Raw genomic sequence first — 72,089 nt, 5'->3', positions numbered from 1 at the left:
CTGCCTCTTCTGGCTTCTTATAGCCCCAGGCATTCCTTGGCCTGTGACAGCATCATTCCAGTCTCTGTCTCCACCTTCATGTGGCTGTCTTCCACGTCTTTGTGTCCTCACAAGATATGCTCCACTCTGTGTCTGCATCCAAATTTTCCTCATCTTAGACAGACACCTGTCATTGGATTAGAGCTCACTTGAATGCAGTAACCTCAAGTTGATCACATCTCCAAAGATCCTATTTCTGAGTGAGGTCACATTCAAATGTACTGGGGTTAGGGCTTAAATATGTCTTTTTGGAAGATATGAACATCTCTCTCCATGTTCTTGTCCATGTTTCAGTGATAGACTGTGTCATTTGTTTCTCAGGGCTTGCTAGCCTGGTGATAGAGACAGGGGCCAGGCATCCCTCTGTTGCCCTGGACTAGCCTCAGCCTTAGGTAGGTCCCATGTGTGAGTTCTCACAGGATTTGATGGTTGTATAAGCATCCAGCATTTCCTCTGGGTGTACTCATTCTCTTTCTTGCCACCTTGTAAAGAGGCACCATCTGCTATGATTGTAAGTTTCCTGAGGCCTCCCCAGCCATGCAGAACTGTGAGTCAATTAAACCTCTTTTCTTTATAAATTACGTAGTCTAGGATATTTCTTCATAGCATTGTGAGAATAGACTAATACAACAACTTCGGCTTTTTAAAATTTATTTAGAATGATTGAATTGACTGATGGTTTTGGATCTGAGAACAAACGCAAAAATCATTTTTCAGCTGCTCCTTGGCTCAAAATGTCAGTCATTTAAACTTTCATGTAGATATTATATTTTAACCATTCTAAACATCATTGCAGACTAGTTTTTCTCCCTCCACAACCCTTGTTTTCTATTTATCTATGGAATACTAAAAAAAGAAAAAAAATTCCAGGACAAGTAATTAAATTAACATTATGCATTTTATTTGTCTTCTCTTGTACCGCAGATTTTAAAATCTTCTATTTTCATAATGCCTCAACATCACCACATGCAAGCTGTAAGCACCAGGCCCAGGAGACCAGGTGCATGAATGGGACAAAACTGGTCACTGTCATAGCCTTCCCTTCTGGTCTTCCTCTGGCTGTGACCTAGTGACTCTCAAACACACCAGTAAAATCCCTTCAAGCCTTTTGCTTGTGTGCTTCACCCTGCCCCCCATTAAATACCCTTATGTGTGTTTCCCATGCACCTGGTTGGGCTCAGTTTCCCACCTGCCTGGTCGGGCTCGCTCCCTGTAGTTTTTATGTGGCTCCCTAGGTGTTACCCCACCTCTGTCTCTAGGACCATGAGTCTAGTAGGTCCTTAAATTTCATATGTCTCTCCAGAGTTGATTTTCACAGCTTTCTTTCCTGAAAGACCTCCCAAAGGCTAACTCACATTAATAATTTTCCTCTCTTTAGAGTCATTAGAATATCTGACCATATGCTCTGTCGAGACCCTGACCTGAATAAGTGTTGGGGGACAACTTTACAGTTGTCATCAGTAAGGAACCTAGGAGTGTGTTGATATTCCAGAGAACTTCATCAGCCTAAATATGGCATTTTTCACTGAGAAAGTGCTCATGAGCTTGTATCTAGAGTTTCCTCATTTCTTGGTGAGTTTATAGGTACAAAAGACCCTCAAACACAGGCCAATGACTTCTCATTGATCAGCTTGCTTTAGAGGAGATGGGGTCCATCTGGGCAGGAAGTCAAGCAAAGACGCTAGTGATAATGCCGCCAGGGAGGCTAGAATTAAGTCTTATAGAGAATATTGTATCACTTCCTTCTCTTGGAGTAGAAAAAATGTAGCAAAATCTAGAAGAATTGGTACTAAGCTTGCAGGTTTAACATGCTCTTTAGTTGGAGCTTGTATTATGTTCCCTTGATTTGTGGACTTGGTTGTTTACCTTCTTTGCTGACAAAGTAAGAGTTCTTTGAATGCTCTTTCTGAGAGTGGTTCACTGGCTACTTGCATCACTATCTTTTCTGGATTTTGGAAAATTCAGATTCCCTCTTCTTAGTCCAAAGTTACTGAATCAGTTTCTGATGGTATGGTCTGGGAATCTGTGCATTTCATCTGCTTTCCAAATGAGAATGTCTTCTTCATATTTTTGGGCTTCTGTTCATATATTTTTTAATTAGGACATTAGACTGGAATCTAACTGGAAAGTTCTTATTTTCAGAACTTTCCCCATGTGATGTAGGTACAAGCCAAGGAAGGCCAATATGCCCCAGAAGCTCAAAGGGGCAAATAACAGAATCCCTCTTGAAGCCTCTGCTGTGAATACAGACTTGCCAGCTCCTTCATGTCAGGCTCTGGCTTCCAGAACCAGAAGGTAGGAATTTTCTGTTGTTTTAAACCAAGGTTGTGGAAATTCCTGGCAGTGCCACAGGGAGCCAATACACAGTGATTTTCACTGAATATTAAAAGCTAACTATTGGAGAAATTCTATTTTTATCAACTGGTGGATAATCTGGAGTTAGATTTACCCCTGTGCTATAAAAAATTGGACAGAATTATGAAATAACTACTTTCAGATATTCAACAACAGTGTGGTATGATGTCCCCTGAGAGAAAGAAATCAGCAAGATGCTCCTTAGAGCAGGGAGGGTGGTCACAGGTCAGTAACTTTACTGAGCTGAAGACCCAGTGACTGGTGGGGAGACAAAAGTTGCCAAAATTTGCAGGATACAGTACAGAATTGGGAGCTATGCAGAGAACCAGCTCCAGGAACGAACCTCAGGGACTCTTTGAGCTGGTGCTGAATGCCAATCTGCCCACGTGGGTAGTGTGGGATTCTGTGGAGCCACATGAAGAGCAGCAGCTGGGGAGCTGAAAGGGAAGTGCTTCTCATATCCCACACAGGGATGGGGCCGGGAGACAGCTAAACCTCCCTCAGCTGGAGTAAATCACTTTTGAATCCTTTAGCAACCACTTATACAGCAGTGACACCATAGAAGTAGGGCTAAATTGCCCAAAAGTAAAGACTACTCTAGAACTGACTTTCCTGAATCATATAATTTCAGAGGATCAACTGGGTTTACAATTGTCTGTTAAAATAAACAAAACAGAACAAAATATAACTACAAACAAATGAGGAAACAAAACACATCCAAAAGGGAGGAAACGCAATCCAAACACATAATAATGTTAACATTCACAATGTCCAGCATCCTATAGAAAGTCATCAGCATGTAAAGAAAGAGCAAACCGTGAACTAAACGAATAAAACCAGTTAACACGGGTCCAGAAATGACAAGGACCTTAAAATAGGTCTTACAAGTATTACAAACATGTTCATAAAATTAAAGCAAACATTGAGGAGAGAAATAAAAAGCATAAAAAGGAACCCAATGTTATTTCTAAAGTGGATTAAATGACAGCATAGTAAACAAAATGATACACTAGTAAACTTGATGGCAAGCAATAGAAAATATTGAAATAGAAGCACACACAGAAAAAGACTAAAACAAAATATCTTGATAGAACCTTAGTGTGGGACAATTGTAGTGAGCAGTCTAACTAACATTCAGAAAATTGAAGGATCAGAGGAAATGAGGGGGAAAAGATAGTTAAAGAAATAATGATAATAATTTGTTAAAATATTAGGAAAATCTGTCAATTCACAGATTTATGAAGCTAAAAACATTGTCTGACATAAATGAGGAAGAGAAAATCTTATGAGGAGCTGGTGGAAAAAAGACATAGACAGAGGACCAAATATATGAAGCATTACAGACTTAGCTGCAGAAAATATGCAAGCTGGAGACAATGAGCATCTTAAAAATGCTGATAATGCTGGGGAAACAACAACCCTGTCAATCTAGTATTCTATATGAAGTAAAAGTATTTTCAAGTAAAGACTGCAGAAAAACAAAAACAAAAGTACTTATTATCGCTCAGCTGCACCACATGAAATGTGGAAGGAAGTTCTTTGGGTCAAGAAAGTGACACTAGATGGAAATTGCTTCTATATAAAGGAACAAAGACCCCTGGAAATGGTGATGGTTTAGTTAAGTGAAAATCATTTTATTTTCTCTTGTATTTTCCACTTTAAGAGATAACTGACTGTTTAAAGCAAAAATACTAGCAATATATTGTGGAGTTTATCACGTTTGCAGAAGTTCAAAAGCACAAGAGCCCAGAGGATAGGAGGGAAATGGAAGCACATTGCATTAAGGCGCTTTTACACCGTGAGTGAAGTGGCATCATATTATCTGAAGGTAGACCGTGATTATGAAAGGTGTGTATTATATTCCATACAGACACCACTAAAAATGTAAAGCATAAAGGTAAAAAATACAAATCCCAGAAAGGCACAGAAAATAGCAAGACAGCGACAAAGAACATATGCGACAATTATAAAACAATAGCAGGATGGTAGGTATAAACCTGACTACACTGAAAAGGAAATTATAATTAATGTATATGACCCAAACATTCCAACTGAAAAACATAAAGTAGAGACAAGACTCAACCAAATGTCATCTACCAGGGACTCCCTTCAAAGACACAGGCATGGGAAGACGACATGCCATGCAAACACTATAAAAAGAAAGCTGCGAGTGTCCATGTTGATAAAGATAAAATAGACTTTTAAAGAAGGATTGTTGCTGGAGTTAATAACAAGCATTTAAGGATTCAGTTCCCAAGATGACATAACAATCCTAAATCTTTAAAAGAAAATGACAATCTATAGACTTAGAGGAGAAGACTCTCAACACAGATATCTCACAAAGGACTAATATTCACAACGTGTAAACAAGTCCAACGAATCAATAATAACAAGAAAACTTAGCAAATTCAATAATGGGCAAAGGATTTGAACAAATCTCATAAAAGGTAATATTGCAGGTATAGATATTGTATATATAAATTATATATATATATACACACATACATACATATAGTAGATACATACAGCCAATACACATATGCAAAGATGCTTCTCATTATTAACCAGGGAAATCCAAATTAAAATGACAGTGAGACATTAAAGCACACATACTTATCAGCTAAAATGATTTGGACTGATAGTACCAAGCGTTGGCATGGATAAGGTGGAACAGGAATAGTTGCACATTGCTTGTAGAATATAAAATAAGATAACCCCTGGAAAAAAGATGTGACAGCTTTGTTAAAAGTTATCACACATGTATATGTTCAGAAGACCATGTGAATTTCCTCATAGGTATTTACCAACATAAATGAAAAAGAAAAAACAACTATGTCCTCACAAAGATTCATATGCAAATGTTCAGAATGATTTTTTCGTATTTGCCTTAAATTGTAACAACTCAAATGTCCTCATTGATGAGGATTAGTTGTGATATATCTATACAAGGAAATATTACTTGGCAGTAAAAATGTTGAAGTTATGATACAACAACATGGATAAATCTTACAGATGTCATGCTGAGTGAAGGAAGTCAGGAAGTGAAGAGAAAATATTGTATGATTCAACTCACAGAAAATTCTAGAGGAGTCATACAGGAAACAAAATGTGCCAGTAGTTAGGGGTGTTGTCACAGGGTGAGTGAGAGTTTATGGCCAAAGGCATGAGGGGAGTTTTGGGGGTGAAGGAAATTGTGATTTGCGTTTTTCAAAACCTATTGCACTACATGCACTGGAAATATGTGAATCAACAAATCTGATGAAGGGAATGTGTCTCATGAATTTTTACTGAGAGTTCCAGGTAAGTGTCCAATGAGCACCGTGAGGGTGGTTGAATTGGGCCAAGTGAAAGGCCTCTGCCACTCTCTTGTGATTCTTTGGAAATTTCATTTGAAATACCGACACTCAAACCATAAAGATCAGGTTTGTATCCACTTTGAACAGGAAATTCTTCTCTGTGTTAGCCACAAGATGGCAGGGCAGCCTGCTTTATACTACTTGGAAATGTTCCACCCTAGATCCTAACAATATTAGAATATTGCTATGATCCTAACAGCAATTATTTGACTTCTTGGCTGGCACACTTCACTGTGTCCTGGCATCCGAAGGAGCAGGCCTCCCATTCGACCCAGGCTTCTGGCCATGCCTTATTCGTTAGAAGATCTATGCACAGAGAGCTTCCGTGGGATTCCTGTTTTGTTTGTTTTTTTTTTTCACCTCAAACACCAAGCAAATTCCCCACGAAGCATCTGTGTAGAGACAGGCAGGCCTCAGCAGCCACTTTTGTTTGTTTGTAAAATGAGAATCCTTGGGATGCATGCAATTATGACTTTATTCAATAGACAGTGAGCTTCTGTCATTCCTGCGTCAGGAGGCTGCATTCTGATGGAAACTGTTTTGGAATGCGTGGATCACTGGCTTGCTGTTCCCAAAGTTCTTTCCCTCACACTTGCTGCCACCCACAAGGAGCAGGGACAGAAGGAAGATAGTAGGGCTCATTCCTCCTGCTGGCTCCAGAACAGGGAGCAACTAACTGCAGCCCAGCTGTGCAGCCTGTCTACTCTGCCAGCCAGTGCTTTTCCCACACCAGAAACGACTGCCTGGTTATAAGTTATTCATCTCCTGCCCATATGCAAAAGGGAAGGGCATGTTTAAAGAGAAAACAGCAATAACACACAACAAAGACAAAAAAATAAAGCGATGAGCTGCAACTTTTTATTTATCTGTTTATTTTTTGAGACAGAGTCTCACTCTGTGGCCCAGGCTGGAGTGCAGGGGCACAATCTTGGCTCATTGCAACCTCCGCCTCCCAGGTTCAAGTGATTCTCCTGCCTCAGCCTCCTGAGTAGCTGGAATTACAGGTGCCTACCACACCAGGTTGGCCAGGCTGGTCTCGAATTCCTGACTTCAGTTGATCTACTCACCTCGGCCTCCCAGAGTGTTGGGATTACAGGTATGAGACACCAATTCCAGCCAAGCTCCAACTTTTAACCTCAGTTCCTGCAGCCAGGGAGTGGGTATCTGATAGCACGTGGCTTTCAGAAACACCCAGTGAGAAAAACCATTATGCAACTAAGAAGTTATTTATGTCACGGCAGGTCAGACAGGTTACAGACTAAAATACACCACTTCATGGAACAGTACCACAGTGATGTATAGAAGAAATTCTTCAGGGTGTGCTGTCTCTGCAGATCTTTACAGACCTAACAATATTTTACAAATTTGGGGGACAACAAATAAGAAATGAATTATCTAAAACAATAGAAAATAAAAACCATTACATTTGCATGCAAAAGACTAAATTTTAACCATGCTAATGTAGTGGGGTGCCTGACCTAAGGGACACCCTCCCAAAGGTTAAATTTGTACTTTTCTTATATTTACAGAGAGAATGCCAGATCCTTGATATGTAACCTAGACTGAAACCCCCTATTAGAGATGAGAATAGATTTTTCTTAGAAGGGAAGAGTAAGACAAGTAGTTTCAACTGACTGTGAACGAGTGTGCAGCCAACTACTTTAGTTTTTGAGCATTTAAAAGAGTAGATGCTCTACTTCTTGGAAGATGGTCCCTAGAGAGGAAAGAGAAGCTGGCATTACCACTGTGCGGTGGGGGCGTGGTGTCTGATTCGGCCTCTCCTTCCAGGGCTCGCTTTTGCCCTTAGAAATGCTCTACATGGAACAGAAGGAGCTGCTGCCAGGACGAGGAAACTGGGCTTAACTGTTGAGACCTCAGGGTGAATGTCTCAAGAGATGGAGCTTTCCTCCCTGGAGAGAACACATGGTCTGGTAGGGTCATCCTGGGCTGACAAGTGTGTGGATATCATCAGATCCAACTTCAAGTGCAGGAAGCAGTGGCATTAGCAGTGCAAACACAGTGATTCTCCTGCCTAGGCCTCCCCCCGAGTAGTGTGAGGCTATATAAAAAAACACCTCCCCTCCACGCCCTCCGGTTCCTGGAGTTCTAGGACAAGGGAAAGAGGTATGGCCAAAGCAGAAGCTTCCAAACATTTTGCAGTTAAGAAAGCCAGAGTCTTGAGGAATTCAGTGAACAAGTTGAGAGAGACGTTACTGTGTAGATACTCAAGGTTGCAGTGACTGGTGCCAAAGGCGCAAATGTCAATTGCTTTCTAGAGCTGTATTCCCACCGACACAGGAGAGTGACCTGTCTTGGAATGACGTGAACCAGCTAGCAGTACCATCTGACACGCGAAGCCTCAAGGGATTCACAGCTGATGAGAAGCCAAAGGATGGTGTGGAGCCACAAGTATCTGCTAGAAAGAGGACCTGGGCCATAATCCCTAAGCCCTCACAGTTGCAGGGTTCTTTTTTTCTTCTATTTTTATAGGAAAGAACTGCAAGTTAATATCAGGGTATTCATTACAGATGCTTCATAATTGGGTAATTATGCATGCATGTGTATAAGCACTTACAAATATATGTTACATGCATTTGGTTAGTATAACACACATAATATGGTCATATGCCTATATATACCTGTATGTGTGTCCGTCTGTCTGTCTCAACCAGGAGATATACCTCAAGCAGGAAGACACAAACAGGCCTTACAGTCAGTTTCAGAGAGGACAGACTGACTGGATAGACAGCAGCCCGGCAGAGGACCGTTCTTAAGACAGACAAGGGACAGCTTAGGCACTTACTGTATTCACATCTCCCAGATCCACACAAGAAGGAGCTCAACATTAGAGAACTGGTAATTAGTTATTATTTCTGGGAGTTCTTAGAATCCTTTTCTAAAACATCAATACATCAGGCCATTCACCCTGGATAATATTTAGTGTGAACTGGTAGAGTTAATTGCTATCTAAAAGGTCAAGTGCCGGTAGTAATAGCAACTGAGCCAGTGGAATGTCAACTAAACAAACATATCTGGGCATGGAGTGCCAGCCAAGGAGGTCAGGTCTGAATGGATGGCACAGTGAAAAACCTGAAATCCCATGAAGGTCTGAGTTTTCAGGTGAAGGAAGGGGTGTCTATTGGGAGAAGATTGTTCAGGCAGCAGGTGAACACAGCTCAGTTCATGCTATATCAACTCATAGCTTCATCTCCGATTGGAGAATGAGCAGCTCACATGAGAAGTGCTGAGGACTCAAATCCCAGGAATGGCGAAGGGTTTCATCCTAGCACCAACTCATACTGATTCTGAGTGGCTGCCTAGGGAATCCATCATCTTGGGAAGGATTTGGAAGGTGAGCTCATGTCAATAGCAAATGATTTTGATTGTGCTTGATTAGAAACATCTCCTTCTGTGAGGCGTGGGGTGGCACATGCGATTCATTTGCTATTCCAAGCGTAGATGTAAATATATTTAGTTTGGAACTATAGCAGCTATAAATCTTATTAAGCAAACTAGTAAGCTGTTAAAAAGAGCATGCTCAAATGTTGCTGGCGACCATGTAAATTAGTACACATTTTCTGGAGAGTAATTTGAAATATATTTTCAAACATGCACAGCTTTGACTCTGTAAATTCAATTGTAAGAATTTCTTTTATGACAACCATCAGAGATGGGCATACTTACATTGCAAAAGTGATGTTTAAATGCTACAAAACATTTTTTTTTTTTGAGACAGAGTTTCGCTCTCCTTACCCAGGCTGGAGTGCAATGGCACGATCTCGGCTCACCGCAACCTCCACCTCCTGGGTTCAGGCAATTCTCCGGCCTCAGCCTCCTGAGTGGATGGGATTACAGGCACGCGCCACCATGCGCAGTTAATTTTTTGTATTTTTAGTAGAGACGGGGTTTCATCATGTTGACCATGATGGTCTCAATCTCTTGACCTCGTGATCCACCCGCCTAGGCCTCCCAAAGTACTGGGATTACAGGCGTGAGCCACCATGCCTGGCCTACAAAACATTTTTAAGATGTGTATTAGATAAATTGTTTTTTAATTCAACAAAATATTAAGGAGCAACCATTAATCATGGTTTTAAAATATGTAAAGATTGGAAAGTAAGACTCTCATCTCTGAGTGATAGCTTATAAGTTTTTCTTCCTTCTTAATTTTCCATATGTTCCAAATTTGCTGCAATTTAAAAAAAAAAGGACTCTGGCAAAAATGTAAGCCAGAATTAGACACAAATTTTATCTGTAAGGTGCATGAACAATAAACCAAGTCTTACGCTTTCTGTATTTCTGAGTTGAATTCAAAAGACAAAATCTTTAGATACTAAGGACATGTCAAAAAAAATGAGTTTCAACTATTTAAAAGTATGTGCTTAGAGATAATGATGGATTCACCTCCCTCATGATCTTCATACTGTATTAGTGTTTTGGGGAATTTTGTATTTGTTCTATAAAAACAGTAATTATATCTTTTAATTATTTAACCTGATGGCAGAAAGTGTTTTATTTCTTCAACCAGGCCAGGCATAATTGCCCGCAAAGCAATTTAGTAAGTTTGATAATGCATAATATTATCACCCGAAGCTTTTATGCTAATATTTCCATTCACATCTAATTTCATTTACATCTCATTAATATTTAGTTTTGGTATATTCCCTGTGCATTTTATTTTCTTCTGTTTGGGGAAACTGTCTTTCTATCACATGCCTCTGGTAATGTCTAGAGAAGAAACCTCTATCATCAGATGCCCCTGAAGAATTTGGCTCTGTGAAGACCAATCACATGTTGAGAATTGGCTTTCAGTAGTCCTGCATGAAAAAGGATGTTAAATAGGCTGTGGGCAGGGCTTGCCCTCTAACTGAAGAGTTGAGTGATGGAAATCCCCTTTAGCAGCTAGTGTGCCTAATTTTCTAAATATACTTGGATGGTTTTCTTCTTAAGTCTCCCATCCCACAGATGTGTTTCCACCGAATTAACTTCTCTTCACGTCCCTTCACTTTATTTGCTTTTCATCATTCTCTCTGACTCTTCTTTCACTCAACCCTTGTTCTATCATAGCCTCAAGGCTTTGCTGTGAAAACTTCTTTATTTTTAAATTTGTGAACAATTCATTGCTCTAGTTTGCCAGAAAATGTTGCATTGCCATAATGACAGTATTTAGCCATAGTAAACATACATCTTACACTGTACTCAATACACGCCTTTTAAAGTAGCATGTACAGATGGGAGAAACGACAGCTAATTGATAATTGGTCAAAAGGCATATTGCAGAAATGTGATTATTTGTGGCTTGTTAGATTATAGGTATAGTTGGAATGTCTTAAAACTAGGAATGTCTATTTGACTTTATGTATGGCTGGGGAAAATGTATTTATTTTTATGGTACAACATACTGATAGAAAATTTCAAATGTGTAAAGTTTCATTAACTGGATTTACACATTTGCAATGATATTTTTAAATGGAAATATAACTTGTTTTATCTTTCTCTTTCTCTCACATGCCCACACACATCTTTCTCTCACATGCCCACATACCTATATACTTAGCTAAACTGTGTCCTGTAATTCTGTAGAAAGCAGAACTTGTAAGTGATGAGCTTGGATATTTAGATGAGGTGATTTCTAAGCAAAATGTTGAAGTTATAGCCTGGTTTCTTCTTGTTACCTCTAGTAAAATGTGAGAGGAAGGAGATCAACTGAGAGATCTCTTAAAAAGAAACCAGGGCTTCCATATCATTTGTGTGTAAAAAAGAAAAAAAAAAGGAAAAGAAACCAGGGCTTGATGATTTGAGAAATTCTCAGCCTATCCATATTGCCAAAGACACTAAAATCATGAGGCTCATTGTCAGGAAAGTGTGCTCTGGAGAGAAAGCCAAGGTCGCAGCTGAATTAACTTTTGCTAGTATGTTGGAAGGAGCAAAAGACCAGACTACTGACTCACACAGAGAGCTCTTTGAAGAGATCCAGTGTATGACTCATGAATCCCTTCAACCATCTCAGCAGAAACCAGAAATAGAGATGGACTTTTCCAGGAAGCATCTGTGTAGGACTCTCTTATCCAATGAAGTGAATCCATGTGATATACATGAGAGACCCACAAGGGTTTGAGAAATGTTTTGCCAGAAGAAACACTTTAAGTTTGGACCAAAAGGGACAGAGAGAGGACAAAATGAATAAAGATGTTGGATTCCTCAAAATTCTACAAACACAAACAGGTGGATAAAGCTACTCAGCTCCAAATACATGCCATCCTTCAAGGAAAAAGGAAGATGAATCTGAAAATAGAACCTGGAGCCCAGAGGAAGCCTCAAGACACAGAGGATTATTCCCAGGCCTGGAAACCTAATGAGGTTATCAGGTTGTGTTTTTAAATTGCGTGAGACTGATGAATCCTTTCTTCTATTTTTTTTTTTTTGGAATGAGAACATTTATAACTGTTATCCTATGCCTGTCCCACTGTTGTATTTTAGAGACAGAAACTTGTTTTCTAGTTTACAGATCAACATATGAAGTAGATTTTTTTTTTCAAATGAATTGTATTTCTGGTTTCATCCATACCTGATTTAGGTAATTTAGATGATGGGATCTGGGACTTTTTAGCTGATAGTATTTACATAAGATTTGGGACTTGAATTGATTATACAATGGATTGAGAGTTTTTGGAGATGTTATTATAGCATGAGGTCAATGTATCTCACATGTGGGGTGGATATGAATCACTAGGGGTAACAAAGAAGACTGTGAAAGATGAATAATGATTCCCAAATACATCCACATCTTAATCCCCAGAAACTGCAAATATTACCTTACACAGAACTTTGCAGATGTGGTTGAGTTAAGGATCTTGAGATGGGAGTTTTATCCTGGATTGTCCTTATGTTTAATCTCAAGTATCTTTATAAGATGGAAACAAAGGGAGATTTGACTACAGACAAGAAATAAGAAGACCATGGGATAGAAGCAGAGTCAGAGAGAGCAGACACTATGGGAATATCAAGGAAGGAGCCATGAGCCAAGGGATGCAGAGTGCTCTAGAAGCTGGGAAGAAGAACAATAACAACAAAGGAAACAGATTCTCCCTATGCCTTTGGAGGAAGCATAGCCCTGCTGGCATCTTGACTGTGGTTCATTGAAACTGATTTAGGGCTTCTGGTCTTCAGAACTATAAGAACAAGTTTGTATGTTGTTTTATGGCACTAACTTTGTGGCAATTTGTTAGAGCACCCAAACAAATCCAATACAGGCAAAGGAAAGGACTTGACCTCTGAGGCTTACTCCACATCTGTCAAATGGGAGCAATAACACATTCATTCATTGAATATTTTTTGAGAGCCTACCATGAGCCAGGCCTAAGAATCAGGAAGGTGACCAAGTACTTCCCGCTTTCATGGAGCTTAAATTCTAGTGGGAAAAGATAAACAACAGTGGGGGGACACACACATAATCAAGATAAATACGAATTGTGAAAAGCAACATGAAAAAAGGCAGGGGTATAACTGAGCATAACTAGGCATGCAGAGGGGCTTCCTTTAGATAGGATGGTCAAGGGAGGTCATGGGAGCAGAAAAATCTTGACCTAAGACCAGCATAACAAAGAGCAGAGGATAAAAAGTGCAGGCACAGAGAGCAGCAAATGCAATATCCAAGGAGGGAAAGGACAAAGTTTATTGCAGGAAAAAAGGTCCATGTGACTCTAAGGAGAGGGGTGACCAAGATGAGCTGGAAGACAGGCAGGAACTGGATCATGCAGGACCTTGTGGGTTGTGGTGAGGAATCCTGATATGTTCTCAGGGCAATTTGGAGCAGGAGGAGGTTTCAGGAAGGTAAGTTACATCATCACTTCCTATTGTGAGGAAATAGATTTTAAACAGGGAAGTGGAGAGGCCGGGAAACTAGTTAGGAAGCTAGTTTTCCAAGTGACAGATGATGCTGGCTTGGGTGAGAATGGAGGTGGTGAGGATGAAGGATTGCTATGAGCATTGTATAACATAAAATGCTTAATAAATGGTAGCTCTCATTATGGTATGATGATGATGATGATAACTGTCATTATCACTATTAGCTTCTGCTGGAAAAAAAAAAACAGATAAATGAAACTCAGTTGGGTTATAAGACCTGAGGTGACACCTGCTACAAGTGAGAGGCCCCATTCTCGTTCACCAGAAGAAGCCACTTGGTGATGACACTGACCACTCCTCATCCCCAATCCACTCTCCCCAACAAGTTCAGAAACCTAGAAAAGGATCACAGCCTATATCTACATACATGAATAGGTGATTAGGCCACTTAGGGGTTCTGAGAAATAGCTTTTAATTTTACAAAGCTGTGGTAGGTCAGATGTATCTTTGGAGATGAGATCTAATGTAGTATTTGCATGCAAACTCCTTAAGAGATCATTGACTGGGCCTTTCTTGCTCTGTTGCTCTCTGTGTCTATCTCTGTCTCTGTCATTGTTTCTCTCATATATGTGTGCTTGCACACACACATGCACACATGTGTGCACCTGGCTACACCCACCTACACATACCTGCATATACAAACATGCAGGCACACAGACACATGGATGTACACATATGTGTGCACAGGTACACATTCATAAATACTTGCATGCACACACATAGACAGACATGTGCCTGCATGAATGCACAGAGAAACACATGCATGTGCACATGTGCACTGGCTGCACACCCAAACACATACATGAGTGAATGCACATATACACATGCACACAGATGCATGCAGACACACATACACTTCTCTCTGTCATTACCAGTACCTAAACAACCAAAGCCCCCATTTGTCACTTTGTCAGCACCCTGCCTCCTCTCTTGCCCTTCTATCATCCATTCTTCACTCAGATCCTTCTGAAGCCACTCAGTGACTTCCCAGTACATGTCAAATCACAGCCCAACTCTTTCCCATGACCTGCACAACCCTGGCTTGCTTCTGCCCTCATCTGGGCTCTGTTCCTACACTAACTTAACTCCTCAGGCCACCCTGGCCTCTTTCAGCTCCTGAAATTCTCCACCACTCTGCCTTCTGGGACATGCTGCTCACTCCTCACCCCCACCCACATCCATCAATATTCCCACAGCTGGCTCCTGAACCATTAGATCTTGTAAGAACTCACTATCACGAGAACAGCATGAGGGTAACAACCCCCATGATTCAATTACCTCCTACCGTGTTCCTCCCACAACACGTAGGGTTATGGGAAGATGAGATTTGGGTGGGGACACAGCCGAACCATATCACCAATTAAATCAATGTTGAAGAACCAGGGGGGAAAAAGCACTCAGGGCAGATAGCATTGCTCCAAGAATGTAATTCTCTGCAAACCTGGCTGCTGAAACTGCATGCTGTAACCTGAAACCAGTTTATCTAATAGCTACTGAAACAACCTACACAACTCTGAATAGTTTTACCCACTGCAGTCACTCACCAGTCAGAGCTTTCCAGTGCCCCAGAACTCTACTAGTCAAATGAACTTTTTTTTAGAGCTATATATAACATTTCTCCTTTTTATAAAACCTCCAATCTTCTCTTTGCTCTTTTTACATGCAGAAGACCACCCAGTTTGTGTGTATGCCTCAAACTGCAATTCTTCCTTCCCAAATAAAACGATTTAAATTTAGAGAGTCATCTCTTCATCTTATTTGACTTCAACAGCATTTATCACAATTTGAAGTTATCTGTTTCTCTTTTATTGTCAGTTTTCCCTACAAAGCTGTGTTCTCCACTAGGCAACTGCTGTCTCCCCCACTAGACTATGAGCCAAATGAAAGGTCATCACTGAATGTCTGTGTTCCCCGCAAGATTCCTGAATTGCAACCTTAACCTCACAGTGTGGCTGTATTTAGAGATGAGGCTGCTAAGGAAGTAATTAGTGTTAAATGAGGACATAAGGGTGAGGCCCTGAAATAGGATTAGTGTCCTTGTAGGCGACAGCAGAGCATTCTCCTCCTCACCTACCCCATGCACAGAGAAGCCATGTGAGGACAGAGAGAGAAGGCTGCATCTGCAAGCCAAGTACAGCTAGAAACTGACCCCACCAGCTCTTAATCTGGACCTTTCAGCCTCCAGAACGATGGGAAAATAAATATCTCGTCTCAGCCACCCAGCCCGTGGCATTTTGTTACGCGGATCTAGCAGACCAGGCAGGGCCACCGGTACTTGTTTGTCCACCACCTCCTCCCCACTTCCGGCTATGGCACTCAGCACATGACAGGGATTTGGTAAATGTTTGTTACCTGAATTAGTGAATCTTCCCATTTGTACTGTATTTCTAGGCACTTAGAAAGTGGTGAAAGCAGCAGAACTTGGAAATCAAGAAACCTGGGCTGGGCTGGGCACCGTGGCTCATGCCTGTAATCCCAGCACTTTGGGAGGCCGAGGTAGGCAGGTCACAAGGTCAAGAGATCAAGACCATCCTGGCCAACATGGTAAAACCCTGTCTCTACTAAAAATTAGCCGGGAGTGGTGGCACGTGCCTGTGGTCTAAGCTACTCGGGAGGCTGATGCTGAAGAATCACTTGAACCCAGGAGGCGGAGGTTGCAGTGAGCCGAAATTACACCACTGCACTCCAGCCTGGTGACAGAGCAAGACTCTGTCTCAACAAAAAAAAGAAAGAAACCTGGGCTGGGTTAAAGTCCCTATCTCATCACTGAATCCCTGTTTGCTCACTGTATTCCTTCTCCTATTTGGGCCTCAGTTCCCCAATTGGTGAGACAGTATGAGTCAACAAAACGATCTTTCAAGTTCCCTCCAGCAACAAAGTGATATAATAAAAATGGCTTTCCTCTCTGGGGCAGTGACTGTGACCCAGGCACTGTACTTGTTTCTTTTCTCATGTAATCGTCACTACTGTCTAAAGACACCTTCATTAGTATTTTACAGTTGAGAAACACCAAGGCACAGGGTAGTGGCCATCAAAAAGGGAGCAGTATTGTTAGCATTAAAAACATTGTCTTAATCCCAGTACTTTGGGAGGCCAAGGTGGGCTCCGGAATTTAAGACCAGCTTGAGCAACGTGACAAAACTCCATCACTACAAAAGTTAGCCAGGCATGGTGTCATGCACCTGTAGTCCCAGCTACTTGGGAGACTGAAGTGGGAGGATCACTTGAGCCTGGGAGGTGGAGGTTGCAGTGAGCCAAGATCACACCTTGCACTCCAGCCTGGGCAATGGAGTGAGACTCTGTCTCAAAAAACATGCACACAAAAAAACCCTATTGTCCTTTATCCTGATACTATGTTATTCCAGCTTTAGGAGGTTGAAATATTCTCTTTTTTTGTAATGGTGATATTTTAAAGTTTTTTTTATAGAGAGAAATGAGAATTTGCCCATCTATACCGGTCCCTAACATTTATTTAGAAATTTGATTGATGCATAAAGTCCCAGTCTTAAATGACATGAATTATGCACAGAAAAGGGGTTTCCACTATTTCAGAGTTTCTACTACGCACTAGTCATAGCAGAGGAACACAGGGGTAACTCAACTACAGCTTCAGAGCACATTCCAAGAGGCCTGGAATTCAATCAAAGCTATGCCTCTAGTACTCGCTGGGTCACCTTAGCAAGTGAGGTAACCCCTTTGAGCCTTAGTTTTCTCATCTGTAAAATGGGGGTAATCATAGTGCCCACCTCATGTAACACACTTCATCTAGAGCTTGGCACATAGAACAGACTCAATACATGTGAGTCGCTATTATCATTATTATTTACGTGGGGGTAAGAGGAGTCACAGTCATCAGCCACAGACTATGAGGAGTTACCTGGGGGAGCGAGGATAGGGTGATGAATTTTCATCTGGGTAGAGGTTTCATTCTGTCTCTGGAGTCTCCGACTTCTAGCCCAAAAGAGTACTAGTGATCATTTCTACCACATTATATGACCTCAGGCAAATCATTTCCCAGCTCTCTGCCTTGGTCCTCTAATCTATTAAAAAGGAAGCAATTATTCCCACTCCATAGACAGTGAACTCAAACTTCAGCCTGTATCGGAATCACCTAAGGAACTTGGTGAAAAATACCACAGCACAGATTCTATTTTGCTTCAACAAGTCTGAGTCTCTGTTCTGTATTATCTCTTCAGATGCTTTGATACACACCTTTTCAAAACTGCCATAAAGCCATGAAAGGAACAAGGCTCTGTGTTTACTCTAAAGGATCATAGGAGATTATTATCATTATTTACATCCCATTTGCTCCACCCTTTTTGGAGCTGTCCAGTGGGCAGACTGTCCTTTCACAGGTTGCCTGCCCCACTCAAGAAAAGCCGGCCTGTGACTCAGCATTACCGAACACCCCACCCAAGCCCTAGGGGTCCTCATGCTTTTGAAAGTCATCAGCAAACTAGTATCCATCTCACAGGGGAAACTGGAGCTCAAAGGGGAACAATATCTTTCCAAGGGTTGCCACAGCTTCACGGTTAGAGCCACCGTGGAACCCAGGGCTTCAGGTGCCTGGGCCACACGTGCTAGAAGGGCTTATTTTGGATATCTCCACCCTGGGAGACGATCTCTTACCTGCTGGCAGGTGGTGCAATGAGTTAGGGTCTCGAGTCCCAACCTATAGGCTTTCTTTTCACTGACGATGCCTGGGAAGAGCTCCAACCAAACACCGATATTCCAGCCACCCCTTTCCAAAAGGTCTGAAGGTAAATCAGAGTTCTTCTCACAATCTGGAGAGGAAGGCAAGAACTAGCTCATGTCTAAACATAGCAAGCTCCTCGGCAATCTTATTTACTGATCATGCTCTAGCAGGAACACAGAGCTCCACCTGTGACTTCAAATCTGAGATTATAAATTTAAATTGTGGAATTTCAGGCTGTGAACGAGCAGGTCACGGATGCAGCCTGCTACTTCACAGACCACGAATACTGCCATGTAATGGTGCCAGACAAGAGAATAACACTTCTCAAATCACAACAAGTGTTTCAGTTGATTCAGGAAAAGAAATTTTCAGGGTAGGTAGTACAGTAGTCAAAGCTGTAGGCTTCAGACAAAAAAAAAAAAAAATTCTGGCGAGCAGGGAGTTCAGATCTACCAAGTTCTGGCTGTGACCTCCAGCAAGTTATTCTTGACCTCTCTGAGCCTCAATTTCCACATCTGTAAAAACAAACAAAGCTACCCAGAGAGTTAGCCAGGCTTTGTGGAACTTGAAGCTTATCCCATTGAGAAGGGGGAGGTAGTGGTAAGGAGGACCTCTTTAAGTAAAAAGCAATACACAATTGTACATTCAAAATTGCATACAGGGCCTTGGAAAGAGCCCCATGTAAGGGAGGGGCCTGACAAATCTGTCTTGGATGCTACCAGTTAGCAGTGACACTAGCTAAGCAAAGCTCGTGGCATGTAGTAAGCCCTTAAGAAATGTTAGTTTTGGGGATGAGATGATAGAGAAGAGAGTGGTATGGCTTGAGTCAAAGGCTATAATTTTGAGAGAGGAGGAAATTTTGGCCTGTTCTGCACTGAAGCAGAGATAATGACAGAGAGTGGGATACTAGAGAAACGCCCAAGACCGTCTTTAGCTGCAGAGTTCTATCCAAAGTGTCATGTGTGACCTTAGGCAAATCTCACCACCTCCTGGCGCCAGGGTCTTGCCCAGCAAAATGTGGCTGGGAGTCATACAATCCCAGCCTCTTCCCCATTTCCAGAAGAACACCCTTTACTCACTCCATGGAACCTCACAAAAGCTAAGAATCTATTAGAGATGAGAGAGTAACTGTCCTTTTTTCTGTTCCAATTTAAGAATGGGGGGCTCCCAGAAGGGATGTCTTACAGTAGATTGTGGAGCCAGTGAAATATGGAAACTTCTACCCTGAGATGGGTAAAAGGAGACAGATTTGTAAGTATTTTCTTGGAGGCAGAAATAGGTTACTGATTGAAAAGCTTGACAAATTGGGCTTAGTCCCAACTCTGTCACTTTCTAGCTATCTGACTTCGGGCAGATCCCTTTACTTCAAGAAACCTCATTTTTTTTCCTTATTTAATTGATAGGATTAAATGAGAAAATGTAGATGAAACACTTAGAGGATTGTTTATCCCTTAGGAAAGTGCCTAATAAATATTTGTTATGAAAATTATCAGTATAATAGTTATTATCATTATTATTATTAAATAATACCAATAAGGATGGGTGATGACTTTTCCAAATCCCTCCTTTCTCTCCTCGTCCTCCTAGGAGTCCTCTTCCACTGGCTTCTCCAGGCAGAGGGAGGTGCCCTCCAGGGAGGTGGGCGGGGCCTCTTTCCAGCTTGGCCAGAGCCAGTCCAGGCACACACCACTGTGCTGGAGTGTACACCTACACTAGACACCTTCCTGCTTTCCTCCTTCCAGAGCAGACCTCTTTGTCGCCCTGACCTCCTGTTTCTTAAGCAGTCATGTCTGTGACAAAAAGTACCGAGGGTCCCCAGGGAGCTGTTGCCATCAAACTGGACATTATGTCGCCTCCTGAAAGTGCCAAGAAGTTGGAGAACAAAGACTCTACATTCTTGGATGAAAGTCCTTCAGAGTCACCAGGCTCGAAGAAGACCAAAGGCATAACGTGAGTGCTGTTTTCTGCCATCCCTATTTCTGCTCTCCAGCCTGAAGCTTGCATTGGCAAAAACCCTGAGGTGGGTGTGTCTGACCCTAAATCCACTGTGCAGATGAGAAGCCCAGGTTGCAAAAGGTATAGTCTCAGGCTGAGTCAAACTGAGAACTTAAAGGGGCGAGCATAAAGCCCTTAGGGACATAGTGATCCAGCCCCCAATGGGTACAGATGGGGAAATTGAGGTTCAGTTACCCTGGTCCACACACTGAGTCATTGGCAGGATAGGGGCTAGAATTCAGTGCTGGCCCTAAAGTCACATTTTTGTTCCTGGCCAGCGATGTTAATGTTGGGGAGAGAGGTAGAATCCCTAATTTCTTAGTGGTCAGTGAGGCCACTGTGGTTTTAAGCTCAGCATCCACCTTCTCCTCTAAGTTTTGCCTCCCCCCACCTCTTTCCTGCAGTAAGCCTGGCCCCTACTTCAATGGAGAAGTGCAGATGACACTAAAGAGCACACTTTGTGGAAGGTGCTAGTTTTTTCCATTTTCCAGAGGGTAGGGAGTGGGAGTTATTCACAAGGCTTTCAAAACAAAAAAGAAAGAAGCCAAGCTACTGGCTGCAGCTCCCTTCCCCACACCTGACCCCACCACCCAACGAGACTCACTAGTTCACTTAGGAAAAAAAGGTGTGGGGCGTGGTGGTGAAGAGCTTCTGCTGCTGTAAGAAGAAAGTTTTTGCACGGCTAGCATGGTAGAAAGAGCACCGGCCAAAGAATCAGAAGCCCCTGAGTTCAGTGGCTCGGCTCCTTCTCTAAGTCTCAGTTTTCTGATAGGCAAAACAGGTGGCTGCGTGAACTAAAGGAGGATGCACGGAAACAAAATCAGAGAATGTGCTTTTTTGGGGGGAACTGTAAGGGGAAGGCAAAGCCCCTCCCCACAGCCATCCAGCAGGACAATTTAGAGATAGACACAATGACTGGCCCTGCCGCCCATGCTGTGGCCCCAGGGCTAGTCCTGGGAGTTGCTGGGTATTAGTGATCCTGAGAGTGAGCTGTCTATATGCTGGGGCCAGCCACTCTTAAGCAGAGGCCTTTTTCAGTCAGAGGCCTTGAGGGAACCACCTATCTATTGTGTCCTGAACTGATACAAGGTTTGGTGGCAATTTCAGCAACTTAAGGATCAAAGGAATAAAGCAAGTGAGAGCCAGAGGGAAACTCGTGGCTTGGACAGAAGCCAAATAATGGGCTGTGTAAGTGTGGCAACTATGGGGTCAGCTCACCGGGCTGGAATTCCCACTTAGCTTCTTATCATCTTGAGCAAGTGATGAAACTTCTCTGTGCCCAGTTTCTCCTCTGCCAACGATAGTTCCCTCCTCCTGGGAGATTTGAGCAGAAATCCCCCAGACAGTGTCTGTAAGTGCTGGCTGCTGTGAACAAGACGACAGTCCAAGCTGACCAGAGAAAGGAGTTAGGATTGGAGCCCACGTCTCCCGACTCCCAGTTCGGGGCTTTGCATGACTTCCCACACTACGTTTTCAGATTGATTGAGTGGCCCAGAGTTAAATTCTGATTTCCTAAGTCCTTTAGTTAGAAGTTTCCAAAGTAACCTGCTGACCCTCTCCTAGTTGCGAAACAAGCCTATCGCTGGCCTGGTGAGTAGGGTGTAGTGCTCAGTCAGCGATGTTGACACCCACAAGGAGAAAGGCATGTGGGGACTCTCCACCCCCCTTCTCTCTTGATTGTTCTCTTTAACCCTTGATGAATCTGTGGACAGAGGCTCAGGAAGCTAGAGGGTTTAGATATTTAATATAAAGCTCTAAACCCTCTAGCTTCCTGAGCCTCTGCCCATAGATTCTTTTAAAATAGCATCTTTTAAAAATAGCATCACTCCTGACATTTACAGAGGGCCAAGAAAGTTGAACACATTGCCCAAGATGACACAGCTAGTTAAGTCGTGGCCTTGAGGTTTCATCCCTGGTTTCTCAAATCCTAGAGACCGGGATCCTTCCAGAGTACCTCTGCTGCTTTACAAAGAATAAGTCTCCTAACCAGAAGGCTCTCATGGGGAATTTCCAAGGTTTCTTTTTTCTTTTTCTTTTTGAGACAGAGTCTTGCTCTGTGGCCCAAGCTGGAGTGGAGTGCAGTGCCATGATTTCTGCTCACTGCAACCTCCGCCTCCAAGGTTCAAGCAATTCTTCTGCCTCAGCCTCCTGAGTAGCTGGGACTACAAGCATGCACCACCACACCCAGCGAATTTTTGTATTTTTAGTAGAAACAGGGTTTCACCATTTTGACCAGGCTGGTCTCAAACTCCTGACCTCAGGCAATCTGCCCATCTTGGCCTCCCAAAATGCTGGCATTACAGGTGTGAGCCACCGTGCCCCGCCCGAGGTTTCTAAAGTTGCACGTGTAGACCCCAGGCTTCCCTTGACTTAACCTGGTCCAGGGGTCCAGGTTCAAAGACATGTAGAAATAGGTTGTTTTGGCTGGGTGCAGTGGCTCACACCTGCAATCCCAGCACTTTGGGAGGCCAAGGCAGGCGGATCACGAGGTCAGGAGTTTGAGACCAGCCTGACCAACATGGTAAAACCCCATCTCTACTAAAAATACAGAAAATTAGCCAGGCATGATTGTCTGTGCCTGTAATCCCAGCTGCTTGGTAGGCTGAGGCAGGAGAATCACTTTAACCCTGGAGGTGGAGGTTTCGGTGAGCTGAGATCGCGCCATTGCACTCCATTTGGGCAACAAGAGTGAGACTCCATCTCGAAAGAAGAAAGAAAGAAGAAAGAAAGAAAGAAAGAAAGAAAGAAAGAAAGAAAGAAAGAAAGAAAGAAAGAAAGAAAGAAAGAAAGAAAGAGAAAGAAGGAAGGAAGGAAGGAAGAAGGAAGGAAGGAAGGAAGGAAGGAAGGAAGGAAGGAAGGAAGGAAGAAAGGAAGGAAGGAAGGAAGGAAGGAAGGAAGGAAGGAAGGAAAGAAAGAAAGAAGAAAGGAAGGAAGGAAGAAAGAAGGAAAGAAAGGAAGGAAGGAAGGAAAGAAATAGGTTGTTTTGTAATTCACTAATAGAGAAGGTACCTCCCTGGAACATTTTTTCTCCTGATGGTTTAGACCTTGCCCTCTGGGCCAACCTTCACATCTGTCTTAAAGGAAGGGTCTGAGTTTCTTTGGGGGAGGGGAAGCATGCATTCTCCCGTCTTGATGCCCTGGGCTGAGTAAAGAAACCCCTCTGGAGCTCAATCTCTGAATGATTATGCCCCGCCAGACCCCACCTGGGGGCCCAGTCATCTGACCTATTCAGAAGTCACAATCATTTCTTCTTTCTCTCTGCCCTTTCCCCTTTTCTCTGAGTTCGAGCCTGTCTCTACTACTTGTTTTATAACATTGAGCGAGTTTCTGTCCCTCTCTGAGCCTCTATTTTCTCAGTTATGAAATGGGGTTGTTTCTTTACTTATGCTGTCTGGGTCTATCTCTGGGAGGCAGCTCAGCAGAAGTGGGGTGAAGAACAGGGACTCCAAAGGAGCCCTGTGCTCAGATCTTGGCTCCCCGATATATCCTGGATATGTCATTAACAAATCTCTGTGCCTCAGTTTCTTCACCTGCAAGATGACAATTATATCTTCATCAGAGCCTTGACAAGAAGATTAAATGAAATAATACTCATTTAAAGCACCTAGCACAGTGTCTCATGTAGTAAGTGTTGCAGCATATATTGAGTGTTAGCTGCTAAAACCAGGACAGCTCTGCACAAACTGGGATGGTTGGTGAGCCTGCAGGAGACCCAGATGTTCCAGGCAAGGACACATGCACTGAGCGATGGCTAGGAGCCCGCCTGTCAGGTGCTGGCACACTGCGAGGGAATGACTGCTGGATCTTTTCACCTCCACATACCCATAGCTTCACATCCCCTTCCTCTCCTTTAGAGGGTTCCAGGCCTTGGTTCACCTGGTGAAAGGCAACATGGGCACAGGGATCCTGGGACTACCCTTGGCTGTGAAGAATGCGGGCATCCTGGTAAGAAAGGTGCCATAGGTGGGGCCTTCATTTATGGTCAGTTGTGGAAGGGAAATGATAGGAGAGGCTCTAGCAGTTTAGCAACCTGTGGGGAGCAGTGTTTCCAGGAGGCAGCTTGGGGCGGGGCTAGAGTCTAGCCATCTAGCCTGGGTTTGAGTTCTGGCTCTCCCACAGACTTTACTACCCTTGGTAAGTCATTTGCCTGCTCTCTGGACCTTAGTTTCCTCTCTTGTAGAATGCAAGGATTGGACTATGCCCAGTTTTCCCAATATGCTCTATAGAGCACCAGGTCTCCTCGGGGATGTTTCGGGGGCCACAAAGGGCACACATAGTCAGGATTCTGTGTCCCCTACGTTCATCAGTATACCCCATTGTAATGGTTTTATATGCTTTATTGTAATACTACTTGAGGTCATATTTGAAAGAATAGCTGTTGCTGCTACAAGAGGGCTTTAACCTGGTGTGCTAGAGAGTCCTTTGAGTCCAGCATGATATCCGCACTACCAGTCCCACCTCGCGGTATACTTTAAAAATGCATTACCTTCTCTCCTCCCTCACCCCTTGCCTCCCCTTCCTCCAGATGGGTCCACTCAGTCTTCTGGTGATGGGGTTCGTCGCCTGCCACTGTATGCACATCTTGGTCAAGTGTGCCCAGCGCTTCTGTAAGAGGTGAGAACAGCCTCCTTGTGTCAATTCCTTTGGTACGTGGTTTTCAGGGACAGCCCAGAAACATCCTATGCATAACAAAAGCTTACTTCTTAGTTTTCTCCAATGAGGCCAAGAAAGAGAGAAGAGCATTCAGGGGCAGGGAGCTCAGGTGAGGCTCTGCTACGTGGCTGCTTAGGAGATCTCAGTCAGGTCATTACGCTAATCTTGTTGGCTCCTCTGGAAATTGGGCATAAACTATGCAGAGAATTGTCATGAGGATCATGATTTGAAAACTTCCATCCCCATTAAAGGTGTACATTATACTCTTGCTGGGTAGTCTCTGCCTCATTTAACAGGTTAAAAAAACAAGCCACTGAGGAATTACTGCTGAGTGTCAAAGCCTGAGGTCTCTGCCCCTGTGTTCTTTCTGCTCTTTAGCAGTGTCCTGCCTTGTTCTTTGTCTCCTGACTTTTGACCACGTGATTTTAGACTAAACTATCTCCTGGAAACTGCCTGTGCACTCTCTCCTGCAGGCTTAACAAGCCCTTTATGGACTATGGGGACACGGTGATGCATGGACTAGAAGCCAACCCCAGCACCTGGCTCCAGAATCACGCTCACTGGGGAAGGTAACTTGTTCTTGCTTTGCCTGCAGTGGGGTAGGACACAGGAGGAAAAAGTGCTGCTATCAGGGATGACTTCTTCCCTGGAAAGGTGGATGGTTTGGCACTTCTGTGTTATACATGGAAGGGGTTCATTGGCAACATCCCTGATCCAGCCCCACTTCTTGTATATCTCCAGTGACAGGGTGCTCATTCCTTCGCTATGCAGGTTTAATGTTATTCACTCTTTTATTAAACCACGTTTATCCAGTTACTGTTATGGCCCTAGAAATGCCACAGGGACCAAGAAAAACAAGGCTTTGCCCTCACAGAACCCATAGTCCTGTGGGAAAGGCAGACACTAGACAGCCTATAATAGGGTTATTTAATAGCCGTTTGGATATGTACAATGAAGGAAAGAAGTGCTGGTTGCCACCAGACAGGTTAGGAGATGTGTGTTGTCTTGAGGGAAGAGGAGGGCTTTCTAGGATGAAACAGGTGAGATGAGTTCTGTAGGAAGGAGTCCTGAAGAATGAGGAATCACCTCGGGGAAGGTGGACAGGGGCCTGGAGGATGGGCCCTGAAGAAGAAAGAGAGGGAGTGAAGGCCCCTGAAGCAAGAAGGTATAGGTGACAGCTTCAAGGTACAATGGGACCAGGTAGCTTGAGGGCAGAGCCAGGGAGGTGGAACTGAGAAGGAGCCAGGCGCCCAATCAAGTGGTACATTTTAGAGCCTCTGAAACAAAGACTATTTGTTCATTTCTTAAAAGCATCCAGGAAGCCATTGGAGAGTTTTAATCAGGGAAGTCGTCATATTTGTATTGTCTAAAGTTCTGTCTGGCTTCTGTGAGAAAAACAGATTGTAAGGGAGCAAGAGCAGATTGAGTCAGACCCCTGAGGAGGCTGTTGACGGTGTTCAGCCAGGTCACAATGGTGGCCTGACCAAGCTGGTGGCAGTGGGATGAAGAAGAGTTGACTTGGTCATGAACTGGATTCTGGGATGAGGAGACGAGGAAGAGTCAAGGCTGACTCAGATGTCTGATGACTTTATTTTGGACAAGTTGAATTTGAGGTGCCTGAGAAACATTCAAGTGGAGATGTCCAGTGGGGATGTGTGGCTTTAAGCCTATCTTCATGCACCTATCCAGAATTGAAGTCATCAGCCTTGAAGCCAGCTCTCTTAGGGAGAGGTTATATAGTGAGAAGAAAACAGAGGAAAAGACCAAGATTTTAAGAACAGCTTGTTGAGCTGTAGGAAGTCATCCTCCCTGAAAAATCCCAGCTTTTAGCTCTCAGGGGTAACACAGAGCAGTTCAACACCCTTTGTCGTCTGGTACTTGGGACTAAATCGACTCCTTTGCCTTTGTTTCAGACCTTTCCCCACCCTGCCTCTCTCCTCTTGTTGAGCACCATCTAGACTGTCAAAGTCTCTTTTGACTGTGTTTTCTAAACTGCTGCAGTACTCACGGTGTGCCCCTGCCTGTGGCAGATAATCTGTGTAGTATCATGGGCCTGGCACCGCCCTTCACTCAATGCCCATACTAACAAGAGTAATCCATAACTTCAGTCTGTAGACAGACAAGGAAGACTACTGGATAATGACCAGAATTTTCCCAATTGTGTGACCCAAAAAGAGACTTGCCTGATGCAGACCCTCAAATCCTTCTACTCATTGTTGGGCATATAAAGATTTCCCTGCTCCATTTAGAGACCTTGTTTCATGAATTACTGCCTCTCCTATAACTGGAATTCCTTCAGTATGGGCTCTTCCTCTCAGCATTTAATGTGTTCGTGTATCTCCATCTTAAAAATAATAAAGCAAATAATAAAATAATAAAACTTGGTGAACCTTACCATTGTAGCCATCATCCTATCTTACATTCAATATATTATTCAACAAATGTCTATTAACTACCTACAATGTGTCACAAACTGCTTTAGACAATGGATGTACAGTAATGAGCAAACGGGTGCCATCAACACTGGACCACTCTGACTTTGTTGCCTTACATCCCATCTACAGCCCTTTCACGGACCACCTGGCTTTGCTGTCCTTATAATTCTACTGAAGTTCTTTCAAGCAATGTCCTAAAGACCTTCTGGATGAATCTTTTTTGCCCTAGAGAACCTTTCAGCAGTAATGGGCACAATTGACCGTTCTCTTCTTTCAACACTCTCTCCCCACTTGGCTACTATCAAACCTCTTTCCCCCTAGTTTCCCTCCGACCTTTCTAGCCACTCCTTTACATTTGCTGTAGCCTTTTTTGTTTCTATTAAATGTTGATGTTCTCCAGAGTTTGAACACTGCCTTCTCCTCTTCTCGTTCTGCACACTTTCTAACACTGCTCTGTCTTTGCAAGGCTTTATCCACTGCTACAACACAACAGTTCCAGACCCTAATATCTAGTTGTGTCCCAAATGTCTTCTATAGAAACCTCAAGCTCAATTATTCAGATTCTGAATTTGTCATTTCTTCCCCTTTTCCTAAAACTTCTTTCTTCTGAGTCTCCCAGTTCATTTTGTTGTCCAAGCCAAAAGTCCATAAATCACCCTAGACTATCTCCTTTCCCTTTTCCCCCAAGATGTGGGGAATTACCATGTTGTGTAAATTATAGATCCCTAGTTATGTCTTGAAATGCTTCAGTTCTTTCATCTGAAGGGTCATATATCTGTCCAGGCTGCTGCCAACTTTCACCTCTTATTGAAACAATCTCCTATCTATTTCACCTACCATCAGTCTTGCCCCTCTAATGGACTCACCACACGGCAGCTGGAGAAACTGCCTCCTCCCTCTGTGGAGATGCTTTTCCTCACTTCTTCTCTTCCTCCTCTTTCTTCCCTTTCCTCCTCCTCCTCCTCTTCTTCTTCTTCTTTCTTCTTTCTTTTTCTTCCTCCTCCTCCTCTTCTTCTTCTTTCTTCTTTCTTTTTCTTCCTCCTCCTCCTCCTCCTCCTTCTTCGTCCTCTTCTTTTCTTCTTCTTCTTCCTCTTCCTCCTTTTCTTCCTTCTCCTTCTCCTCCTTTCTCCCTCTCCTTCTTCCTCTCTCTCTCTCCTCCTTTTCTCCTCTTCCTCTCTCTTTCTTTCTTCTTCCCTCTTTCTTTCTCCCTCCCTCTTTCATCCCCAACTCTCTTTCTTCCCTTTCCCCAGGGGCTCTCTCTTAGATATAGGGCTTTCTAATAAGGGTTCCTGTCTGCCCATAATTTGGATGAAGTGCCCTTTTCACTATGGCCCTTAATGCCATATAATAAGAATTTTTGTCCACTTAATCCATTAGTCATAAACCACAAGAAGAAGGGACTGTATGTTATTTGTCTGTGTATTCTCAGTGCCCAGCATAGTGTCTGGCACATGGTAAAAAAAATTTCAAATCCGAATGGTAGCTAATAAAAACATTGTGCCTGCTGCACTACATTAATTAGTATCAGTGATGAGGAATGCCACCAAGCCAGGTATGGGGGGAGGCTTGTGACCAGGAAGCATTTTACCACTTACTGAGCTGAGAGTGTGAGGGTGTTTAAAAACTATTTTTAAAAAAGAACCCTTGTTACCTCACCTCTTTGCCCCATTGTTGATTGTGGTGGAAGGACCACATGTGCTGGTACAGGGCCACCAACTGCTGGGGACAGAGGGCAGAATGGCAAGAAATGAAACTGACAAATTGATTTATTTTATGATAAGTTTTCTTTTTCCCTCTCTTCTTCCTTCCAGGCATATCGTGAGCTTCTTCCTTATTGTCACCCAACTTGGCTTCTGCTGTGTGTACATTGTGTTTTTGGCCGATAATTTAAAACAGGTAGAATCTTCTAGAGAAAACAGGAGGGGAAAAGATATGGTCAAGGGCATGGCACTGCTAATTAACAAACTGCTTCTTCTCTCTGGGTCCTCATCGATACAAAAAAAGGAAATTAAACTACAAAGTTGTCAAACTTGCTTCCCCTAGTTCACATAGCTGCAGATTTCTGTGTAGTTACTTTTGCCACAGTACCCTTTGTCCATTATCTTAGACCTGTCCTCAAAGTTGATCTCTACTGAGCTGGAAAGACCCTTGGATTTTGTCAGTCCTCCTGCCTGGAAGCTTAATTATTCTTGCTTCTAAAATAGATAGGGGTCTTCTTTTTGATGATTCCTACTCTGCTTTGGGTCATCTTTTTCTTTTTTCTTTTTTTTTTGAGACAGTATATTGTGCTGTCACCCAGGCTAGAGTGCAGTGGTGCGATCACAGCTCACTGCAGCCTCAAACTCCCAGGCTCAAGTGATTCTCCCACCTCAGCCTCCCAAGTAGATGGGAGCACAAGCATGTGCCGCCGTGTCTGGCTATTTTATTATTATTATTATTATTTGTAGAGCTGAGGCCTTGCAATGTTTCCCAGGCTGGTCTCCAACTCCAGGCCTCAGGTGATCTTCCCACTATCTCCCAAAGAGCTGGGATTATAAGCATGAGCCACCACGTCTAGCCTTGGACCATCTATATATACCATTAGCAAATTAATCTGTGGCTTAATAGTTGTTGCTCCTAGGAAGTCTTTCTGATCTAACCTAGATGTTATCTTACAGCAATTTTAGCAAAATAATATGGGTAATAGCAGAGGCCATGCTTAATCTATAAGTTTATAAAGAAAACTATGCTTTAGGGCTCTTTTTCTGCTTATAGTAGTAATACCAGAAATTCAAAAATGTGAACTAGTTAGAAGAAAAAAATAGTAAGCATTCAGAGTTAGCTTCTATTATGTCAGGTACAGTGCTGAGCATTTTACATGTATTCCTTCATTTAATTATCTCTGTGACTTTGTTAGGGTAGGTACTGTTGTTATTCCCATTTCGCAGATGAGAAAACTGAGATTATAAACTCTATAATGTATGTAAGGTCACAGAGCCAGAGTTAAAAACCCATGCCTGGCTGGGCATGGTGGCTCAGCTGTAATCCCAGCACTTTGGGAGATCAAGGCTGGCAGATCACTACGTCAGGAGTTCAAGACCAGCCTGACCAACATAGTGAAACCCCATCTCTACTAAAAATACAAAAATTAGCCAGGCATGGTGGCGTGCATCTGTAATCCCAGCTACTCAGGAGGTTGGAGGTTGCAGAGAGCTGAGATTGCTCCATTGCACTCCAGCCCGGGCAACAAAGCAAGACTCCATCTCAAAAACAAAACAAAATAAAAATCCAACAAACAAACAAAAACTCAGGCCTTCTGATGCCAAAGCTCAAGTTCTTAAACCTATGTTGTATTTCTGCAAACAAAACAAAACAAAATCAATTATTCTTAATCCAACTATTCATGGTTATAATTTAATGTAACCTTAACTGGTCAGCATTTTGCAATATCCTTACATTTTGTCATGTAATTTTCAATAGTTGCATAATATTCCATCACATAGATTGATCATAACTTCATCAATCTTCTATTGCTGAACATTTTCCTTATTTTCCTTTGTTTCTCTACTATAATCTGTTGGCACAAAGGTCTTTGTGCACTTCATTTCCTGAATGTTTCTTAAAGTAAAATTACTGAGTCAAAGAGTTTGATTGTTTTGAAGGTTCTTAAGGCATTGTCAGATTTTTTTTCAGAAAGCAATCTGACATGTACAGACCTATACTTATCATCTGCATTTATTATTATCTACATTTATTTCTCATCTGCATTATTATCAAGGCAGACACTGCAACAAGGAGTTTATAGGCCAAATAGGATGTGTTCTAAAACCTGGTAAGTTAAATATCAATATGATATTTTGGTGCCAGGCCAGGATACCACTAACAACAACAACATGAGGTCAGAGTGCAAATTACATTGCAGAGATCACTGGAGCAGGGAAAGTGTCCTCCGGGGGGTGGTGCATCTGAGCTGGGTACTGACAGGTTGGAGAAAAAGTGGTGGCAGCCAAGATGAGAGAAGAAATCAGTGAAAACCTGGAGGTAGGAAGTTATGGGACTTGCCCAGGAGATGCAATATCATTGGCTACAGGAGGAAGAGTAGGTCATGGGAGAGGAAGAAACCTTGAAAGTTTGATAGGGCCCATTTATGGAGGGCCTTGAGTGCCTGGCTGTTGTTCCAGTTATTTTTGCTGTTGTAGTAAGGAATCAGAATAAAATAATACGTGATTCATCTATGTATCCACAGTGTATTGTTAAATGCAAGGGACATTTAACAAAAGAAAAAAGTGAACGCTATGATTGAAGTCTTATAAAATAAAAAGAATATGTATAATACATGTAATTTGTGATATTGTATAGAAAATATATAGATGAATACTCCCAAGATGTTAGCATCGTGGTACTGAGATTATCAATCCATTTATGTTTTTCTCCTGCTGAACTCTAGTTCCTAATTGTTCTGCAGTGGTTTGCACTGCTTGTCCAATAAGACTGTATCAGTTAGGTCATGCTGACTTTAAATGGAGGGTGGTGGCATTCACTTACCTACTGACTTTACAAGGGGGTGTCTATATTGTGTGGGAGCTGGGGGATGGTTTCTTGTTTATCACAGTGATTGGGCATCTCATGGCTTTCATTGGGTGGGGTCCAGGGCTACTAAATCTTCTGCAATGAATGGTCCAATCTACACAAGAAAGACTTTTCTTATTTAAAATGCCAGCATTGTGCCAATTAGTAGGCAGTAAGTGTCTGTGTTAATTAGGAAACAGTAAGTGATGAAGTTTTTAGGTTATCACAAAAAAAACAGATTCTGGGGGAATTTAAGCAGAAAGTAAGTTTCGTGGGAGGATGTTACCTTTCACTAAATTAAAATGCAGGTCTGAGGGAAGAACAGAAGCCAGGGTAGTGAGGAGGATGTGGATGGTAGAACTAATGAGCAGCCTCCTCAGGAATCCAGTATTAATCTTTGCCCTTTTCTAGTCTGTTCTTAGGTCCCTATGCTTAGATTGACACTCAGATTTCTGGAAGAGGATCTGCCTGCCCCAGCTTGAGTTAAAGGCCAATCCCCTAGCTCTGCCACATTGTGATTTACAGTCCTCCAATGCTGCATTCAGTGAGAAGAGAGAATTCACTAAAATCAAACTGGTATCAGGAGAAATGGATACTAGTTGCCAAAAGCTCACAAATAGCCACTGTGAATCCAGTTATTTATTTTGTATTACATTTATTTTTAACTATTTGTACAACCTTTTATATGTATATGTATATGTATACATATAATATGTTATATATATATATACACACATATATACATATGTATATGTATGTATATTTTATGCCTCTACCTCCCAGGTTAAAGCAAGAATTGCTTTATATATATAACATACATATTATTATATATGTTATATATATGTATAATGTATAAAACATGTTATATTTATGTATACACATATATATTATATATTATAAGTATTGTGTGTACACACACACACACACACACACATACACACATATATATACAGGGCCTCACTGTTGCACAGCCATGTGTGATGGTATGATCTCAGCTCACTGCAACCTCTACCCTCCCATGTTAAAGCGATTCTCGTGCGTCAGCCTCCTGAGTAGCTGAGATTACAGGCATTCGCCACCTCGCCTGGCTAATTTTTTTATTTTAGTAGAAATAGGGTTTCACCATGTTGGCCAGGCTAGTCTCGAACTTCTGATCTCAAATGATCCACCCACCTCGGCCTCCCAAAGTGCTGGGATTGGAAGTGTGAGCCACCGCAACCAGCCTATACAACCTCTTTTGAGGTAGTATGGTGCAGAGGGTTTAGAATGAGTTCTAAATTCACCCTACCCCCCCGTGAGAGTTGGTACCATGAAACACTCCAATTTGTTTTGAGGGAGTTTGATTAGGGGTAAGGCACTGAGCCAACCATGAGGCTAGAAGAGTCATCATCTCCCCCTCTTGTTTCTCCCATTCCTTCCTTAGGTAGTGGAAGCTGTTAATAGCACAACCAACAACTGTAACTCCAATGAGACCGTGATTCTGACCCCCACCATGGACTCACGACTCTACATGCTCTCCTTCCTGCCCTTCCTGGTGCTGCTGGTCCTCATCCGGAACCTCAGGATCTTGACCATCTTCTCCATGCTGGCCAACATCAGCATGTTGGTCAGCTTGGTCATCATCACCCAGTACATCACCCAGGTGAGTACACACCACACAGCTGCCCACTCCACTGGACAGTGTTTTCGTATCAGACAGACTGAGCTTTAAATACCTGGAGCCAACCCTGTAGGTGGTAAGAGACACACACCTCACTGTAGCATTGCTTCTACAAAGATGTCTCTGAGCAATCCCATTCTTCTGGTTGTCTCCTTGTTCATGTTCTTTCTCTAAATACCTACTTTTTTTTTTTTCTTTTGAGATGGAGTCTTGCTCTGCTGCCAGGATGGAGTGCAGTGGCACAGTTTCGGCTCACTGCAACCTCTGCCTTCCGGGTTCAAGCAATTCTTCCGCCTCAGCTTCCCAAGTAGCTGGGACTACAGGCACATGTCAAACACCCGGCTAATTTTTGTGTTTTTAGTAGAGATGGGGTTTCACCATGTTGGCCAGGATGATCTCGATCTCTTGACCTTGTGATCCACCTGCCTTGGCCTCCCAAAGTGCTGGGATTACAGGCGTGAGCCACCACAACTGGCCTTAAATACCTACTTTTATGTCAAAATCTGGCTTTTTTTTTTTTTTAAGTGTGCTTGCAAGGAAAACCTCTTGGTTGGTGAACTATAGATTGTTCCTATAATTGTTGGCTGGCAGCAAAAGGCAGGTGAAAAGAGGTTCTTGTACTATAGCTAAAACTTATTGAATTACCCATAGGCTACAATTTCAGGTACCCGCTATTGCCCCTAAGGAAGGCAAGAGAAAAAAAAATTAAATATTTAGTCACAGAGGTGTATGCAGAGTCTCAAAAACCATAAGCTTTCAGTAAGTGTCTTGTTACTAAAAAAAAAAAAAAAGCCAAACAAAGAAAACTGTAAGCAAATCTATTACAATGTTAGTTATGATATCTTTGAGGTTGAATTATGGCTATTGATTTTCTCTCAGTTTCCTAATTTGCTATCCTTTCTAATTTTTATTTATTCATTTGAGATGGAGTCTCAATCTGTCACCCAGGCTCGAGTGCAGCGGTACGATCTCAGCTCACTGCAGCTCTGCCTTCGGGTTCAAGTGATTCTCCTGCCTCAGCCTCCTGGGTAGCTGAGACTACAGGCACCAGCAACCATGCCCAGCTAATTTTTGTATTTTTAGAATAGACGGGGTTTTCTATGTTGTCCAGGCTGGTCTCCAACTCCTGACCTCAAGTGATCTCGCCACCTCAGCCCACCAAGTGCTGGGATTACAGGCGTAAGCCATTGTGCCCAAACTAATTCTTCTTTTATAGTGGACAACACTACAAAGAAAGTTAAGTCTCAGAAGTCTCTTGGCATATTTAATAACTTCCAGATGTTCTCTTTAAGGAGTCAAAAGAGAAAAAAAGTTACGCTGTCTGTGAAATTTAGTAAAAATAACAGTCAAACATTTTAGAAGAACTGAAGATCAATCTTATATTCCTTAGGAGATATTGATGAATTCTATAAAATTAAATTTCCTAATGAGATAGCTACCTTTGATACATTTTTGGACAATTCCAAAGATTGCCCAATTAGAAAAATGGTTCTGTCATCATTTTCACACTGTGGGTCACAAGGTACATAGAATATTTATTCTACACAGTCTTCTCCCCTTCAGTTAACAGCTCATTAAAGAAGAACAGGGTTCTTTCATATTTAACTCATTACTTTGGCTTCCTAGATTATTACTATGGCTGCAGTCACAGCAATTTCCAACACCTGTGACCATTGTCCCTTCAAAGGACAGTTCAGGAGCACATTAGGTTGGCACTAATCTGCGGTGTGTAAGGTTTTCTTTTGAAGGTTTTTTTGTTTGTTTTTTGAGATGGAGTTTTGCTCTTTTACCCACGCTGGAGTGCAGTGGCACAACCTCAGCTCACTGCAACCTCCGCCTCCGGGTTCAAGCAATTCTCTTACCTCAGTCTCCCACGTAGCTGGGATTACAGGCATGTGCCATCACATTCGTCTAATTTTTGTATTTTTAATAGAGTCGGGGTTTCACCATGTTGGCCAGGCTGGTCTTAAATTCCTGAACTTGTGATTCGCCCACCTCAGCCTCCCAAAGTATAGGGCTTATAGCTGTGAGCCACCGCGCCTGGCCCTTTTGGAGGTTTTTGATAAACCAAACTCCCTCCACGAGAGGCTAATCCTTCAGTACTTTGACGATACCATCCTCTGGCTCTTTGGTATTGCGCAGTGTTGAAATCAACTTTGATCATGGCCTACAACCCTTTGAAGTTTTCTAAACTTCTTGATATTCAATTTTTAAAAATTCAGGCCTCATTTTAGAGTACCCCTCTCTTAAAGGAGCTGAAATGTGCTTTGGAAGTGATTGTCTCATAGTGTTTCTCTCTCCTTCAGGAAATCCCAGACCCCAGTCGGTTGCCACTGGTAGCAAGCTGGAAGACCTACCCTCTCTTCTTCGGAACAGCCATTTTTTCTTTTGAAAGCATTGGTGTGGTAAGGTTTGAATTGAGGTGGCCTTATCCCTGGTGCTGTGAGTGACCTTCTGGAAAGGAGCTGTGAGCTCTGGGTTTCTGTGTCCCACTGGCCATGTTTTGGGCTGCTAGAAAACGCCCATGGGAGAAAGTAACCTCTGGCTTCACTTGGGACAGTTGTCACCAGCAGGAGAAAAGTTGTTTACAACAGAGAAGCAGTCAGGAGACAGTTTTATTTTTGTCCCCATATTCCTAGTAAACATTTATCCTCCTGTCAACATGAGTTTCCTAATCTTTTAAAATCAAGATGAACCACGGTGCCCAGTTTAAAGGATTTGATTAAACATAAAGGAGTTTTAACCTGGAAAGTTCTGTGTATTTACAGTCTATAGCCTCTACTTCCACACTTGTGGAAGGGTAGTGCTGTTTATATATTTTTTAAATTTACTCTTAGTGTACATACAGTAACATTTACTTTTTTGCTGTACATTCCTGTAAATTTAGAGAAACACGTAGAGGAATAAATGCACCAAAATCAGGATTCAGAACAAGTCTTCACTACAAAAACTCCCTCGTGCTGGTCCTTTGTGGTCAGCTTCCCTACCTACCACTAACCCCTCACAACCACCTTCTGTTCTCTGCCTGTACTGTCTTCTCTTTTCCAAAAGGTCACCTATATGGGATCATACAGTATGTATGAGATTCTGAGACTGGCTTCTTTCACTTAGCCTAATGCACTTTAAAGTCATCCATGCTGATGGACACATCAATAACACCTTGCTTTCTATTGCAGAGCATCTACTGTCTGGGCAGTACCACAGCTTATCAACGCACCTGTCAAACAACATTTGGGTTGTTTCTAGTTTTTGACAATCATGAATGATACTGCTGTAAGCATTTGTGTACAGATTTTTGACATTGAACATCTTTTCATTTGCTTGTTGGCACTTTGTACAACTTCTTTGGTGAAATGTCTAGTCAAGTCCTTTGCTTATTTTTAGTTAGGTTGTTTGTCTTTTTGTTGTTGAGTTTTAAGAGTTCTTTATATATTCTGGATACTAAATTCTTATCAGAAGAATGATTTGCAAATTTTTTTTTTATTCTTGTCTTCTCCCCTGCTTTTTCTCTTTTAAATTTTTTCTTATTAAAAAATGAGATGGGGCTGAGCGCAGTGGCTCACACCTGTAATTCCTGAATTTTGGGAGGCTGAGGCTCGCAGATCACTTGAGATCAGGAGTTCAAGACCAGCCTGGCTAAACATGGTGAAACCCCATGTCTACTAAAAATACAAAAATTAGCCAGGCATGATGGCATGCACCTGTAATCCCAGCTACTCAACAGGCTAAGGCAGGAGAATTTCTTGAACCCATGAGGTGGAGGTTGCAGTGAGCTAAGATCAGATCACGGCACTCCAGCTTGAGTGACAGAGACTGTTTCAAAAAAAAAAAAAAAATGAGATGGGATCTTGCTATGTTGCCCAAGCTGGCTTTTAGTCCCTGGGCTCAAGTGACCCACCTGCCTCAGCCTCCCAGGCAGCTGGGATTATAGTTGCGTGACCATAGTTCATCATGCCTGGCTTCTGACTTTCTTGATAGTGAACTGTGATGTACAAAAATGTTTAATTTTGATGAAGTCCAATTCTTCTCTTTCTTTCTGCTTGTGCTTTTTCTGTTATGTCTAAGAATCTATTGCAAAATCTAGGGTCATGGCTAGATGTGGTGGCTCACGCCTTTAATCCAGCACATTAGGAGGCTGAGGCAGAAGGATCACTTGAGGGCAAGACTTTGAGACCAGCCTGGGCAACATACAGAAACCCTGTCTCTGCAAAAAAAAAAATTTTTTTTAATTAGCTGGGTGTGGAGGCACACACCTATAGTCCCAGCTGCTCAGGAAGCCAAGGCAGGAGAATCACTTGAGCCCAGGAGTTCAAGGCTGCAGTGAGTTATGATTGCATCATTGCACTCCAGCCTAGGTGACAGTGCAAGTCCCTGCCTCCAAAAAAAGAAAAAGAAAAAGAAAAAGAAATCAAAGGTCATGGAGATTTACCTCAGAGTTTTCTTCTAAGATTTTTATGGTTTTCACTCTTGTATGTAGGTCTTTAATCCATTTTGAGTTAATTTTTGCATGTGGTATGAGGTAAGAGTCCAACTTCATGTTTTTCTATGTGATTATCCAGTTGTCCCAGCACAATCTGTTGACAAGACTATTCTTTCCATGTTGTGTAGTTTTGACGCACTTGTCAAAAATCAATTGACCATCGATGTAAGGGTTTATTTCTATACTCTCAATTCTATTCCATTGGTCTATATGTCCACCATTATGCCAGAACCACACAGATTTGATTATTATATTTCTATAGTATTCCACTTTAACACTTTAATTGGCCTATTGACTTTTTGATGATATCTTTTTCCATAATACTTTTAGTAGGTTATCTAGGGATTATAATATACATTTTCACAGTTCACTTTGAGTTAATATTTTATCCTTTGACAGTTTACCTGTCAAAATTTTACAGTCGTATAGGGCACTTCCCCCCTTATGTTGTATTGCCATATGTATCCAGATACACTGAAACACCAACAATGTTATCATTTTTGCTTTCAATAGTCATATATAGTTTTTGTAATAAACTTACTAGGAGAAAAAAACAGGCTATTGTATCTACTCAGATATTGACCATTTCTGTTGCTCTTTCTTTATTCCTGAAATCCCATTTCCTTCTGGCATCATTTCCCTTTAGCATGAAGAACCTTCATTAGCATTTCTTTCAGAGCAGGTCTGCTAGTAACAAATTATCTTCATTTTCTTGATCTGAGATCGTCTTTGCCTTTATTCCTAAAGGATATTTTTGCACAATACAAAATTCTAGGTGAGCAATTCTTTTTTTTTCCATCATTTTGAAAATATGATTTCCTTTCTTTTTCCCCTTAGTGGTTTCTGATTAAAAATCTGCAAATGTTTGAATCATTGTTCTCCTATGTGTTTTTCTCTGGTTGCTTTCATAATTTTAAAGAGTATTTTTAAATCAGCAGTTATACTGTATTATAGTTAATATAGTTTCTTTGAGTTTGTCCTGTTTGGGATCTCTTGAATCTGTAAATATTTGTCTTTTACCTAATTTGGGAAGTTTTCAGTCATTATTTTTTCGATTTTTTTTCTTCGCCAATCTCTTTTTCTTCTCCATCTGAGATCCCAATAACCTGAATGTTAGACTTTTTAACGTATAGTCATCCCTTAGCATATGCAGGAGACTGGTTCCAAGACCCCGCCCACCCCAGACACACCCAGTGTGTAAACAGTCTGCACCTACTCAAGTCCTGCAGTTGGCCTTGCAGAACCCGAGTATCTGAAAAGTCAGCCCTCCATACATACATACAGGTTTTGCAGCCCAGGAATTCTGCAGCTTCGATGTGCATTTGGTTGAAAATATCCATGTGTTAGTGGACCTGCATGATTCAAACCCATGTTGTTCAAGTCACCTATATATTCCACAGGTTTCTGAGGCTCTATTCATTTTTTAAAAAAATATTTTTGCCCGTTGTTGTTCAGATTTTATCATTCCTGTTTATCCTCAAATTTCCTGACTTTGTTTTCTATTGTCTACATTCTGCTATCAGGCCCCTACAGTAGTAAAGTATTTAAATTTTCTAATTTTATTTTCCAGTTTTCATATTTCCACTTGTTTCTTTCACATTGCTTCTACTTTGCTAAGAACTTGTATCTGTCCATTTATTGTAATAGTATTCTCCCTTACTTTTTGAAGTATGGTTATAATATCTGCTTTAAAGTCTTTGCCTGATATTTCCAATGTTTGAGTCATCCTAAGGTTGGCATCTATTGTGTTTTCTCTCAAAAGCTGGTGAGATTTTTCTGGTTCTTTGTAGGATGAATAATTTTAGACCTATGCATTTTGAATATTATTTTAGAAGACTCAGGATCCTGTTAAAATCCTGTTCAGAATGTTGATTTTTTTGTTTTAGCAAACCATCTACCTGGTTAGATTCAGATCATAAGTCCTTGCTCACCTTCTGTGGGCTATGGTTTCAATATCCAATTAGTTTTCAAAGCCCTTGAAGCGATATTTGACTCTACCCTGCTCATGTGCCACCCAGTGCCAATCTGCAGATGGGACTCTACACAGTAGTTCAATTCTCAAAGCCTTTGCTTTGATGCTTCCCATCAGTTCCACACATGTACAGCTCAGGGCTGGGCCCAGGACATTATTCACAGATTTTAGGAGATTGCTTTTTCCAATTTCCTGTTCTCTTGTGTTTTCCTCCACACTAGCCAGCTCACAGTGACTTCTTTTTCCCATCTCTGGCTAGAAAACTAGGATTTTAGTCTCCTTCACTATCATGTACTTCCTGTGAGCAGGTCTGCCTCTGGGGTTGAGCAATGAGCGAAAAGATAAAGAAAAAGCATAGTAGTGATTCTTTCCAAGGCCACTTTCCTGAGCAGGCGAATCATGCAGCCACATAGGGTCCAGCCTTCAGAAGGATCTCACACTTACCTTAACACTCTGCTGGAATCATCTTTCACCTAGGAACCCTGCATTTTCATTTTGCACTGGGGCCCATAAATCATGTAGCCAGTCCTGATTTCCCACATTCTTCAGTATCCTAAAGCTCACTTTCCCAGTACTTCTGTGTAGAGAGAAGGATTTTTATCTCAGATTTCTAAGTGCTCGCATGACCACTGCAGCCACTGATATGCCAGAATGCTGCTTAGTGACTGGGACTTGCCTTAAGGTCATGCCCTGGAGATAAAACAAAGAAACAGAAAAATAGAGATTCTCTCCATGCTCTTCATCCCACAGGGGACCCTATTCTAAGTCACCTGGCCATAAAGAAGTTTCTCTTGATGTTATTTTCTGTCTCTATGCACTGTATAGTTCTAGGATTTGGGTGTCCCTTGAGGTTAAACTAGGACATGCGGGAAGAAAAAAATCGGGAAACTCTCCGCCATGACGGTCATTTTTTCTTTTGCTTTCCCTCCCCATTCTGCCTGCTGCTATTTACTCTTCAGAATCCGTGCACAATTGCTTTATGTGTTTCATCCAGGACTTTTAGTTGTAATCAGTGAAAGAGATATTGTGAAGTGTGCTTACTTCATCTATATGGAACTGGGAGCACTTTGTTTTGAGAATTTGGAATAGTCAAGGACAAAAGCATAGTGTGGTAGTTGAGCAAGTGACTTGGGAGGCAGAATGTGCTGGAATCTTGCTTTGGATGGGGCTACTCCCTGCACTCTAATTCTCCAACTATAAAATGATGACAATATTTGTTCAGTAAGTATTTCTTGAATGCCTCCTGTGTGCTGGTGATTCTTAGTATTAACTGAAATTATCTTAAGAAGAACTCTTCTAGCCCAGCTCCAGTTTTGCAGAAGAGGGACAGTCCCAGAGAGAGAAAGGGACTTCAGTTAAGTCACCAGCTAGGAACTGTGCAGATGTGATTAAAACTTAGTACATCTGACACTCAGTCCAGCAACCTTTCCACTCTATGTCAACAGCCATTTTTCTCTTTGACTGATTAATTGTAGACAGAGAGAGAGAGGAAGCCAGCTACTCAGTCTGATTGGCCTTGTGAAAAGATCATTTTTGGTCTTGAGAATATATGCAGCAAAATTGTATCACAGGGTACAAGAGCTCAGCTGGTTCGTCGGCTCTTCATATAACTATTGTATAATTGTCAAACATCCTCCTGAGCTCCTGCTGCAACTAGACCTAATCCAGAAGAAAGTGCAAAGGCACAGGGATGACCCAACATGACACTGCCCTCAAGCATCTTCCAAATTCCTGGAGTGGAGGAAGGGTTAGGGGTTGCAGGGCTGGAATTTTGCCTACACAACAAAAAAGCATTCAACAGTACAAGGGAAAAGATGCTAAATTCCTATTTAGTAACAAATATGCCCATTGCTTTAAGAGTAGAAGCACATCCTTGGACTTTGGATGACAGCCCTGGTTTACAACCTGAATCTGCCACTTTCTGGTTCTGTAACTTGGGATGTTATCTCATTTTCAGTCTTGTTTTTCTCATCTGTTAAAACAAGAATTAGGCAGGCGCCAACTTCATAGAGTTATGGTCTTCAGAGTATTAAAAAATCATAACTGCTGACATTTACTAAGCCCTTGTCTGTGCCATTATGGTGCTTGTGTAATTCTCCACAAAATTTGCAAAATTCGGCCAGGTGTGATGTCTCTCACCTGTAATCCCAGCACTTTGGGAGCCCGAGATGGTAGGATCACTTGAGCCCAAGAGTTCAAGACAACATGGCAAAACCCCATCTCTACAAAAAATACAAAAATTAGCTGGGCATGGCAGCACATGCCTATAGTCCCAGCTATTCAGGAGGCTGAGGTGGGAGGGCTCTCTTGAGCTTGGGAGCTGGAGGTTGTAGTGAACTGTGATTGTACTGCTGCACCCCAGCCTGGGTGACAGATGACACTCTCTGAAAAAGAAAAAAAAGCAAAATTCATTTGAGCCCGTTTTCAGATAAGGAACACATTAGCTAAATAGCGCATGTAGAGAGGGCTTAGCACACAGTCTGAACAAGGAGTAGGAGAAGGTGGGGTGGTCTCTGGGACAATAAGAGCCTGAGAAGGAAATTATGGGATGAGGAAAAGGAAGATTGGTTTTAAAGACAGAAGAGACCTTCAAATGCCCAACTGACAAGAGGCAGATTGGCCTCAACTTGGATTCTCTTAGAATCAGGTATGCATTTAGGGGAAGAAGGATTCTGAGAACAGAAGAGTGAGAATCTAGGGTGTGGGGCAACGCCCTGCTGGTGGAACCACGAAGCGCTTTCTGGTCCCAACTGTCACCAGCGCCCTGTGTTCCTGAAGTCTCAGCCTCCCCACTGTATAGTAATGGGTGATGGGGAAGGCTGCTCCGGAATTAGGAGGTTCAAATGCAAATGTCTTTGGAAAGCCAGGTATAATTCATTGGTGGGCGGGGGTGAAGGGAGGTGGGCCTGGTGAATGGGAAAAGAATGTTGTACCTAAAGGCAATCATATTGAATTGTCTAAAAGACTGTGCTGTCAAAACAAAATGCATCTGCTGGCCAGATCTAACTGCCCCAGAGTCTTGAGATCTTTGGTCTGTATAACTTCAGGGGCCCTTCCAGCTCTTAACCATCCAGGGCTCATCTTGTGACTCTGGTTTTTTCTTTTTATCTTTTTCTTCCTTCTTACCCTCATCTTCCGACCTTTTTTCCTCCTCTTTTACTTCCTTTTTCCTTCAGTCGTGATGAAACACACCTAACATAGAATTTGCCATCTTAACCATTTCAAGTATGCATATATATTAAATTCAGTGTATTGCACAGCCATCACTGCCGTCCATCTGCAGAACTCCTCATCTTGCAAAACAAACTCTGTACTCGTTTAAAAATAACTCCCATACCCTCCTCATGCCAGTCCTTCCCAACTAGCATTCTGCCTCTTTGAACCTGCCTACTCTAGGTACCATGCATAAGTGGAATCAGGCAGCCCTTGTTTTGTGACTGGCTTTTTACACTCATCATAATGTCCTCAAGATCCATCTGCATGGTAGCATGTGTCAAAACTTCCTTCTTCTTATGGGCTAAATCACATTCCATTGCATGGATACACCACATTTTGTGCATCCCTTTTCTGTTGCTAGACACTTGGGTTGCTTCCACATTTGGCTATTATGAATAACACTACTATGAACATCAGTGTACAAATATCTCTTTGAGGCCCTGCTTTCAGTTCTTTCGGGTAGACATCCAGAAGTGGGATGCCATTTTTTTTTTTTTTTATGTTCATGTTTCTCTTTCTCCTTCTTACTCTTTACACTGTGATGTTTCTGTAGGTTCTGCCTCTGGAAAACAAGATGAAAGATGCCCGCCACTTCCCAGCCATCCTGTCTTTGGGAATATCCATCGTCACTGCCCTGTACATCGGCATCGGGACTCTGGGCTACCTGCGGTTTGGAGATGACATCAAGGCCAGCATAAGCCTTAACCTGCCTAACTGCTGGTACCTTCATGGGCTGTCAGGTGGTGGAGACTAAGGGATGGGTGGAAACATGTAGGTCACTTCCTCCTCCCTTCCACAGCTGGAAAACCAAGGTCTAGAGAGCCTCCCACAGAAGAAGCAAAGTTGTCATTGGAACCATAGTCTCCAGATTCTCTGTCCAGGGAGTTCCTCCTTCAACAACAGCCTCCTAAATTGAGTTGAGCGTTGACATCTTAGTGTGAAGGAGGACATGACTTAAGAAGAGAGGACACAAGTGAGAGTCCTTGGTCTCCTAAGGGGAGAAGGGAGGGGCACTGGGAGAAGACAAGAGACAGAGAGAGGAGTCAGCGGGTGGCCACACTTCCTGTTATGTTTACTAAGTCTCACCACCAAGTCTTGCTTGCCACAGCCAATGGTTCACTTTCCCCAAGTCAGAGTAACAAGATAAAAAAGTGGAAAACAAAAACCAATTGTGCCATCCTGGGCAACATGGTGAGACCCCATTTCTACAAAAAGATTCCTAAAACTTAGCTGAGCATGATGTCTCACACCTGTAGTCCCAGGGAGGGTGAAATGGGAAGATCACTTGAGCCCAGGAGTTTGAGGTTACTGAAGGCTGTCATCACACCACTGCACTCCACTCCAGCCTGAGTGACACAGTGAGACCCCTGTCTCTTAAAAACAAACAAACAAGCTGATGTGGTGATGCATGTAATCTTAGCACTTTGGGAGGCCGAGGTGAGTGGATCACCTAAGGTCAGGAGTTCAAGACCAGCCTGGCCAACACAGTAAAATCCCATTTCTACTAAAAAAAAAAAAAACTTAGTCAGGCATGGTGGTGCACACCTATAGTCCCAGCTACTAGGGAGGCTGAAGTAGGAGAATTGCTTGAACCTGGGAGGTGGAGGTTTCAGTGAGCCAAGATAGCACCACTGCACTCCAGCCTGGGCAACAGAGTGAGACTCTGTCTCAACAAACAAGCAAAACAACAATTTGGGAAGACCATTGGAATCTGTAAAACTCTTATGTTCTAATATACCCACCTCATGCGATGGTTAGCAGCCCCACAGACTTCAACAGTGCCCTATTGAACAGACACATGAACCCACATCCCATCATGCAGGATTTTCTCCCACACCAGGTCATGTCATTAATTATAGGACACTTCTGTCTTCTCAAGCAGACAGTCACAGTGACGTGCAGCCCTAATTTGCCTAAATGGGGTTCCTTTCACAAGATGATAATGCCACTCATCAAGCATTTACTTCATGCCAATTACAAGCAGATGTCAGACTAGACACACAGGAGTGCGGATGGAAGTGATGTGAGCAGACTATGACCTTGAGGCTTCACTATCATCACTGGCTCCCGATTCAATGGGAGTAGAGGAGGGACAGATAGTGTATACACACACACTGTAACATAGAAAAAGAAGCTCTCCCCAGTAGCAAAGAGGCCTTGGGGATTTCCAAGGAAAGAAAGCACATCAGAAGGAGACAGCAGGGAAACTTGTTATCCAGCAGGTCAGCTCCATCCAAACATGGACCATTCTGGGTCTCTGTTGTACTGCCAACTAGCTTATGGTGGTGGCTGATTTGCTTCACCTCTCTGCACGTGTTTCCTCATTAATAAACCAGAGTTGTCATGAGGATTAAGTTGGGCAGTGTCTAAAAGCATCTGGCTGTGGTACCTGCTCAGAAGAGGGACATTTCAAACACTTGGTGGAGTCTGAACAGATGGAAATGGAGTAAAGAAGGTGCTCAGGCAGCAGGACTAGTGTGAGCAAGAAACAGAAATGTGGAAGTTAGCCTTTTTAAGGAATGGGCTAAACACACACACACACACACACACACACACACACAATTTATTTATTTATTCACTTATTATTTATTTATTTTTTGAGATGGAGTTTCTCTCTTGTTACCCTGGCTGGAGTGCAATGGCGTGATCTTGGCTTTCCGCAACCTCTGCCTCTTGGGTTCAAGCAATTTTCCTGCCTCAGCCTCCCAAGTAGCTGGGATTACAGGTGTGTGCCACCATGTCTGGGTAATTTTTGTACTTTTGGTAGAGATGGGAGTCTGCCACGTTAGCCAAGCTGGTCTTGAACTCCTGACTTCAAGTGATCCACACCCCTTGGCCTTCCAAAGTGCTGGGATTGTCGGCATGAGCCACTGCACCCAGGCTCACACACACATTTATTAAACATGGAAGTGCATCGACCACATTAGTAGACTGAAGATAGATCAAATAGATCAAAAAAAAAAAAAACTTAGATAGAATCTCAAAAACCCCTGAAGGCTCACATACTCTCTGCCCCTAGCTTGAGGCTGGTAAGTAACCCTGTTTCTCCTTTTATTCCACCCTGACCCCCGCTACCTTTCACACAGCCCTATTTATAAACTGTCTCTTCCCAAAGGATTTGGAGTTCTGCAGTTCTCTCAACCAACTAGAGGCATCTGTTATATGCCAAGAGCTTTGGGAAATCCAGAGAATTTCTAAGGACTGACAGATCACAACGGACTAGTGTTTTAGATCTAGGGCTTTTGGTCTTAGCCACTTATCATCTGTGTCTCCCTGGGCAAAGTGTCTGGCCTGAGCCTCTCTTTTCTAAAACATAATATTGAGCATGAGTATTTTGTGTGATTTGTGAAGGTGCAACATATACCCAAGCTCAGCTGGGAGCAGTGGCTCACACCTGTAGTCCCAGCACTTTGGGAGGCTAAGGCTGGAGAATCATGAAGTCAGGAGTTCAAGACCAGCCTGGCCAACATGGGGAAACCTCGTCTCTACTAACGATACAAAATATTAGTCAAGCATGGTGGTAGGTGCCTGTAATCCCAACTACTTGGGAGGCTGAGGCAAGAAAATCTCTTGAACCCAGGAGGCAGAGGTTGCAGTGAGCCAAGATCATGCCATTGCACTCTAGCCTGGGCAACAGGTGAGACTCAAAAAAAGAAAAAGAAAAAAAAATTTATATGTATACCCAAGCTCAAGATTGTTTTTATTTCATTTAGAAATGACTCTTTCAATTGTTTCCACTGAATCTGGAAAGCTTCCCCCTGTTTTCACTGCATGCTCTCCCTCTTGACTCTTAGAAGGTCCCTCTCTGTCATTTTCAGAAAGGGAAACAAAAGCCCAAGGCATTGTCCCGAGTTCAGAGGTTAATGTTCCAAGGAGGCCAGTGTCAGAACACAGTGGCGGTGGAGAGCAGCGCTGTGGCTTGTCTTGCAGGTTGTATCAGTCTGTCAAGCTTCTCTACGTTGCCGGCATCCTGTGCACCTATGCTCTGCAGTTCTATGTCCCTGCAGAAATCATCATCCCCTTCGCCATCTCCCGGGTGTCAACACGCTGGGCACTGCCTCTGGATCTGTCCATTCGCATTGCCATGGTCTGCCTGACATGTGAGTAGAAAGGAGAGCGCAGTGTTCCTGCTGATCTTTTCTGAGGGCTATCAAGAATCACCCAGATGGGCCAGACGCATTGGCTCACACATCTAATCCTGGCATTTTGGGAGGCCAAGGTGGGCGGATCACCTGAGGTCAGGAGTTCCAGACCAGCCTGACCAAACCCTGTCTCTACTAAAACTATAAAAATTAGCCAGGCACACACCTGTAATCCCAGCTACTCGGGAGGCCAAGGCAGGAGAATCACTTGAACACGGTGGGGATGGAGGTTGCAGTGAGCTGAGATCATGCCACTGCACTCCAGCCTGGGTGACAGAACAACCCATCTCAAAAAAAAAAAAAAAAAAAAAAATCAGCCAGATGATAGAGGGGAATCATGACAACCAGCATTTACTGAGCCCTTGCCGTATTCCAGGGACCATTCTAAAGCTTTACAAGTATTCGCTCATCTAAGCCTCACGGACAACCCCATTCTTACACATACCTAATTAGATAGATTTGTTGGTGTCCAGCCTAAGGGATTGACAGAGCTTATTAAACAATAACCATAAGAACTTTCTGGGCATGGTGGCACATGCCTGTGATCCCAGCACTTTGAGTGGCCAAGGCAGGCAGATTGCTTGAGTTCAGAAGTTTTGAGACCAGCCCGGGCAACATGGCGAAACCCCATCTCTACAAAAAAAATTAGCCAGCCATGGTGGCCCATGTCTCTAGTCCCAGCTACTTGGGAGTCTGGGGTGGGAGGATTGCTTGAGCCCAGGAGATGGAGGCTGCAGTGAGCTGAGATTGCACTACAGCACTCCAGCCTAGACAAGAGTCAGACCCCATCTCAAATAAATAAATCATAAGAACTGACATGCATTGAACTCTTACTTTGTGCCAGGTACTGTGTTCAGCTCTTTCTAGTCTAGATTTCATGATATTTTATTCAGTCCTCACAAGAATTTTCATGAGGTAAAACTCTAATAAACCCTACTTTATGAAAGAGAAAATTGAGGCAGCGAGTGATTAATAATCGGCCAGGAAGGTCCAGAGGTAGGATTTGAATTCAAGTCATATAAATCCAGAGCTGGTGCCCTTTACCTCCAGGGCAGACATTGAAAATGGGACTCTCTTCTGGCAACAGGTGTTGTTTGAACTTACAATTTTGTATAAATTTGGGCTAACATTTAAAATGTGGAAATCTTCCATACAAATGCAGATTTTAAAAATTTTTTGGTGGGGGTAATATCAAACGATCAGGCAAGCCTGGGATCACATTTCCCATCAGCAACAATCGGCCGGGGCTCCTTGGCTCCTGGATGGCCCTGTGCTTGCCGATTGGCTGAGGACAGTCCCACTCCCCGGCTCACAGGAGCCCCCATCACCCAGAGTGCCCCTTCTGCAATTATTCCACCAGAGGCTGAAGGAGACGGCTAGAGATTCCATTATAGACTAGAGGTGGCCCACTGTCCCTAAGATGCCTTTTGGTTGTCATTGCAAAAGTGTCTTCTTTTTAAGGCTGACTTGTATTCCACTGTATGTACATTTTCTGTATCCATTCATCTGTCCAGGGACATTTAGAAAATTCTTTTTTTTTCTTTTTGCATGACAAAATGTTACTTTTAAATGATTACCAGTACACCAAGTAATAACATGTAACAAATTCTTCAATTCTACCATCTAGTAATTTTGATTAAGAGAAACTAAAAGCAGCTCAAACAGTTACACTAGCATTCATTATTCTAACCATTAGCAGGAATGGACTAGTTTAAGGCTGGCTGCTGATTCACGCAGATTACAGATAACCATTGACTATTTTTTCATAGATAGAGTCCCTGACATTCAAGAAAGTGCTACAGGGGGAAAAAATTATTAATCTCTTTTTTTTCCAAAGAATTTTTTTTACTAGATATAAGAAAGAAAAAGTCAACATGGATACATATGTTACTTGAGCTAAAAGGCATAGGAAAACAGATAACATATACCCATTAAATTTGCACTAAATACAATGTAAACAGAAACTTTATAGGTAAGTTCTAACTCTGTACAAAGAAGCTATATTTTATATTCTCCAAGAAGTGAAGGAACCTTCTATATAATATACAGAAATCATTTAATGCCTTTTCATAAGAATATAACTGGAGCTTCATATTCCCTGAGGGTATCTAAAATGCCAATCCATGGTACAGGTGCTTCTTCTTCTTGCTCCTCTTCATTTACGCAGCAGTTTTCATGGATTTCTGTCCAGGTGTCACAGACAAAAGCCAGGAGGCTATCCAAGCCTTCACCCCCATTCTGCTGGAAGTAGGTCTGGAGGCTGGTTTTCTTCCTCTGATCCTCCTGTAGGAGGTGCCATGGCTGCTGTGGGATTCCAGGGAACGGCTTCCTTGGTCTTGAACTCTTTCTCCCCCTGCAGGCAGTGCTGTTCAGTTTCAGCCTCAGCTGCTTCCTTGGCCTGCTTCATTCAGCCTCTAGGTTTTTTGCTCACACTTGGACACCTTCTCAGGGGCTGCGTCTTGGTCTGCAGCAGCTGCTGAATCCCCTGAGACTGATTGGCTGAAGTCGCTTTTGATTCTCACATTTCTAGGCCAGCCCACAGCATTTATTGGACACTGATTTTCTTCTTTAGAAGTGATTCACTCTCAATTTGACCTTGAAGGCAAGAACCATCTAGTATCTTGGAGATTCCAGACGGATCAAGGAATTTGCTGTATAAAGATAACACTCCCTTAAGGCTAAACTGCACTTCATGCATTGTCTCAATTAGCATGTATGAGTAAATAACTTGGAGTAATAGCAAAGATAACTCTTCTGAGTGCTTTACATGAATAATCTCATTGAAGACTTTTATATCCTGTGCAGAATGAATCATAATACCTAAAAGGATAGTAGCATTCATCTCTATTTTGCAGCAGAGGAAACAAGCTGAGGAAAGGGTGGGACTCGGCCAAGGCCACACAAGGAAGAATCAGACTCCTGCCTTCCAGACCTGTTCTGTTCTGTTACACTCCTCCTTCAAAGGAGGCCTGGTCAAGACTCCTGGGATTTCTTGGTAACCAGGAACATTTTTTATCATATACAATAAAAAATGTAAAAACCCTGGTCTGGAAAACATCCTGCTAAAAATATATAATTTCAAAATTTTTAGCTTTCCGTGTTTCTTTGTTAGGTGTTTTCTGACATGTAGGTAAAGCCTGGAGAAGACACTTCTTTAAGGGTATCATACCTCGTGGGGTTTCTTCCAACTGAAGACTTCTTTGTACTATAAATGATTTCACATTCAAATTGTTTGTAAGTAAGAGGTTCTTATACTCATGTTAATTATTTATTAAAATACTAGGCATTTTTAAAATTATTTATTTATATTATTATTTTAGTTATTAAAATGTTAGGCATTTTTAAAAAGACAAGACTTTTAAAAAATTTGTACATTGGGCCACGCGTGGTGGCTCACACCTGTAATCCTAGCACTTTGGGAGGCCGAGGTGTGTGGATCACCTGAGGTCAGGAGTTTAAGACCAGCCTGGCCATCATGGTGAAACCCCATGTTGAAAAAAAAAAAAATTGTACATTGATACAAACTTTGATAGTCCAAACATTGATAGTTTGTACACTGATATATTCCAAACAGCTTGAATGGTTCTCAGTACTTTTATTTAGTGTTATTTATTAATAAGATCTTAAGTTTTGTTGACTATGTAAGGATCCAAAATGTAACTCAGTAGCATAAAGATTATTTTAAGCTAAAAACATTTGAACAAAAGAAGCTACAGGAAAAAAAATCTTTATATTTCTTTTACTGATGTAAGCAGGACCTCCTGAAAAATACAGCTGCCATAAATATCTTCTCTGGGAGGTTTAGAGCCAGAAAAGCGACTTAGCGTTATCATTGGAGTTACTAACTGCTTAACAAATTTTATCTGAAACTGTCATAGCTTCCCCTTGTTCTTCCATAAAAGCCCTTCCTCCTGCCTCCTTTTCCCCTTATTAAGAGGGTATCTTTGGCTGTTCTGGAAGCCAATTCATCCCAAGGCTCTGGAGCTTATAAATTCGATTTGTCTTTTCTCTTGTTAATCTTACCTATTGTCAGTTAAACTCACAGGCCCCCAACCACTGACCCCAAGTTGGTAGAGGAAAAGTTTTTCCTCCTAACAATATGAATGAACAATATGAATGAATACAATTGGACAGAGACACGCCAAATTTGTTGGTGTTGTTATTTTGAGATGGGGTCTCACTATGTTAACCAGGCTGTCCCTGAACTCCCAGATCCTCCTGCCTCAGCCTCCCACATAGTTTATGCTATAGGAATGTGCCACTGTGCCTGGCTCAATTTTTAATGTGTAACTTCTAGGGAATATGATTAGGGAAACTGGAGGGATTTCGACTTTTACTTTTTGTCATTGAATTTCTGAGAAACAACTAGTTTACTATTTAAGAAGAGAATTTTTCTGCTTCTACTTTTTTTTTTTTTTACTTTAGGTTCTGGAGTACAAGTGCAGGTCCTGCAGGGTTGTTGCATAGGTGCATACATAACGAGGTGGTTTGCTGCCTCTATTCCCCCTTCGTCTATATTCGGCATTTCTCCCCATGTGATCCCTCCCCACCCTCCCCACCCCCTGCTGTCCCTCCCCTACCCCCCCCAACTGCCCCCAGTATGTGATGATGCTCCTTTCCCTGAGTCCACGTGTTCTCATTGTTCAATACCCGCCTATGAGTGAGAACATGCAGTGTTTGGTTTTCTGTTCTTGTGTCAGTTTGCTGAGAATGATGGTTCCCAGATTCATCCAAGTCCCTACAAAGGACATGAACTCATCATTTTTTATGGCTGCACAGTATTCCATGGTGTATATGTGCCACATTTTCTTGGTCCAGTCTATCACTAATGGGCATTTGGGTTGGTTCCAGGTCTTTGCTATTGTACACAGGGCTGCAGTGAACATTCGTGTGCATGTGTCTTTATAATAGAATGATTTATAATCCTTTGGATATATACCCAGTAATGGGGTTGCTGGGTCAAATGCAATTTCTATTTCTAGGTCCTTGAGGAATTGCCACACTGTCTTCCACAATGGTTGAACTAATTTACACTCCCACCACCTGTGTAAGAGTGTTCCTATTTCTCCACATCCTCTCCAGCACCTGTTGTCTCCAGATTTCTTAATGATCGCCATTCTAACTGGCATGAGATGGTATCTCAATATGGTTTTGATTTGCATTCTCTAATGACCAGTGATGATGAGAATTTTTTCATATTTTTTTGGCCTCATATATGTCTTCTTTTGAGAAGTGTCTGTTCATATCCTTTGCCCACTTTTGAATGGGTTTGTTTGTTTGTTTGTTTTCTCATATATCTGTTTTAGTTCTTTGTAGATTCTGGATATTAGCCCTTTGTCAGATGGGTAGATCACAAAAATGTTTTCCCATTCTGTTGGCTGACAGATCACTCTAATAATTGTTTCTTTTGCTGTACAGAAACTCTGAAGTTTAACTAGATCCCATTTGTCTATCTTGGCTTTTGTTGCCATTGCTTTTGGTGTTTTAGTCATGAAGTCCTTGCCTATGCCTATGTCCTGGATGGTTTGCCTATGTTTTCTTCTAGAGTTTTTATGGTGCTAGGTTTTATGTTTAAATCTTTAATCCACCTAGAGTTAATTTTAGTGTAAGGTGTCAGGAAGGGGTTCAGTTTCTGCTTTCTGCACATTGCTAGCCAATTTTCCCAACACCATTTATTAAACATGGAGTCCTTTCCCCATTGCTTGTTTTTCTGAGATTTGTCAAAGTTCAGATTGTTGTAGCTATGTGGTGTTGCTTCCAAGGCCTCTATTCTGTTCCATTGGTCTATGTCTCTGTTTTGGTACTAGTACCATGCTGTTTTGATTACTGTAGCCTTGTAGTATAGTTTGAAGTCTGGCAGTATGATGCTTCCAGCTTTGTTCTTTTTGCTTAGGATTGTCTTGGCTATGTGGGTTCTCTTGTGGTTCCATAGGAAATTTAAAGTGGTTTTTTTTTCCAGTTCTGTGAAGAAGGTCATTGGTAGCTTGATGGGGATAGTGTTGAATCTATAAATTACTTTGGGCAATATGGCCATTTTCACTATATTGTTTCTTCCTAACCATGAGCATGGAATGTTTTTCCATCTGTTTGTGTCCTCTCTTATTTCGTTGAGCAGTGGTTTGTAATTCTCCTTGAACAGGTCCTTTACATCCTTTGTTAGTTGTATTCCTAGGTATTTTATTCTCTTTGTAGCAATTGTGAATGGGAGTTCACTCTAGATTTGTCTCTCTTTTTGTCTGTTATTGGTATATAGGAATGCTTGTGATTTCTGCACATTGATTTTGTATCCTGAGACTTTGCTGAAGTTACTTATCAGTTTCAGGAGATTTGGGGCTGAGACGATGGAGTCTTCCAGATATACAATCATGTCATCTGCAAATAGAGACAGTTTGACTTCCTTCTTTCCTATTTGAATACCCTTTATTTCTTTTTCTTGCCTGACTGCTCTGGCTAGAACTTCCAATATTATATTGAATAGGAATGGTGAGAGAGAGCATCCTTGTTTAGTGCCTGATTTCAAAGGGAATGCTTCCTGCTTTTGCCCATTCAGTATGATATTGACTGTGAGTTTGTCATAAATAGCTTTTATTATTTTATGATATGTTCCATCGATACCTAGTTTATTGAGAGTTTTTAGCACGAAGGACTGTTGAATTTTGTCGAAGGCCTTCTCTGAATCTGTTGAGATAATAATATGGTTTTTGTCTTTGGTTCTGTTTATGTGATGGATTATGTTTATGGACTTGTGTATGTTGAACCAACCTTGCATCCCTGGGATGAAGCCTACTTGATTGTGATGAATGATCTTTTTGATATGCTGTTGCATTCAGTTTGCCAGTATTTTATTGAAGATTTTTTCATCTATGTTCATCATGGATATTGGCCTGAAGTTTTCTTTTTTTTGTTGAGTCTTGCCAGGTTTTGGTATCAGGATGATGTTGGTCTTATAAAATGAGTTAGGGAGGATTCTCTCTTTTTGTATTGTTTGGTATAGTTTCAGAAGGAGTGGTACCAGCTCCTCTTTGTACGTCTGGTAGAATTTGTCTGTGAACCCAGCTGGACCTGGGCTTTTTTTGGTTGGTAGGCTATTAATTGCTGCCTCAACTTCAACCCTTGTTATTGGTCTATTCAGGGCTTCAACTTCTTCCTGGTTTAGTCTTGGTAGGTAGAAGTGTCCAAGAATTTATCCATTTCTTCCAGGTTTACTGGTTTGTGTGTGTAGAGTTGTTTGTAGTAATCTCTGATAGTAGTCTGTATTTTTGGGGACTCAGTGGTGATATCCCCTTTATCATTTTTTATTGCATCTAATTGATTCTTCTCTCTTTTTTTTTTTTTTTTATTAGTCTGGCTAGCAGTCGATTTTGTTGATCTTTTCAAAAAACCAGTTCCTGAATTTATTGATTTTTTCAAGGTTTTTTTGTGTCTCTATCTCCTTCAGTTTGGCTGTGATCTTAGTAATTTCTTGTCTTCTGCTAGGTTTTGAGTTTTTTTGATCTTGCTCCTCTAGCTCTTTCAATTTTGGTGATAGGGTGTTGGTTTTAGATCTTTTCCTTGTTTCTCATATGAGCATTTATTGCTATAAATTTCCCTCTCAACACTGCTTTAAAGGTGTCCCAGAGATTCTGGTAAGTTGTGTCTTCATTCTGATTGGTTTCAAAGAACATCTTAATTTCTGCCTTCATTTCATTGTTTATACAATGGACACTCAGAAGCAAGTTGTTCAGTTTCCAATAGTTGTGCAGATTTGAGTGAGTTTCTTAATCCTGAGTTCTAATCCAATTGTGCTGTGGTCCGATAGACTGTTTGTTTTGATTTCCATTCTTTTGCATTTGCTGAAGAGTGATTTGCCTCCAATTATGTGGTCAATTTTAGAGTAAGTGCAATGTGGTGCTGAAGAAGAATGTATATTCTGTGGATTTGGGGTGCAGCGTTCTGTATATGTCTATTAGGTCCGCTTGGTCCAGCTCTGCATTCAAGTCCTGGATGTTGTTGTTAATTTTCTGTCTTGTTTATCTGTCTAATATTGATGGTGGAATGTTGAAATCTCCCGCTATTACTGTGTGGGAGACTAAATCTCCTTTTAGGTCATTAAAAACTTGCTTTATGTATCTAGGTGCTCCAGTGTTGGGGCGTATATATTTAGGATATTTAGCTCTTTCCATTGGATTGATCCTTTTACCATTATGTAATGCCCTTCTTTGTCTCTTTTGATCTTTGTTGGTTTGAAGTCCATTATATCAGAGACTAGGATTGCTACCTCTACTTTTTTTTGTTCTCCATTTGCTTGGCAAATCTTCTTCCATCCCTTTGAGTCTATATGTGTTGTTGTATGTGAGATGGATTTTCTGAATATAGCACACCAATGGGTCTTGACTTTTTATCCAGTTTACCAGTCTATGTCTTTTGATTGGGGCATTTAGGCCATTTACATTCAATGTTAAAATTGTTATGTGTGAATTTGATCCTGCCATTTTGTTACTGGCTGGTTTTCTTGCCCATTAGTTGACTCAGTCTCTTCATTGCATATTTGGTTTTTGCCATTTGGTGTGCTTTTGCAGTGGCTGGTATTTGTTCCTTTCTGTTTAGTGTTTCTTTCAGGAGCTCTTGTAAGGCAGGTCTGGTGATGATGAAATCTCTCCGTAATTGCTTGTCCATAAAGAATTTTATTTCTCCTTCACTTATGAAGCTTAGTTTGGCTGGATATGAGATTCCGCATTGAAAGTTCTTTTCCTTAAGGATGTTGAATATTGGCCCCCACTCTCTTCAGCTTATAGGGTTTCTGCTGAGAAATCTGCTGTGAGTCTGATTGGCTTCCCTCTGTGGGTGACCTGACCCTTCTCTCTGGCTGCCCTTAGCATTTTTTCCTTCATTTCAACCTGGTGAATCTGACGATTATGTGCCTTGGGGTTGCTCTTCTTTGTGGAGTTGTCTGTATTTCTTGGATTTGAATGTTGGACTGCCTTGCTAGGCTGGGGAAGTTCTCCTGGATAATATTCTGGAGTGTATTTTCCAGCTTGGATTCATTCTCCCTGTCATTTTCAGGTACACCTATCAAGCATAGATTATGTCTTTTCACATGATCCCATATTTCTTGGAGGCTTTGGTCATTTATTTTCACTCTTTGTTCTCTTGTCTTCTCTTTATTACATTGAGTTGATCTTCAATCTCTGATTTCCTTTCTTCTGCTTGATTGATTCAGCTATTAAAACTTGTGTTTGCTTCACATAGTTCTTGTGCTGTGTTTTTCAACTCCATCAAGTTGTTCATGTTCTTCTCTAAGCTGGTTATTCCAGTTAGCATTTCGTCTAACCTTTTTTTCAAGGTTTTTAGTTTCTTTGCATTGGGTTAGAACATGTTCCTTTAGCTCAGAAAAGCTTGTTATTACCCACTTTCTGAAGCCTGTTTCTGTCAATTTGTTGCACCCTTTCTCAGTCATGTTGTGTTCGCGTATTGATGAGGAGTTGTGATCCCTTGAAGGAGAAGAGGTGTTCTGGTCTTTGATGGTTTCATCTTTTTTGTGCTGTTTTTTTTCCTGGCTTCATGGATTTATCTATCTCTGATCTCAGGGAGCTGCTTGATGAAGTCACTTGTCTGCCTATCGAGGTGGGTTTCCAGGAACTCCTTCAGGTTACCAGGTAGGCTTCCTGTGTCTTTTTTGTTCACACTGGGAAGTTAGGCCTGCCTCTTCTGCTGACCTGGAGGTGCTGCTGGGTGGTCAAGAACACCGCCCTGTTGCTACGTAGGCTTCCTGTGTTCTCTGTTAAAACATGAAGCCTAGTCCCACCTCTTTAATGGTGGGTTGTGCTTTTGCTCCACGGAGCTGGATCATTCAGGGTTCAGCTGAGACTAAGCCACTGGCTGCGTAACCTGCTAGAGTTAGTGCTTCAGCCCTCTGGGGTTTGTAGGGGAGAGTAGGGATCCACCCTGCTGCACCGTCTATCTCCCCACTTTCAGCTCCCTGTCTCTCTCCAGGTGGCGGAGAGGGGCGATAGCTCAGTCTTCAGGCTCTTCCAGTGAGCTTATGGGCTTATGTGTTTGCTTAGATCTGGGCAACAATCCGAGACACATTCCTGGATTATTATTCAACTCTGCACTTGTAATTCACAGCGCTTGACTGGCAAAGATCCCCTGTTCTGTGGATTTCTGAGGCTTTGGGGAAAATGCTATATCTGGACCGGGGTGCTGGAGGGGAAGCCTCCAACTCACTGGTCAGAGGCACTTTCTGGGTGAAGCAGCACCCCTCCCTGCCTTCCGTCTGCCCTATCTGGGCTTTGCTCACTATCTGACCAGACCTGTTGAAATGTACCTGGTACTTCAGTTGGAGCTAGGAGATCTCTTGATTTCTGCGTCTCTCTTGCTAGGTGTTGTGCACTAGAATTGTGTCTATTCAGCCATCTTTTTTCCTCTTCTTTTTTTTTTTTTTAATGAGACGGGACCTCACTTTGTCGCCCAGGCTGGAGTGCAGTGGCACTATCTTGGCTCACTGTAACCTCTCTCTCTTAGGTTCAAGCAATTCTCCTGCCTCAGCCTCCTGAGTAGCTGAGATTACAGGAACCTACCACACCCGGCTAATTTTTGTATTTTTACTAGAAACAAGATTTCACTATGTTGGACAGGCTGGTCTTGAACTCCCAACATCCAGTGATCTGCCCATCTTAGCCTCCCAAACTGCTGAGATTACAGGTGTGAATCACTGCACCCAGCCAAAAAGAGGATTTTAAGAAGAAACTTTCAAAGTTTGGCTAAGGCTGGAATTCATCTGTTCGCTATATTCTCCATGCAGGCCTCCTGGCCATCCTCATCCCCCGCCTGGACCTGGTCCTCTCCCTGGTGGGCTCCGTGAGCAGCAGCGCCCTGGCCCTCATCATCCCACCCCTCCTGGAGGTCACCACCTTCTACTCAGAGGGCATGAACCCCCTCACTATCTTCAAGGACGCCCTGATCAGCATCCTGGGCTTCGTGGGCTTTGTGGTGGGGACGTACCAGGCCCTGGATGAGCTACTCAAGTCAGCAGACTCTCTCCCCTTTTCCAACTCCACCACTTTTATTCAGTGAGCATGGCACTGCTCCTTGCCCCTTTTAATGAAACGGATCTCTTTTTTTTTTTTTCTTGAGATGGATTTTTGCTCCTTGGGCAATGATGAGGCCTCGGCTCATCACAGCCTCCACCTCCCAGGTTCAAGTGATTCTCCTGCCTCAGCCTCCTGAGTAGCTGGGATTACAGGCATGTACCACCAGGCCCGGCTACTTTTTGAATTTTCAGTAGAGATGGTGTTTCTCCATGTTGGTCAGGCTGATCTCGAACTCCCGACCTCAGGTGATCCTCCCGCCTCTGCCTCTCAAAGTGCTGGGATTATAGGCATGAGCCACTGTGCCCAGCCGGATCTCTTTTATATGCATTATCTTTATGTCACTGCTTTACCTTTCATCTGGGCCAAGTCATGATGAAACAAGAAAGGACTCTCCAGCTACAAGCTCTAAATGGTAATTTTTTTTTAACTTTATTTTGTTTATTTCTTCTTCTTTTCACCTGTGGCATTCCACTACATTGTGAGCTTTGCCTTGGAAGGCTCTGGATTCTATCCTACCTTATGATAATTGGCACAGTGGATTTCATACCTAGCGTGGAAGTATGCAAGAAGAAGCCACCAGAGGGCCCCAAGTGGCAGCAACTGGCAGAAGGAAGTGCAGCCAGCTAAGACTGTCCACACTTTGGCAGACAATAGGTTTTCCCTTTTCTGGATCTGTTCAAACAGCAAACACTAAGAGTGGGTACATAATCCACAAGCCAGAAAGTTGTACATGGCTCCAGTGTTGAGGTGGGTAAGGCCAAGATGACCAGTATGAAGAAACTCAGATAGAAAGGAGCCACGCATGTTAAGTTAGAGGCAACAAACATTTCAAACCATTAGAGAATATTTTCTCCCAATTTGAAGATCCCAACCATGAGTAGGAGGCATGGAAGTAGATGTGCCCATGGGAGGGATAAGAGGTGAACATGAAAATTATTTGAATAGACTTTACTTCTTTTTTTTTTTTTTTTTTTTTTTTTTTTGAGGCAGAGTCTCATTCTGTTGCCAGGTGCCAGGCTGGAGTGCAGTGGCACAATCTCGGCTCACTGCAACCTCCGCCCCCTGGGTTCAAGCAATTCTCCTGCCTCAGCCTCCTGAGTAGCTGGGACTACAGGCACGAGCCACCACGCCCAGCTAATTTTTGTATTTTTTAGTAGAGACAGGGTTTCACCGTGTTGGCCAGGATGGTCTCGATCTCTTGACCTCGTGATCCACCCGCCTTGGCCTCCCAAAGTGCTGGGATTACAGGCTTGAGCCACCGCGCCCGGCCCGACTTTACTTCTTAATTCTTGCACATGCATTCTTCATTACCTACTGTGTGCCAAACAAGATTTTGTAGAATATTGCAAAAATGTCCATAAATTCCTCTTGATAATGTGACTTTGCAGCTGCTCCTATGAAGAGAAGAAGTCTATATCTCTATGCCTTAAATTTGTGTTTGTTCTCTCTCCCTCTCTCTTTTTTTAAATGGAGTCTTACTCTGTTGCCCAGGCTGGAGTGCAATGGTGTGATCTCAGCTCACTGCAATCTCCACCTCCCAGGTTCAAGCAATTCTCCTGCCTCAGCCTCCCAAGTAGCTGGGATTACAGGCACCTGCCACTACGCCCAGCTAATTTTTGTATTTTTAGTAGAAACAGGGTTTCACCATGTTGGCCAGGCTGGTCTGGAACTCCTGACCTCAGGTGATCTGCCCTCCTCAACTTCCCAAAATGTTTGGATTACAAGTATGAGCCACCATGCCTGGCCTCTTCCCTTTAAATTTGATCCTGACCTTATAACTTGCTTTGGCCAATGGACATTAGTAAATGTGATGAAGTCAGAGGTTTGGTAATGTCTGTGTATCAGGACTTGCATCACTTGCTGCTCTGTGGAGTTGAGGCCACCAAGTAAAGAAGCCTGGGCTAGCCTACCAGAGGATCAGAGACCATGTGGAACACAAATGAATGATCCAAGTTGAGCCCTGTCCACAGATCAGCCAGCCTGCCAACTTCCAGACACATGAGTAAAGCCTTCCTAGACTATATCCAACCCCAGTCAGGCTGACCCAGACCATAAGAACTGTACAAATAATTCACAGAACTGTGATAAATAATAAAGATGTTTGTAATTTTAATCCATAGAGAGTGGAAGGTTTTATGCAGCAAAAGATAACTAATACATCATTCTAAAGAGGATACACTGATTAATGAGAAAAGAATCCCTGCTCTCAAGCAGCCAGTCTGCTGTCCATTGGGGAAGAGTAACAGGTAATCAGCTAAGTAAGTACCATCATGCATCCATCTCAGGGTGAAGGACACTGCCTGCTCTGGAGCACCAAGGAAGACTTTCCACAGGTAATGCCATTTGAGTGGGCTTTGAGTAGAACTTGAGTCTTCTAGGACTGAGTCTGAACCTCCTTCCACTCTGTTCTGCTGCCTGGACATTACTGCACCTATGCTTCTGTCTGATCTTGGCTGGTAGCCAGGGGCAAGCCAACCTGAGACATCACCTCAGTCTTTCTAGTGGTGACTGCTCTCTCTCCTCCCCGCAGAATTACTAAAGTTGAGAAAATGCACCTAGATAACTAAATAGATGTTAAAGATCTATAGTCCCAAAAGATAGGGAGAGGAGAGGTTCCCAACATACTCGCTGTGGTTTATGAATAATCTACACCTGGTTCAGCCTCGGTGTTAAGAGAACATTTGAAAAAACCCTGTCCTGCTTATTTTCATCCTTCATCTTCCCTGTGCCCCCAAGTTCCCAAGTTCTAGTCTGCTCTTTCTGTATGTTACTTTCTCTCTGCTGGACTTCCAAAAGCTACTTCATGAGCACAAGTCCACTCAGATGGAGGAAAGGCTGGTGGTCCACACCCAGATCCCATAGCCTTTAGAGTTCCTGTTGGGCAATAGGACACCCGGAACCTGTGCTGAGGTCCACAGTCCACTGCCAGAGGATGGGTTGTCATTTCCACCTTGAGCATTGTTTCATCAGCAAACCCAAAGGACTTCCGCTGATCCATTCTAAGTGTTGGCAACATTATCATCCTCTCTGGAAACACTTCTCTCCCCCCCTGCTCCACTATCAATCACCCCACCCATCCTTGAAGTTTAAGGTTATCTTCTCTGTTATTAAAAAAAAGAAAAAGGATGAGTTCATGTCCTTTGCAGGGACATGAATGAAGTTGGAAACCATCATTCTCAGCAAACTGACACAAGAACAGAAAAACAAACACGGTGTGTTCTCACTCATAAATAGGTGTTGAGCAATGAGAACACATGGACACAGGGAGGGGAACATAACACACCAGGGCCTGTTGGGGGCTGGGGGGTAAGGGAGGGCTAGCAGGGGGTGGGGTAATTGGCAGTTACAGCACTATAGGCAAGTGCCATCATGCTTGGTTAATTTTTTAAGTTTTGTAGAGATGAGGTCTCACTATGATAGTGTATACCTCACAGGGTCGTTGTAACTATTAAATTGGATTACCTGATTTCAAATTATACCACAAAGATATAGTAACCAAAACTGCATGATACTAACATAAAAACAGACATATAGAATAATGGAACAGAATAGAGAAGCCAGAAACAAATCCATACACTTACAGTGAACTCATTTTTGACAAACTCATTTTTTTCCCAAGAACATACACTGGGAAAAAGAGAGTCTTTTCAATAAATGCTGCTGGGAAAACTGGATATCCATATGCCAAAGAATGAAACTAGACCCCCCATCTCACCGTATACAAAAATCATATCAAAATGGATTACAGACTTACATCTAAGATATCCAACTATGAAACTACTGTAAGAAAACATTGGGGAAAATCTCAAAAACATTGGTCTGGGCAAAAATATCTTGAGTAATATCCCACAAGCACAGGCAACCAAAACAAAAAGGACAAGTGGGATCACATCAAGTTACCTTCTGCGGCCATGTATAGGGGCTTAGACCTTTATTCCTAGCACTTTGGGAGGCTGAGGTGGGCAGATCACTTGAGCCCAGGAGTTTGAGACAAGCCTAAGCAACATGGTGAATCCCCATCTCTACAAAAAAGAGAAAAATTAGCTGGTTGTGCTGGTGTGTGCCTATAGTATCAGCTACTCCGGAGGCTCACCTGAGCCTGGGGAGGTCAAGGCTACAGTGAGCCATGATTATGCCACTACACTCCAGCCTGGGTGACAGTGAGATCCTGTCTCAAAAAGTAAAATAAAAAGAATCTCTGCACAGTGAGGGAAGCAATCAACAAAGTAAAGAGACAACCCACAGAATGAGAGAAAATATTTGCAAACTATTCATCTGAAAAGGGATAAATGACGCAAATATATACGGAGCTCAAACAACACTATTGAAAAAAATCAGCCAGGCATGGTGTCTCATGCCTGTAATCCCAGCACTTTGGGAGGCCAAGGTGGATGGATCACCTGAAGTCAGAGTTGAAGACCAGCCTGGGCAACATGGTGAAACGCTGTCTCAACTGAAAATACAAAAACTAGCCTGGGTTGGTGGTGCACACCTGTAATCCCAGCTACTCGGGAGACTGAGGCAAGAGAATCACTTCAACCTGGGAGATGGAGGTTGCAGTGAGCCGAGATCATGTCATTGCATTCCAGTCTGGACAACAAGAGTAAGATTCCATCTCAAAAAAAAAAAAAAAAGGAAGAAAGAAAAAATATAATCCAATCAAAAAATGGGCAAAATATTTGAATAGACATTTCCCAAAAAGAAGACTACAGATGGCAAATAGACATAGGAAAAGGTGTTCAACATCATTGATCATCAAAGAAATGCAAATCAAAACTACAGTGAGATTTTATTTTAATACCTTAGTTAAAATGGCTTATATCCAAAAGATAGGCAAGGATGTGGAGAAAAGGGAACTGTCATATAAGTATTGGTGGGAATGTAAGTTAGTATGGCCACTATGGAGAAAAGTTTGGATGTTCCTCAAAAAATTGAAAATTGAGCTACTCTATGGTCCAGCAATCTTACTGCTAGGTATATACTCAAAAGAAAGGAATTCAGTATATTGAAGAGATATCTGCACTCCTACGTTTTACAATAGCCAGCATTTGGAAACAACCTAAGTGTCCACCAATAGATCAATGGATAAGGAAAATGTGGTACATATACACATTTGAAGTGTGTATAATGGAGTACTATTCAGCCATAGAAAACAATGAGTTCCTATCATTAACAATATCATAGATGGAACTGGAGATCAATATGTCAGGTGAAATAAGCCAGGCACAGAAAGACAAACATCACATGTTCTAATTTATTGGTGGGATCTAAAAATCAAAACAATTGAACTCATGGACATAACAAATAGAAGAATGGAAAGGAAGTGGGCATGGTTAATGGGTACAAGGAAATAGAATGGAGAAGACATACTATTTGATAGCAAAACAGAGTGACTATAGCCAATAATAATTTAATAGTACATTTTAGAGTAACTAAAAGAGTATAATTGGATTGTTTGTAACACAAAGGATAAATGCTTAAGGGAATGAGTATCCCACTCTCTATGATATGCTTATTTCACATTGTATGCCTGTATCAAAATGTCTCATGTACCCCATAAATATATATATCTACTATATATCTCCAAAATTCAAAAATTAAAACATGAAAAAACCCAAAATAGAGAATAGAAAAAAATGTGACCAGTGAATTACAATTTTTTTTTGAAATTTGAAATCCAACAACCCCTCTACAAATAAGAAATCAGCATGAAATGAGGAGGGAGTCTGGAGGCTGTATGGTGAATCGGGGCAAAGCAGGCTGTCACTGACTGCCTACCTTACTACCTGATGCTATTTAAACTCTCCCAGGGTGCAGAGAGAGAAGAAAATCTGCCCTTTTTTTTTTTTTATACAAAAGGGTCCTTATTCTGATACCAAAATTGAACAAAGCACATGCAAAAATTATGACCACATTAAATATGAATGCAAGCATCTTCCTTATTTATTGTAGATTATTGTGCTGTCAATGAATACTAGCATCTTAGAACAATAGCAATCAGAACCTGATAATGTATTTTAAAAGAACAGGATGCCATGGAGATTTCCCAAATCCCAAAATGATTTAATACTAACAAATCCATTACCATAGCTAACATTTAAGATTCAGGTGGGCAGGGGGAATGGTCACTTATAGATTCTGAGAAAAAGCTTTAATGAAATTTCATGATACAGTCCAAATTTTCAAAGAAGCTTCAATATTATAAAATTACAAGGAGGAAGAAAGTGATCTCAACATAAGCATTGTAGTTAACAAGAAAATACTGAGAGGGGTTGAAAAATAAAGCACGAGAGTAGAAAAGGGTTTGGTGTCACTATGCTATTGCCTGGAAAGCACTAGCGAATCAATCATACGCTGTTAGCAGCAAAAGGACTCAGTGACGTGGACAGTAACAAAACGAAATCTGTAAAATTATTGTCTTTCCTGCATACTAATAATCATCAAGAAGTAAAATTGGAAGGGAGGGGTCGAAGTCACATACACAGTAGCAAAAGAAAACAAAAATATCTAGAAACATATATTTTAATGTGCTCTATTTTTGTGAAAAAATTAAGCTCTGAGGCATAAATCAAGACTTGCATAAACATAGAGTCATAACATACTTTAGATGGTAAACCTCAGTATTGTAAATATGGTCATTTTGAGCAATTTAATTAATCAATTTAATGTTACCTCAATAAAATGCTCAACTAGAGTTCCTGGGAGGGAGGAGGAACTTGGCAAATTCATCCGGAAGAATTAACGTAGGTGGGGTGGGGAGGGAAATTGTGAAAAAGATGAGGAAGGAGAGTGGATCTTCTCTATCAGATATTAAGTATGTTGCACAGTATCGTAATTAAAAGTGTGGTGCTAGCATCAAAAAGGACTGCTCAATGAGAGGGGAGTGCAAATACCAAGCCAAGAATGCAGAGAAACTGTATTATATGATAATGAAAGAAACTGTAATGAATTCTTATGATTTCTGTTGACTCAGCATCCATTTTGAAAATAAATTGGACTTTCTTATACCAAAAACAGGGCTTACTCCTCTCCCCCCAACCCCCAGTTTGTTGTTGTTGTTGTGTGTTTTTGTGTTTTTGTGTGTGTGTGTGGTTTGCTTTTTGTTTGTTTGTTTTTTAGACGGAGTCTTGCTCTGTTGCCCAGTCTGACAGTGGCATGATCTTGGCTCACTGCAACCCCCGCCTCTCAGGCTCAGGTGAATCTCATGTCTCAGCCTCCCAAGTAGCTAGGATTACAGCCACCCACCACCACGCCCGGCTAGTGTGTGTGGGGGTGTGTGTGAGGGTGTGTGTGTGTGTGTGTGTGTGTATGTGTGTGTTTTCGTAGAGATAGGGTTTATCCATGTTGGCCAGGCTAGTCTACAACTCTGGGCCTCAAGCAATCCACCCGCCTCGGCTCACGTTTACAGGCATGAGTCACCACACCCAGCCTTATTCCACTTCGATGGTTTACAGTTTCCTACCTCTTAGTTCCTCAAGGTCTTTGATCCAGATATCTGCCCTACCCAGCCACATCCTGGGGTGCCTACCTCCTTTCAAGACAGCTAAATCCAACCTACTTGTCTCACCTCAATGACCCCTACACCCTACGTGGACAGTGCAGATACGCAACAGTGACCACCTCTCTGACTCAGCATGACCTGCTTGGAAATCATGCCTTCTTACCTTAAGCCCACAGACTGGAACTTCCCTCGGGAAACCTGCTTGAGTGGGCAATGCCCCCATAAATGCTTTAGTTCCACAGGTTCTCTCTTTTTCTCTCTCTCCCCCAGCACCTGCCCCACCTTGCCCACTGGTTGAGTGTGCATTTCCTGCCTTCTTCTCACTGGGATCTGTAATAAAACTGCTTATTTCATGGGTTTTGTTATGCCACCTCCTCTGTGTCTCGCCCAACAGACACACTTGAACCTAACTCTTTTCCTAGTCAGGGCTCTCATAGAGAGTAACTGCCTTGGATTATGGACACTCTCAAGAGAGAGACTTCAAGATCAAATTAGACAGAAATCACAAGAGTCTTTCAAGTAAACTGAGAAACAGACAGATTATTTAATAATGGTGTTGGGAAAACTAGTTAGCCATTTGGAAAATGGGTTAACAACAACAATAGTAGTTTGGAAGCTTACCAGACACTGAGCACCATTCTAGATGCTGTACATACATTAGGTCACTCAATCTTCCTAGCAATCCTCTGATATTGGCATTACTGTGATACCCATTACACAGATGAGGAAAACAAGGCACTGAAAGGTTGAGCGATTTAGCCAAACCACACAGCTAATAAGTGGTAGCTCCCAGATTCTGTTAAGAATTAAAGACTGAAAGACAAAAAACAAATAGCTATTTTTTAAAAATATATAATTTAGGAAAATATTTTATTATCTTGAAGTAGTAAAGGCTGTTCAATGTGAAACTAAAATGAAAAAGACTCAGAAGTCTAACTCTTAAACATATATAAAACTTTTCGTTTAAAGAAAGCATAGATAAAAGTATATAATGATTTCCAACTGGTAATAAATGTTTGCTGACTATATGAAGACACACACATATATGCTCCTTAATAACCTCTCCTCCCTTTACAAACAAAGCAATAGAATAATATGCAAAATTATAAGCAGGCAATTTACAAGAGAACAAATAGGGATGCCCAAATTATGTCAGGCCCTCAGTAGTAACCAAAGAACTTAATTAACTCAAAATGCTCATTCTCAGTAGCAACCAAATAACTCAAAATTAATGTCATTTTTACTTATCAGATTGTTAAACATTTTAAAGATTAATAAAAATTGCCATTGGCAGAGTGTGTAGAAATTAATGGTTATGTATTTGGCACAACTTTTCTGGAGGGCAATATGAATCAGAATTAAAAATGATATTATTTGACCCAACAATTCTAAGACGTCATTCTGGCAATAACCACATAAATGCTCAAAGGTATATTTACGTGACTGCTCATCACACTATTGTCTATGAAACAAACAAAAAACTGGAAATGTCCTACATAACCAATAGTAAGAGTTTTATTAAGCGAAATAAGGCACAAGAAAGGACTACGCAAGGAAGCAACTGGAACTTTCAAATATTGCTGGCAGGAATGCAAAATAGTACAGCAATTTTGGAAAAACAGGTAGTGGTAGTTATTCACCATGTGACTATGCTATCCCCCTCCTTAATTATTACCAGATAAAACATTTGATCACACAAGGTCCTGTACATAAAGGTTTTTAGAGGCTTTATTCATAATCACCCAAAACTACAAATAAACCAAAAGTCCATCAACAGGTGAATGAATAAGCACATTGTGATATATCATGCAATGGAATACTAGTAAGCTATAAAAAGGAAGAAACTACTGTTGCACTCAGCAATGTGGGGGAATCTCAAAAGCATTATGCTGAGTGAAAGATCCCAGACATAAAAGCTTATGTATTACATGATAACATTCTGAAAAAGGCCAAATGGTATAGGGATGGGACACACAGTGGTTGCCAGGGGGTGGACGTTGTGGGAGAAGACGCACTACAAATGGGCATGAGGGAATGCATTCTCTTCCCAGGGCCACAAGGGGGCATAGGGGCATAGTTTCAAAAGCAAGAACTTCCCAGAGCCATAGCCCCACCCTTGTCTGCATCCCGGAGCTTAAAGGTCTTTGTTTGACTTTTGCGCTCACGGGGAGAAAAATCAAAGATCAATAACTCTAGCAGAAGTTTAAAGGAACTTCTTTCATAGGACAGAAAATTTGAATGGGGCAGGAATTACTCCCAGGTTAAAAGTCCCCTTTTCCCACATCCAGCCAGACTCCATTTCTGGATACCCTTCCATGACCTCATGGAAGCTGCTCTCTCTCTCTCTCTCTCTCCTTTTTTTTTTTTTTTTTTTTTTTTCTTGAGACGGAGTTACCCAGGCTGGAGTGCAATGGCACGATCTCGTCTCACCGCAACCTCCGCCTCCTGGGTTCAGGCAATTCTCCTGCCTCAGCCTCCTGAGTAGCTGGGGCTGGGATTACAGGCACGCGCCACCGTGCCCAGCTAATTTTTTGTATTTTTAGTAGAGACTGGATTTCACCATGTTGACCAGGATGGTCTCGATCTCTTGACCTCGTGATCCACCGCCTCGACCTCCCAAAGTGTTGGGATTACAGGCATGAGCCACCGTGCCCGGCCTGCTCTCTATTTCTTTCTTCTTTTTTTTTCTCTCTCTCTCTGCCTAAATAAATCACTTTCTGCAAAACTCTTTGGAGTCCAGTATTTACTTAAACAAGCCCGCGGCACCCGGCGGGGTCCTCCCTCCCAGTCTGGGGTGAGTGAGGGACCAAGGACCTGGAAGAACACATTCTATCGGGGAGCTGAGTTTCCCCCACACCCCGGAACCTGGTCTCAGGCACAAGGGAATGTTTTGGCGGGATGGAAAGCTTACGTAGGTTGTGGTGTTATAAGACTGCAGACATTTGTCAAAACTCATCGAACTGTATGCTTTAAAAGGGTGAGTTTTTCTGGATGTGAATTTTTCCTCAATAAACCCAACCTTAGAAACAAGACACTCTCCAACCATTAAACATTATTTCTTCTTATGTTTGTTGAAATGAAAATATGTCCAGAATATATTAAGCAGAAACATTAGTATTATCATTTTGAAGATATACTTGTATATCCATGTTCATAACAGCATTACTCACAATAGCCAAAAGGTGAAAACAATCCCAAATATCCATCAACTGATGAATGAACAAACAAAATGTGGTTTATCCATACAATGAAATATTATTCGGCCTCAAACAAGACAGAAATTCTGACACATACTACCACATGGATGAACCCTGAGGACGTTGTGCTAAGTGAAGGAAGCCAGCCAAAAAAGACACACACTCTTATGATTCTCCTGAGATGCGGTACCTGGAGTAGCAGATTCACAGAGGCCAGCAGCGGAACTGTGGTTGTCATGGGCAGGGAGGTGGGGGTGGGAATAGGGTGTAGTTTCTTTGAATTTTTTTTTTTTTTTGAGGCTGGGTCTCACTCTGTCGTCCAGGCTTGGAGTGCAGTGGTGCGATCTCTGCCCACCAGGTTCAAGCAATTCTCCTGCCTCAGCCTCCCGAGTAGCTGGGATTACAGGAGCCCACCACCTCACCCGGCTAGGGTGTAGTGTCTTAATGGGTGCAGAGTTTCAGTTTTGCAAAATGCAAACTGTTCTGGGGATTGGATGCACAACAATGTGGATACCTTGTTCACATTGGTGAACTGCACACTTTTGAATCAGTTAAAGTGCCATTTGCAAGCTTTATGTTAAGTGCATTTTTAGCACATTTTTTCCAAAAGCTTTATTCTCAAATTGTGTTGTTGGCGGCAGTTGTGGGAGGTGTGCATGCTCATGTGTGCATGACCAAGGCTGCTCGCTCTGGGTGGTGGTGATTTCCACAGTCTCTCTTTTGTAGTTGTGAGTTTTGCTTTGCCTTGTTTTAAAATGAGCATAGCATTAATTATAATCCATCACTATCTTGTTTATTTACTTGCTTATTGTCTGTCTTCCTACTAAGGTGCAGACTCTGGAACCACCATCCATCCTATTTATTGTTAAATCTACAGCACTCTATATAGAATAGGCATGCATTAGGTAAGTATTAAAACAATGAATAAATGACATGGCAAAACCTCATCTCTACAAAAAAAAATACAAAAATTAGCTGGGCATGGTGGTGTATGCCTATAGTACCAGCTATTCAGGAGGCTGAGATGGGAGGATTGCTTGAACCCCAGAGGAGGAGGAGGATGCAGTGAGCTGTGATTATGCCACTGCCTTCAGCCTGGGCAACAGAGTGAGACCCTGTCTCAAAAAATAAAAATGAAATAATTTTGCAATAGGGGAGGAAGAATTATTTTCAACTTGAGAAAAAGTCTTTTGGGTATCAGAGGAGAGAGAGACTTCATTTGATATTCAGAGGAAGAGAGAAGCTCCCAGTGCCGATTTTGCAGCAGTACTAAGAGGTGGTGTGGGGAGTACCTTGGCCCCATGAGCTTCATAAGCAACCTGTGCAGTCATCCCAAACAAACACGCAACCAAAGTTCAGTGCTGGTGCCCACTCTATAAAAGCAGCTTTAGAACATGGTTTTGTTAATGCCGATCCATTCTTTCTGTAACTCAGGTTAAAAATATTGGAGTCGTCCTTGATTCCGCTCTCTTTTACATCCCACCTGAAGTGAATCAGCACATCCTCCTGATTTTATCTTTAAAAGTATCCAGAAATCAGTCATTACCCACCATCTCTTTCACTACCACCCTGGTTTAAGCCACTACAGACTTAAATGACGCCTGGGTCGTTGCAACACCCTTCTGAATTATTGTTATAGCCTCCTATTTGATATCCCTTGCACCCCTTCAATCTGCTTGCAAAAAAAAAAATGGCCAGAGATGTCCTGTCAAAATGTAAGTCATGTCACTTCTCTGCTCAGAACCCTCCATGATTTCTCATCTCTCTTAAAATAAAATCCAAAGGTGTTACAATAGCCTGCAAGGTCCTGCCCACCCACTCCATCCCACTTTCATGGCCTCTTTACCACATCTCTAGTGTGACCATGTAATTCATCATCCAAACCAAAATATCTCTTCCAAAATATCTCTTTATTTTATTCTTTTTTTTTTTTTTTTGAGTTGGCATTTCACTTGTGTCTCCCAGGCTGAAGTACAATGGTGCAATCTTGGCTCACTGCAACCTCCACCTTCCAGGTTCAAGCTATTCTCCTGCCTCAGCCTCCCAAGTAGCTGGAACTATAGGCATGTGCCACAAAGCATGGCTAATTTTTTTGTATTTTAGTAGAGATGGAGTTTCACCATGTTGGCCAGGCTGGTCTCTAACTCCTGATCTCAGGTGATCCACCTGCCTTGGCCTCCCAAACTGCTGGGATTACAGGCCTGAGCCATATGCCCAGCCTACTTAATTTTATTTTTAGAGTCGTTTGCTTGCCTCAATTGATCTTCCCATCTCAGCCTCCTGAGTAGTTGGGTCTACAAGTGTACACCACCTCACTCAGCTGCAGGATACTTCTTATAATAAAGGGAGGCATCATTAGTAATTATACCAGGGCAACAGGCACAAACCAGGAGAATCCCTTCTCCTTTGTGCACTCCTAGACAGCCTTACATCCTGATTTCCATTCCTAAAACACCCCAGGCACTCCCCTGCCTCAGGACCTTTGCATTTCTTGCCCCTCTGCTCAGAGTTTCTTACCTAAGACCTACATGAGTTGTGCTCCCTCACCTTGTTCAGACCTTTGCCCAAATGTCACTTTCTCAGTGAGGTCCTCTCTAATCACCCAATCTAAAATTGCACCCTCCCCCCTAGCTGGCACTTTATAATACCATTGCCTGCATTTTCTCTATAGCATTTTTTACTAATGGACACATGATATATTTGTTTTGTTTATTGTCTGTCTCCCCCAGGCCCTCCAGATCGTAAATTCCATGATAACAGAGATTGTAGTAAGTTTTCTACCCTAATGTATTCCCAGCATGGAGAATGGTCTCTAGCATATATCATGTGCTCAATAAATATTTTCTGAACAGACGATTTTTTTA

At 42.2% G+C, this 72,089-nt stretch overlaps 1 protein-coding gene across 3 annotated transcripts; it reads left to right on the top strand.

Moving 5' to 3' along the window:
* Positions 1 to 20,042: 20,042 nt before the first annotated feature.
* SLC36A2 (solute carrier family 36 member 2) lies at positions 20,043 to 60,640 on the top strand. 3 transcript variants are annotated; one of them, XM_002744403.7, is made up of 10 exons: positions 20,043 to 20,304; positions 24,204 to 24,294; positions 24,875 to 24,963; positions 25,476 to 25,571; positions 29,249 to 29,333; positions 33,409 to 33,627; positions 35,952 to 36,050; positions 43,867 to 44,033; positions 47,244 to 47,413; positions 58,239 to 60,640. In XM_002744403.7, exons 1-10 carry the CDS (start codon positions 20,141 to 20,143, stop codon positions 58,508 to 58,510), a joined length of 1,452 nt encoding a protein of 483 aa, XP_002744449.1. In that variant the 5' UTR covers positions 20,043 to 20,140; the 3' UTR covers positions 58,511 to 60,640. The 3 variants fall into 3 exon arrangements, with proteins under 3 accessions (XP_002744449.1, XP_078219484.1, XP_017824516.1); XM_078363358.1 differs by lacking the exon at positions 58,239 to 60,640 and adding an exon at positions 50,314 to 51,981; XM_017969027.4 differs by lacking the exon at positions 58,239 to 60,640 and adding an exon at positions 50,311 to 51,981.
* The last annotated feature ends 11,449 nt before the right edge of the window (positions 60,641 to 72,089 follow it).

Source organism: Callithrix jacchus, chromosome 2 (assembly GCF_049354715.1).
Source record: "Callithrix jacchus isolate 240 chromosome 2, calJac240_pri, whole genome shotgun sequence".
Classification (NCBI taxonomy): Eukaryota; Metazoa; Chordata; class Mammalia; order Primates; family Cebidae; genus Callithrix; species Callithrix jacchus.
The sequence above is the reverse complement of the archived record's forward strand: the minus strand, read 5'-3'. Positions and strand labels throughout refer to the sequence as shown.

Bases quoted from the DNA above. Each gene is read 5' to 3' on its own strand.
- SLC36A2 (XM_002744403.7), top strand. From the start codon at position 20,141: ATGTCTGTGACAAAAAGTACCGAGGGTCCCCAGGGAGCTGTTGCCATC. The intron at 20,305-24,203 runs GTGAGTGCTGTT...CCTCTCCTTTAG, and splicing joins AAGAAGACCAAAGGCATAAC to AGGGTTCCAGGCCTTGGTTC. The intron at 25,572-29,248 runs GTAACTTGTTCT...TCTTCCTTCCAG, and splicing joins AATCACGCTCACTGGGGAAG to GCATATCGTGAGCTTCTTCC.